Genomic DNA, 63582 nt, shown 5'->3' on the forward strand with positions numbered 1-63582 from the left:
TAATTATGATATTTCTTCATTATTCTATAGAATTAACAATGAATTTATGTTTAAAGCCTGACAATTATGATTTCGATTGACAACTTTCATCAATCATGATATTTATCATCATATATATTTTTTGAATTGCTACACTATAATTATTTAAACTCCTAAAAAATCGAAATTCCTTTAATTATGATCAAGATATATTCGACTAAGGAAGTGGATTAACTCTTAGACCAAAATTATTGATATTCTTTATCACTCAATTAATTTTATGATCGATACTAGACAAACATATATAATGCACTAATTTATCAAAAAAAAATATATAATGTCGGAACCGCCTTTCGGTTGGACCCGGAATTAGGCTTCGACTTAGGAAAATGAATTAGGAGTCGTCATCGATCATTTATTTTATAAAAAATGGGTTGACCGCATACCTTATTTCTTACCTAATTTGCGTCTTACCAGTGATATGTCGGATTCGATTACAGTCAAAGAAGGGTTAGCACCCTTGAATCGCCCTTTCGGTATTACGTAATTTCCAGTTGTCTTAGAGTAAGAAAATTGTAACTTCAAATTAAAAGGTAAAATAACGACCCAAAACTTACCTCTTATAGATTAAAATACCCCTTTAAAACACAAAGACGTTAAAAAAATGAATAGAGTAAAAGGAATAAAATAAAAGAAACAAGGATGAAAATAAAATAGAAAATAAAAAGATAAATGAGCAAAATAACAAAAAGTAAATAAATAAACAAATGAAATAAGAAATTTAAATAGAACATGCACGTAAAAAATACAATATAAAAAATAAATAATAATAACCAAGATAAACAGTGAGTAAATAAATGGAATACATATGCATAAAGTTAAAATGTTAAAGTACGAGGAAAGTGAATAAATAAATATAAGTGAAATGAATAATAAAAACTGAAAGCACCAATAAATAAAGGAAAAAACAAATAAATATATAAATATATAATAATCAAAGATAGAGTAAAACTAATATATATATATATATAATAATAATAATAATAATAAAACGTAATGTATAATAATAATAAGTAGGAACCGAAAATAACAAATAACAAATAAAAATAAAATAACTAGATATATATACACACTAATATTAATATTAATAAAATAAATAAAGAGAGAAGACAAAACCTATATATGTAAAATAATACAATATGATATTTAAATAAAATAAATAAATGGAGAAAAAATATATATAAATATATAGATACGTATATATCATTAAATACTAGAGGGAAAAAAGACAATAATAATAATGAAATAAAATAATACAAAATAAGATAGAATAATAATAAACAAAGAATAAAATAAAATAAATAGTAAAAAACAAATAATAAAATAAAAATATGAAAATATACATATAATGATAATGGGGTCAATTTGAAATAAAAACTAGATTGGGGGCCAAATTCAGAAGAAAATTGGGGTTTGAATTCATATATGGGATCAAAACAAAAGCATTTTCAAGTTGGAGGGACCAAGAGTGTGGTTTACCCCTTTTGAAACAAGAACACGCAGGTTATAAGTGTATGGGTCGAGTCGTGGGTCAACTTACAGGCTCACTATATAACTAAAAAAATAGAAACACCTTTCATAATTAAAAACACCATTCATTTGGATAAAAAACAGATCCCACAAATCCTCTCACCTGTTCTACTGTGTTCTTCATTTGAATAACACGGCCACCACTAAAGTCCAGAAAACGGCCAATGGCCACCCCACGACACCTCGCCGCCGTCGTTGATCGGCGGCAAAACATATAAAGTTTCGGTTTTTTTTTAAAAGTCCTTCCCCTCTAGTTTCTAAATATCAAAATAGTTTTTCGAGGTCGAGCCTCAGGGAGAGTAGATCTATGAACAAAAGTTCAAAAAAAATCTCCCAAGTTCATCGGCTAAAACTTTTGTTTTGGGGTTTGAATCGAGCAAAAATAAACGAAGAAATCACGCATGCAAGCCAAGAACGAGCCACAAAAAGGTAAAAAATGCTACCTTTATTTATCTGCTTTTCGAAAAAGATAATAAGCCTTTCGGTTGCTTTTCTATTTGCTATTAATCTCGTAGGATCTTTGTGGGTAATCTTTCTGTATGTATTCGTATATGTTACAAGTGTGGATTACACTTATTTATAATGCGAAGCAAACCCTATTTTTAGGAGTTAAATCCTAGTAAAAGACTAATGCTTGGTTGTTGTTTGTTTGTTATCTCCATGAAATCCACACGCCGAGAAAATCGAAGCACGTTGCCACCGGAACAAAGGCTCTCCAACAGTTGTGTGGGGTTCGGACTTGTCAAGGGTACGCGGCGCTCCAAGGGAAAAAATGAAAACCCTATTTGGCTCGTACTGTGGATCGTTGGATCACATCTTGATCCAACAGTCGAGGCGCTTGACGACTAGGATAGTAGAGGTTTAGGGTTCTATTGGGTCAGCCTAGGTTTGCTTATATTTGGGGCATTGTTGTTGGGCCTGTAAATGTAAAATAAAACCCAAATTAATAAAAATATATATTTTATTATATAATATAGTTTATAAATAAAATATATTATATATAATATCCATGGTTGAAATTCAGTGTCTTCAGCTGTCCCTCTTGGCTCATTATCGTGTAACAAAAATAGAGCAAAGATTAAAATACACAAATTTTGTCCTTATCAAATGCCTTCCGTCGTAGAGTTGAAATACGATATTAAGACCGATTTGTTAATTTGGTTTGAATCATGAAATAACTTCCTCGTCGTGAGGTTGATTCAAACTGGGAAATTTTGAGCGTGATATCATTCATCGTGAAGTTGAAACCGCGGGTGGCCTCTTCGTCGTGAAGTTGAGCCTGGTAATTGGATATCCTTCGTCGTGAAGTTGAAATCCAAGTAAGTTGTATTGCTCCGAGTTCAATATCCTCCGTCATGAAGTTGAAATTGGCTATGGAACTGGGAAATTATTTGTTGACAATCAGTCACCCCTTCGCTGTGAAGTTGAGCTTGTGTTGTCTCGATTCTAAAATCCTTCGCTGTGAAGTTGAAATTGACTCTGAATGAAACTAAAGAAGTTATTTGTTGTCAGTTAGCCGCCCCTTCGCTGTGAAGTTGAGCTTGTGCTGTCTTGAGTCCAATATCCTTCGCTGTGAAGTTGAAATTGGCTCTGAAACTGGGAAGTTATTTGTTGACAACCAGTCGCCCCTTCGTTGTGAAGTTGAGCTTGTGTTCTCTTGAGTCCAATATCATTCGCTGTGAAGTTGAAATTGGCTCTAAAATTGGGAAGTATTTGTTGACAACCAGTCGCCCCTTCATTGTGAAGTTGAGCTTGTGTTGTCTTGAGTCCAATATCATTCGCTGTAAAGTTAAAATTAGCTCTGAAACTGGGAAGCCCCTTCGTCGTGAAGTTGAGCCTCAAAATGAAACGATATCCTCCGTCGTGGAGTTGAAATCGTGGATGTGTGGGTACGATATCCTCCGTCGTGGAGTTGAAATCGCGTATGGCCCCTTCGTCATGAAGTTGAGCCTTGACTTGAATATCATTCACCGTGAAGTTGAAATCCAAGTATCGTATGTTGTGGGTGGACACGATTCCCTTCGACGTGAAGTTGAAATCGTGGATGACCCTTTTATTGTGAAGTTTAGCTTCGAGTTAGATATCCTCCGTCGTGAAGTTGAAATATACTCTCGAGCAAATTGTGTCGCTTCGAGTTCAATATCCTTCGCTACGAAGTCGAAATTGACTCTAGCCAAAACCTGAAAAAAGTTATGCATATATGTGATGCTATGAATGCAATGCTTTTAGGTATGCCTAAAATGCATATGCAACATATGTTATCTTGGGGCTCTAGAGAGAAATCTCGATCTCCGGTTGCTTGTTTGGAATCTTGATTCTGGAATCTTGTAGTTCTGATCCCTGGTCTTGAATTCATCAAATGTTGAAATCTTATATGCATATTTTTTTTTATCCTTGATTTGGGAAATACTTCTCGACCATCTCAAGTATATGCACGAGCCTTGATCGACTTCCGGGTACCTGTACTTTTCAATGACTCTTTGTACAGTAATATGCGATTATCTTTTGCACAAGTAGATAGATCATTGAGTTTAAGTTCAATCCAAGATGCTCAAAAGGAATTGATTTAGAGAAAAAGATTGTTTTTATTCATAAGGGAGATAATACATGACAAATATTCTGGAAAATGAATACATGATGAAGTATGAAATGAATGTCTTAGATCTCGATAATGTGGGCACTTCTGAGCTGAAAAAAACCGTTAGGTGACTTTGAACGCAGCCTTTGCCAAGGGATCTTTGAAAATATGACAACGTTCTGGGGAGTGCAATCTTTCTCCGACTTGTTGAGTTTGTAGAAGATTTAGATGCCGGGATGTTTCCACTGTCATTATCCAAATCGTCCTTTCAGGTTTTCAACTTGGACTCATCCTTGGTTGCAAGACGCCATTTGCGGGTTTTCATCTTGAACCCACCTTATTTTTCTTTTCTTTTTTCTCTTTTTCTCTTTTTTCAATTTAGGGTGCCCTTTCGGGTTTTCACCCTAAACATTTTTTTCTGACTTAGGATGCCCTCTCGGGTTTTCATCCTAAGCGAAGTATTTCTTGATTGCATCCGAGTTGATGAGATGTGACAGTTCAGGTCCGTCTATTTCAGTCAGGATAAGGGCTCCTCCAGAGAAGGCCTTTTCACGACATAAGGTCCTTCCCAATTTGGCGTCCATTTTCCTGGGGAATCTTTTTGGACTGGCCAAATTCTTTTTAGCACCAGATCTCTTTTGCGGAATATTCTCGGGCGCACCTTTTTATCATGTGCTCGGATCATTCACTTCTGATAGATTTGACCATGGTGAATGGTTTTCAGTCTCTTTTCATCTATTAGATTAAGCTGATCATATCTGGATTGCACCCATTCTACATCATCCAGTTTGACATTGTGTCAAGACCCGGAGTGACGGAATGTCTACTTCAATGGGTAGCATTGCTTCCATTCCATAAGTTCATGAAAATAGAGTTGCCCCAGTCGAGGTTCGTACTGAGGTTCGGTAAGCGAATAAAGAAAAAGACAACTTCTCATGACAGTCTTTGTAAGTTTCAGTCATTTTCTCCACTATCTTCTTAATATTTTTATTTGCTGCTTCTACTGCTCCGTTCATCTTTAGCCTGTAAGAAGTGTAATTGTGATGTTTTATGTTGAACTGTTCATAAGCAGCATTCATCATCTTGTTGTTAAAGTTTGTAGCATTATTGGTAAAGATCCTTTCAGGTAGACCATACCGACATATAATCTCTTTCTTTAGAAACTTGCAAATAGTGGAGTGTGTGACACTAGCATATGATGCAGCCTCTACCCATTTCGTGAAGTAATCAATTGCCACGAGAATGAAATGGTGACCATTCGAAGCCTTTGGATGGATTTCCCCGATAACGTACATGCCCCACACATAGAAAGGCCATGGTAACGTCATTACATGAAGCGGATGGGGTGGAACATTTATCTTATCTCCGTAAATTTGACATTTATGACATCTTTTAGAATAGTTGATGCAATCACTTTCCAGTGTGGACCAGAAATAACCGCATCTCATTATTTGTCTTGACATCATATGTCCATTTGCATGTGCTCCACAAACTCCGTCATGTACTTCTCCCACTATCATTTTCACCTCTTCTGCATTATCGCATCTTAACAGGACTTGATTATGGCTTTTCTTGTATAAAACCTCTCCGTCAAGGACGTATCCAACTGCCATCCTTCTAAGGGTTCTCTTATCGGTTTCAGTGGCTTCTTCTGGATAATTCTGATGCTTGATATACTGCAGAATGTCGTAGTACCAAGTCTTAGTGTCTTTCACTTCTTCAATTTGGTAATAATGAGCCGGGTACTCATACGACTGCATGTTAATTGGCATCATTTCAGACTCCCCTCCAGCCTTGAATGCGGTTGCCAAGGTAGCTAAAGTATCAGCCATTTGATTTTATTCTCTAGGCATGTAGTGGAAGGAGATTTCAACAAATTCTTCGAGCAGATCCAATATTAGTCTCAGGTATTCCATCAGCTTTGTATCCTTGGTTTCCTATTCTCTGCGGAGCTAATAGATTACTAATGTTGAATCTCTGTATATCCGTAAGGTCTTTATGCTTTGCCCAGTGCAGCTCGGATTCCCAAGACACAGGCTTCATACTCTGCCATGTTATTAGTGCAATCGAAGTTCAGTCTGCTGGTAAATGGGTAGTGATTCCCTTTTGGAGAGATCAAGATTGCCCCGATGCCATGTCCTAATACATTTGATGTACCGTCGAAATGCATTCTCCAGGAACTATCCGTTGAAGCACTTGCTTCTTCTAAAGATATAGCCATCAAGTCTTCATCTGGAAAATCAAAGTCCATTGGCCCGTAATTCTCATCGGTTCTACTAGCCAAGAACTTCGATATGGCATTTCCTTTGATTGTTTTTTGGCTCACGTACTCGATGTAAAATTCAGACAAGAGCATCTGCCATTGGGCTAACCTTACATATAGAGCAGGTACACCCATCAGGTACTTCAGGGGATCTAACTTGGAAATCAGCCAAGTAATGTGGTACAACATGTATTGTCGGAGTCTTTTTGTGGCCCAGACTAAAGCACAACAAACCTTCTCGATAGGAGGATATCTGACCTCGCAATCGGTGAACTTCTTGCTTAAATAGTAGATGGCTATTTCCTTCTTCTTGGATTCATCATGTTAACCTAGGACTCATGTAACACCCCCAACCCGTATCCGACCCGGATACGAGTCCGAAGTGTCACATTGACTTTTCAAACATTTATTTATATAAAATAGTGAGTAATTTAAAAACGTTGATAACATTTAAATTATTTCAAAACGTTTACAACAGATATCAGAGTTCATACCATTTATATCTTTAGACTACATGCCAACTACACTCTGTAAACAGTACATACATTTTCTGATATGACATTTGGTAAGGAGAACTGACTTGTCTTGCTCCGCATTACTCTTTATTCTTTTCGAAACCTACGTGTGAAATAATCACACGCTAAGTCGTTGACTTAGTGAGGCAATAATTAAACATATAACAATAAATTCATGAACGTGCATTCATACCATTGAATCATGACATTTCAATATGCATGTATCTATTGCATGATAACAATATATATAATCATGTCATACACACACGCAACATACCTTCTTGTATTACTTTCACTTTTCGTTTGTCTTCCAATTGCATTGCCCATGTATATTATTATCTTTATCAACATCATTATAATTCAAGCAACACATGACATATCACCAAAAGTATATACATCACATATATCTTATACATTACATTCCATGTTATCTCTTATTAGCCCATGTGCACCTGTGAGAACTGTAGATATGTGAGTCTATTGAGGTTGTGCACCACTATGTTGTCACCACAGCTCATATAAATGTCCTGAAGGACCTATCCAGAGGTCACAAAGACCCCGATAACTATCCAGAGGTCATAAAGATCCTCGGTAACTGTCCAGAGGTCATAAAGATCCTCGGTAAACTGTCCATAGGTCCCGATGAACCTAGGTAAACTGTCCATATGTCTCGAAAGACATAGGTAAACCCTCGACTCTTGGCATGCCAACTATACCTATAGCTCTCGTATCATATAACATGGGCATTATATTTATATCACTTCACATATTCACATGTACATTTCACTTTTCGTATGATTTCATAATCATCTATCACGTAGCTTATAACACTTCTCTTGTGTTCATCTGGCATGTAACTCATTGTCATCTCTTATTCTCATATGATTCTCATATACCAAGTATATCACATAGCACATAGTATAACCTATAAACTTATACAGGTATCCATATACATACTTTCATATACTTCGAATAACAATGCCCTATAACTTCTCACAGTTTTACCTAATCACTTATTTCACATTAATTATATTCTAGTTTCATATATTACTTAATTCAATTTCACATAGCTTGTTACCTATATAAATATTTTCTCATAACTTATCATCACATAGTTCCCATAACATTTTCCTATAGATTCATAAATCTTTACCATATGACTCATGTATTATATGTTCATTTCAGCTCATATATCCTCTCCATATAACTTATTTACATGTTCATATAATCACTTCTGTCAATGTCTCCTCATTTATATCTTATTCTTATATTGCCCTATAAATCAATGTTATTTAACTTATCTCACTTTTCATCTAATCTCATAAGTTGGTTATACAATTCCTATATATATATATATATATATATATATCTGACTCGTGTAATTTATATCCTTTCTCTTGTTATCATATAAATCATTGCTATTTTACATAATTCATGCTCCTATAATTTATATCTCAGGTTCATATAACTCATCTAATTCCTATAATACATAAATCATTGCCATATAACACATATCATATAAATCATACCACCTAACATGTAATACAACTAAACATATTCATGTAATATAAACATAATCATACAATCATATATTCAACATATTGGAAACAGACTTGTCGCAAGTCAAATTTCCATACACAATACGTATATTCTAATAGTACGCACTCACCTGGCCTCACTAGTCAATATCGATCTGTTATCTTTCCTTGATCGATCTTACTTGCCAAACGTTCCGGAATTGCTTTATGCATAGAATCTACATACATGTACATTTTGAGGCAATCTTTAGATACCTACACCTTGTAATTGGATACTAGCAACTTAAACGAACTTATTAAACCAATATTCACATTTTCCTTTAGGGGGAATCAGTTCCCTACTATGGGGGTATCGATTCCCTCAAGATATTCTGGAATTCTGTCGTTTGAAGAGGTATCGGTTCCCCTTGAATGGGTACCGATTCCCCTTGCCCAGAAATCATATTTTTAGCTCGAAAATCACTTCATTTTCAGCCCAACACTTCATATATCATCCCCTTTTCATTCTTAACTCTAGTACACATACTTAAACCAATCTATATTCATTTATTTCATCTTAAACCTCAAAATCCTATCTTCCATATGTAATTCAAGAATCATATCAAATTTTCTATATGTTCAAAATCAAATTCTATCACTCCAAATCTCTTAATTTAAACATTGACAAGTCAAATTTAACTTCAAATTCTACTTATCAATTCTTTTCCAAAGTTTCATATAAAAACTCCAAATCTTTAATCTCTCTTAACCCCTCCATTCTTTGATTTTTACTGTAACCCAAGCTTTCCTTATGTTTATCCATCAACTAAAGATCAAAACCAAGCTTAAAATTCAAATAATAATCAACTAATAAAACTCTCACCTTTGCCTTGCTCTCCCACGCATGAAGAAGAAGAAAGGAGAATAGAACTCTGGATGTTTCTCCCATTTCCCACGTGTATATAATTCCTTAAATGATCAAATGACCATTTTACCCTTTATTTCCTTTAACAATTACAAAATAACCTTCATCATATGTATCCAATAATCATAGAACTATTTCATTCTTCTATTTTAGTCATCAAATTATGAAACTTTACAATTTGGTCACTAACCCATAATTTGGGATGTTACAAATCTCCCCTCCTTTAAAAAAATTCGTCCTCGAATTTTCACTGCAAATCCTTAGAAGAACATATCTTCTAACGTTCTCATGCTGCTTCCATGACTTATTCTTTCTTGTTATCATCAGAAACTTACTTTCAATCCTTTAGTTTTCCAACTATCTTTTTCATTTATACATTCATCTTCTGTTACTTATTATATAAACAATAACCAGTAATACCAATCCATTGTCGTGTTTTCTCTCATTCAATTATGCAATTTTCCTTTGACCTTTCTAAAATTCTATATAATGTCACTCATCACATTGACAGTAACATTCATCTCATCACTCTATATCATAAATCCATCTATTTCTTCATAACTCTCTAAATACTTTATAACCATACCAACTTGTATTTCGTCATCATTTGACCAAAACACAACTTTAAATCTTCTTCAATTGTGATTAAACATATACTTTAAGTAGTCAAACAATATTTTCACATCACCTTGCACACTTGTCTTATTTCTATATCAAAATTGTCCTCTGTACTTCCATATTTATCGTATCTGATCCTTTAAATCAATCCCTTTCATTTCTTTATTCCTTATTCCTTATACATAAATCATATATTTCCTTTCATGTTCACATACTCTGGTCTTATCACTTATACTCATCTTTATGTACCAATCTTCATTGCATCCTCATTACTCTAATAACCCATTTCTTATACATAACTTCATTCTTTATCATTCTTATACTTGTATTTTTCTTCCTGAAGGTTCCATGCAAATACTTATCTCAGTTTCTACATCATAGCTATCTGCTCAGAATATACAACCATATTCAAATTCACATCATAATCAATTAACTCAACTTTATCTTTTCCTTTAATCTTATAACTCTATCACATTTACTCTGACAGCTAGTCAATAACATATGTTCAATCTAGGGTACAAACCCTAATCAACCAAACACATACATCCTTTCAAATTGAAATTATCTTAAAATTCACTTACTCAACTTATCAATTTCACCTCTATTCTCACACATCCTGAAATTTCTTTTGCTTAAACTCAACATTCTGACTTCCTGTGTCCTATAATCTGATCATCGATATACACATTCTCAAACTCTTCTTATCAATCCTCAGCTTTACTTAAATATACAAATTCTTACTTCCTTTTCCTTTACTATACCACATTATTATGATCCAAATATGCAACTGTATCCAGATCCATTGCAGATCTGGTTATCATATCCTGACAATATCTTATAATCTTATAATTCCAGTACATTTTTATCACATACTCTAGTTAGCCCATACTAACTCTTTTCATCTTAACTGCAAACCCTTATCATAAACATACTCTTGTTTATGCGTAATACTATCACTTCGTTTCAAACTCATAAGCTCTGACTTTATACATCTTATACACTTGTCACTGATGCACTTATCCTTGAGTTCTTCTATACGTACTCATCACGTCCTTAGATCTTTTTAACATTCTTATGGTGACACTTGTTCACCATATTCTATCTTATCCACATAATAACTCTATACCATTTTTCCAATTCCAAACGATGAAAACTTTCTATCATTATTCAGATATGATTTCAGCTTTCTGAAATCAACTTTTGATCTTACTAGGCATTTCCTGAGGTGTCCGCTCTTCATCCTGCCTGGCCAGGGCAAGTGAATAGCTATCACAATCAGGAATATCACCTTTCACTTACTTCGAAATTATCACGATCGGATTTCTACTGTATTAAACTATTCTTATTCTATTAGCAAGACAACATACTCCTTACACAATCAGATCAGAAATTTTTCAATCTATGTTGGCATGTACACCTTTTATGACACTTTGGACTTCGGTTTATGCCGAGAATCGGCTAAACCTTAGCTCTGATACCATTAAATGTAACACCCCCAACCCGTATCCGACCTGGATACGAGTCCGAAGTGTCACATTGACTTTTCAAACATTTATTCGTATAAAATAGTGAGTAATTTAAAAACTTTGATAACATTTAAATTATTTCAAAACGTTTACAACAGATATCAGAGTTCATACCATTTATATCTTTAGACTACATGCCAACTACACTCTGTAAACAGTACATACATTTTCTGATCTGACATTCGGTAAGGAGAACTGACCTTTCTTGCTCCGCATTACTCTTTATTCTTCTCGAAACCTACGTGTGAAACAATCACACGCTAAGTCGTTGACTTAGTGAGGCAATAATTAAACATATAACAATAAATTCATGAACGTGCATTCATACCATTGAATCATGACATTTCAATATGCATGTATCTATTGCATGATAACAATATATATAATCATGTCATACACACACGCAATATACCTTCTTGTATTACTTTCACTTTTCGTTTGTCTTCCAATTGCATTGCCCATGTATATTATTATCTTTATCAACATCATTATAATTCAAGCAACACATGACATATCACCAAAAGTATATACATCACATATATCTTATACATTACATTCCATGTTATCTCTTATTAGCCCATGTGCACTTGTGAGAACTGTAGATATGTGAGTCTATTGAGGTTGTGCACCACTATGCTGTCACCACAGCTCATATAAATGTCCCGAAGGACCTATCCAGAGGTCACAAAGACCCCGGTAACTATCCAGAGGTCATAAAGATCCTCGGTAACTGTCCAGAGGTCATAAAGATCCTCGGTAAACTGTCCATAGGTCCCGAAGAACCTAGGTAAACTGTCCATATGTCTCGAAAGACATAGGTAAACCCTCGACTCTTGGCATGCCAACTATACCTATAGCTCTCGTATCATATAACATGGGCATTATATTCATATCACTTCACATATTCACATGTACATTTCACTTTTCGTATGATTTCATAATCATCTATCACGTAGCTTATAACACTTCTCTTGTGTTCATCTGGCATGTAACTCATTGTCATCTCTTATTCTCATATAATTGTCATACACCAAGTATATCACATAGCACATAGTATAACCTATAAACTTATACAGGTATCCATATACATACTTTCATATACTTCGAATAACAATGCCCTATAACTTCTCACAGTTTTACCTAATCACTTATTTCACATTAATTATATTCTAGTTTCATATATTACTTAATTCAATTTCACATAGCTTGTTACCTATATAAATATTTTCTCATAACTTATCATCACATAGTTCTCATAACATTTTCCTATAGATTCATAAATCTTTACCATATGACTCATGTATTATATGTTCATTTCAGCTCATATATCCTCTCCATATAACTTATTTACATGTTCATATAATCACTTCTGTCAATGTCTCCTCATTTATATCTTATTCTTATATTGCCCTATAAATCAATGTTATTTAACTTATCTCACTTTTCATCTAATCTCATAAGTTGGTTATACAATTCCTATATATATATATATATATATCTGACTCGTGTAATTTATATCCTTTCTCTTGTTATCATATAAATCATTGCTATTTTACATAATTCATGCTCCTATAATTTATATCTCAGGTTCATATAACTCATCTAATTCCTATAATACATAAATCATTGCCATATAACACATATCATATAAATCATACCACCTAACATGTAATACAACTAAACATATTCATGTAATATAAACATAATCATACAATCATATATTCAACATATTGGAAACAGACTTGTCGCAAGTCAAATTTCCATACACAATACGTATATTCTAATAGTACGCACTCACCTGGCCTCACTAGTCAATATCGATCTGTTATCTTTCCTTGATCGATCTTACTTGCCAAACGTTCCGGAATTGCTTTATGCGTAGAATCTACATACATGTACATTTTGAGGCAATCTTTAGATACCTACACCTTGTAATTGGATACTAGCAACTTAAACGAACTTATTAAACCAATATTCACATTTTCCTTTAGGGGGAATCAGTTCCCTACTATGGGGGTATCGATTCCCTCAAGACATTCTGGAATTCTGTCGTTTGAAGGGGTATCGGTTCCCCTTGAATGGGTACTGATTCCCCTTGCCCAGAAATCATATTTTTAGCTCGAAAATCACTTCATTTTCAGCCCAACACTTCATATATCATCCCCTTTTCATTCTTAACTCTAGTACACATACTTAAACCAATCTATATTCATTTATTTCATCTTAAACCTCAAAATCCTATCTTCCATATGTAATTCAAGAATCATATCAAATTTTATATATGTTCAAAATCAAATTCTATCACTCCAAATCTCTTAATTTAACCATTGACAAGTTAAATTTAACTTCAAATTCTACTTATCAATTCTTTTCCAAAGTTTCATATAAAACTCCAAATCTTTAATCTCTCTTAACCCCTCCATTCTTTGATTTTTACTGTAACCCAAGCTTTCCTTATGTTTATCCATCAACTAAAGATCAAAACCAAGCTTAAAATTCAAATAATAATCAACTAATAAAACTCTCACCTTTGCCTTGCTCTCCCACGCATGAAGAAGAAGAAAGGAGAAGAGAACTCTGGATGTTTCTCCCATTTCCCACGTGTATATAATTCCTTAAATGATCAAATGACCATTTTACCCTTTATTTCCTTTAACAATTACAAAATAACCTTCATCATATGTATCCAATAATCATAGAACTATTTCATTCTTCTATTTTAGTCATCAAATTATGAAACTTTACAATTTGGTCACTAACCCATAATTTGGGATGTTACAACTCACCCCATGGAGTTCTCGAATATAGAGAGATACAAGAATAGAGGTTTGCCCATAATAGGGGACATCAGGACAGGAGAGTGAGACAAATACTCATTTACTTTCTCGAATGCAATCTGATATTTTTCATCCCACGTTCCAGCGTTGTTCTTTCGGAGAAGACGGAAGATTGGGTCACACTTGTCGGTTAACTGAGATATGAATCGTGCTATGTAGTTCAATCTACCCAGAAAACCTCTGACCTCTTTTTGTGTTCGTGGTGAAGGTAGACTTTGAATAGCCTTAACTTTGTCGGGATCGACCTCGATGCCTTTTCTGCTGACCACGAAGCCTAATAGTTTTCTGAATATTACCCCGAAGGTGCACTTGCTAGGGTTCAATCTCAGTTGGAACTTTCTCAATCTCTGGAAGAGCTTCCTCAAATTCTTGACATGTTCATTCTCGGTTTGTGCCTTGACAATCATGTCATCGACATAAACTTCTATCTCTTTGTGCATCATGTCGTGGAACAGAGTTACCATAGCTCTTTGATATGTTGCCCCAGCATTCTTCAGTCCGAAGGGCATCACCTTGTAGCAGAAGGTTCCCCATATTGTGACGAACGTGGTTTTCTCCATGTCTTCAGGATGCATCTTGATCTGGTTATATCTCGAAAATCCATCCATGAATGAAAAGAAAGCGATCCCGACTGTATTTTCTACCAACGTGTCAATGTGAGGCATAGGAAAATTATCTTTAGGGCTCGCCTTGTTAAGGTCCCGGTAATCGACGCACATACGAACCTTCCCGTCTTTCTTCAGAACGGGCACTATGTTGGCCACCCACTCTGGATACTTGGCCACTTGAAGGAAACCGGCATCGAATTGCTTCTTGACTTCTTCTTTAATTTTAAGGAGCATCTCAGGTCGCATCCTTCTCAGTTTCTATTGCAAGGGTATGCACTATGGCTTCATTGGTAGTATATGAACTACCAATCTGCGTCTAGTCCCGTCATGTCTTAATATGACCAGGCGAACACATCTTTATACCCCTGAAGTAAGACTATCAGGTTTTGTCTTGCTTCAGCCGAGAGAGTTGTGCCAATTTTAACCTCATTTCTGTCATCTTCAGTGCCCAGATTCAAGATTTCGATCACCTCCTCATGTGGTAGTATTTGCTTCTCTTCTCTTTCTATCATTCTCAACAATTCAGTAGGAAAGTTATACTCCTCTTTAGTGTCGCATTCATCAAATTCCCTAAGACAAATGGCTAATTCAAAATTCACTTTCGGATCAAGATCATCAGTGCCTACATTATCGTTATCTGGGTCCTGAAGGAACAAAGAAGATATATATATGTGTGAGAGGAAATATCCCACACGAAACAGTCAAATAATTAAATTTGAAAGAAAATGGAAATGAAGTGCTGGAAAGAAGAAAATATACAACAAATTCAAAAAGAGAAAATTTGTTTGCCATGAACATAGGGAAAAATGCATCCTTTATTGAAATTAAAACCAAATGTTTATTCACCCTTACAAAAGATCACTTATTGCCCCGGGTATAGGAAAACAGGGATAGTTTGAATATTACTCTGAAATATTCTTGTAAACCACATGTAATCCTTCCACCGACCAGCTGCTAGGCACGAACCCAAGTGGCAGAGGGCATATCCCAGATCTATCTTCATCTTCTGTGGTCATGGCATTGATGCTTAGATATTCCAGAGCTGCTTTTAATTCGGATATGGTGGTTTCAAACATATAACCACCTTACTTGAATATTTTGTAAAGAGGCGGGAATGTCATAGGCTTCCATTGAAGTTCACCTCCAATTAACATGGCTAGTCTTTTTTCTCAGTTTTTCTGGAATTCCTTCCTCTTATCGTGGTAATTGGGCTAAAAACTTAGCCCAAACTGATCTAACTTCAAAACAAGAAGGATTGGATTGATCATTCCTTGCAGCTGCTTCCCAAACCCTCTTCCGATCTTAGTACCTTATCCCAAGATTTGCTTGATCTCTATCTTGGTGTATTGGGAGAGTCAGGGTTTAGGAATCCTTCTGCCACGAACGCGACATTCACGAATTATAAGAAGCGAAATGAGCACTCCACTACTTCCTCATCTATTTCGATGTATGGGGCCTCCGTGGTCACACTTGCCACGATATCTTCCTCAACATTGATAATTACTAAGGCCCCGCCAATAAAAAATTTAACTTTTTGGTGCAGTGTGGAGGGTACTGCACCTACTTGATGAATCCATGGCCTTTCCAAAAGACAGCTATAGAATGACATGATATCAATCACCAGGAACTCAACATCATAGGTGGTTGGTTCGATGGTCAACGATACCTCGATCTTACCAACTACATCTCTTTTGGTCCCGTCAAATGCTCAGACCACATTCTGAAAGGCTCTTATACGAGAGGTATCTATTGACAGCCTCTTCAATATCACCAAAGGCATCAAGTTCAGGGCCAATCCATTGTCAATCAATACACTCGGTAAAGCGTGCCCCTTGCAATACGTAGTGATATGCAGTGCCTTTGTTAGGCCTCTTCCTCCGGATGAAATCTCATCATTTGAAAATTAGATGAGATTATCAGCATGAATATTGTTCACCGGCCGATCCATCTTGTTGACTGGTATGTCTCGTGGCATGAATGTTTGATTAAGGACTTTCAATAGTACTTCTCGGTGTGCCTCTGAGTTTAAAAATAATGCTAGCATTGAAGTACGCATAGGTAAGTTGTGGAGCTATTCTACAATATTGTACTCGCTGTGCTTCAAGATCTTGAGGAACTCTTTAGCTTCTTCCTCCTTTATAGGTTCATTGACAACTAGCACATCTTCCTTGAATGGCTCAAGTGGTCTTTGCCGTACTTTGCTAACACATCCTTTGGAAGTACTCACATGGCATTCGTACTTCCATGGCACTTGTCGATGGTCCTTGTATTGAAAAGGCCGAGGTGCTGTGATCACCACCTTGGCTGGTGTTATTAGTACCATATTTGCCTTAGGGGTAATTATCAAAGGACTACCCCTACCGAATCTTTTGTCTGATGATTCTCCGGTGGCGCAAACATCTGTTTCCAAAGAATCTTGAATTTCTTCGTAAAATTCCAGCTCTTTCTGGTCTATCATGAGCTAGACTATCGATCTGAATTCTGGGCATTCTTGCACATTATGCCCTTGTTCGTTGTGGTAACAACCATCTTCAATCCTTGTTGTGCGTGAATGGGGTGTAAGAAGCTCTGCCTTTATCATTTGGCTCCATACCCAAGCCAAAGAAGCTTTAACTTCTGAAACACAAGTTTTGATTTTCTTGTCATTCTCGATGGTGATTGCGTTGATTCCTACTTCCATATGATTAGGCGAGGGATTTTGGGCGACGTTCAATGCTCCAGAGTTGAAATGGATCTAATTCTTGTTTCGCATCCGTTGTACAAGTCTCTTGAATGCGAGACTGTTTTCAATTGAATGCCCCTGCACCACTCTATGATATTCGCAGTGGGCATTTTTGTCAAACCATTTCGAATATGGGGGCTTTATCGGATCTATTGGGTAGGGTGATACCGCGTGAGTGTCGAAGAGTTGTTAATATAACTCTTTATATGTCATGGGAATGGGATCGAACTGCTCCATTTCCCTTTCTCTCCTTGGTTCTCTCTGAGTTTGGTTAGAAGTATCGGGTGGTACAACTGTAGTAGTTTTTGAACTTGAGATCGTAACACCTTTGTTAGCGTCGTAAGTGTTAACATTGTTGATCTCACGGTTCTTGTTCTTCATGGGAGGCTTCTTACTGGAGTCCCCACCTTCAATTTTTCCTTATTTTACGGTCAACTCGACCATTTCACCGGCCATGACCATATCTAAGAAACGTCCCGATGTGATTGCCACCAGGTGCCCGAAGTAAGGTGTCTTCAGGGTCTGTACAAACAACTTTCCAGTTTCCTTTTCATCCAAGGGTGGATGAACTTGAGCAGATAAATCCCTCCATCTTTGTGCGTACTGTCAGAAACTTTCGTTATGCTTCTTTTCTAGGCTCTGCAGCATAACTCGGTCTGGTCTCATATCATTGATATGTTTGTACTACTCTAAGAAATACTTGGCTAAGTGTTTCCATGTCTTGATATGAGTTCAACTTAGCTGGTTGTACCACCGGATAGCTGAACCAAACAGGTTCTCCTGAAAGCAATGGATCAGGAGTTGATCATTTCCCCCGTATCTTGTCATCTTCCGACAGAACATAGTGATATGGGCTGAAGGGCATCTATTCCCGTCGAACTTCTTAAACTCCAGAATTTTAAACTTAGGTGGAATCACCAAATTTGGAACCAGGCTCAGCTCCATTGCGTCCACTCCATAATAATCATGGTCCCCTTGGACTATCTTCATTTGATCTTCTAACATCTTGATCTTCTCTTCCATCTTCTTTGCCTTATCCTCCTCGTCAAAATCCGGGATAGGGCAGTCGTCCGTATGACTGTCAAGATTTGCCACAGAAGTCTATAAATTTACCACCGATACAGCTTTCCCTTTGGCGGCAGATGAGTCACCTTGCAGTCCGGGTAAGATCCCGAATGAGACAACCACTTGTGGGGACGGTAGTATGGTTATCCCCTCAGATGCACCTACTCCGGATGCACTTGCCTATTTTTGTAAACCAAATAACTTAGCCACGATCTGGTCGACTAAGGACTCCGTGCTTTTCTTAATGGACTCCATGGTACTTTGACTGTTCTGAACCATTTTGTCCTCCAATTCTTTCTGTAGTCTTGTCATGTTCTCCTCAATCTTCTCTATTTTGGCTTCCATTTGTTTCTTTTTTGCACGAGTGTTATGAGGGTGACGTGTGTCTAATGCTTACGGTGGTAAGCTTGGTGTCTAGGACATGTTCTGTTAGTTAATACGAATGTAAAAACATGGAAAATATAAAATAAAAAACAGACATGGAATATAAAATGCAGGATATGTAGTGTATGATGTATGCAATTTGGAGGCATTGATCCAGAAAAGTGTTCATTATTATAAATAATCCTTATTCAGACAAAAATGTTTAATCTTTTAAGAGACATAAAAACAAATTAAAGGTACATCCAGACTCAATCCTCTAGACCCCGAACAACCTCTAGTAGGTTAACAAGTCTTATGCCTTTGTCTGTCACTAGTTGAATGCCTTGTCGAACCACTCCAGCTTCCCTTGTCAGGCCGTGAAGATGACGAGCTGCCTTATGTACTTGATCCAGGAAATCTCAGATAGTTACGTCTCTGGCCCTCACCCTTTATTGTGCTTGATCCCAACGGAAACGCCACTGTAAACCTCCGACGAAGGGCACTACTTGAAGCTCGTTCGCTTACTTCTTGAACCCATCTACAATAACTTCTAACTCAACTATTGTCTTGCCATCCTTCTCATGTTGTTTCTCTAAGTCAGTCATCTGGATTCTCAAGCATCGGTTCTGATGTAGACTGTCTGCCAAGCACCTTTGAGCAATCTTCAACAGTTTCTTCCAAGCTCTTTCATCAGGCCCCTCGAACTTCCTTTTCAGATTGTGAGCTTCGTCTTTCCAGTATTCATAGGTTACTTTAAACTTGGAGTTATCCTTGACTTTATCTAGATACCCCGTTCTCAAATCTTCGAGCTCAAAACGGACTCTTTTCTGTTCTCTTTCCAGTTTGTCTGCTCTATCTTTCGGAGAGTCAGCATCGAGCTTCCATTGATAATGTTTAGCTTCAAGTTCCTTAACCCTCTGCTTCAGCTCGTTATTCACAGCTTCAAACTCTGCCTTGGCTATCTCAAATTCAAAAGGGATAGGCCTGAGATGTTCTTCCATGGTCCGGGTGTCTTTATAGTCTGGTACCGGGATGCTATCATTTTTTTCTCAATCTTCGACACTCCACATAATCCGGAGTAAGCATGTCTCTAGCAGTCACAATATCTATTCGAAACACTTTCTTCCATGAATCAGCTACCTCTTTGATCATCTTCTTATAATTATCACCATGGTACACAAACTCTGATACATATAATCCATATGTAGCCGGGACGAACTGACGTGCCCCGTATTGTCTAAGTGCCAATGACGGAGCATACCCAACTGCACCCCAAAGTCCAAGTAAGGTCATAGTATCAGAGTCCCCACACCGAAAAAGAACGTCATTGAGGAACAACCAGGGGACTCTCCAAGTAATATCCCGATCTTGAAGATGAGTGAAGACCTTAATCTATTTTTCCTTTGTAGCGCCTTCATTCCATTTCATAGTGATGAATTCTCCCAAAGGTGAATAGGTGGTGCTAAATGGGCGTTAGGCAACCCCGTTAGTCTTCTAGAAGTGGATGTGAATCCAGACTTGAAGGAGCTGAACACACTCAGTGAACCTTCCTCCGCCAGTTCTTCTGCAATGATTAAGGGACCGAAAGGTCTCGGCTAAGATGGTCGGTTCTGGGTTGAATCACCTTGGAAGTTGTTCAAATAGTTCCACCACGGCTGCGTCGATGCACCCTATAGTCTTCATAAAGATAACCAAATCGTACAGACCCAGTGCAAAAAGGTCTATAGTTTTTCATTCATCAGGGTGGTTCTTTATTAGTTGCCTTATGTGGATCCAATCGATTCTTTCTCTGTTACCTTTGCGTCGGAGTCGATCAGTCACCCATTTTTCATCAACTCCTGTAATCTTGGCCAATATGTTCTTGAAAGGCCGACTCTTGATGTGTTTGATATATGCCCTTTCTAGTCTGATGCTTTCGCAGTGCAGTAGTGTAGTATATTCTTCGATAGTGGGCACCATGTCTTCCCGGTTAAACATAAAGCAACTATATCCCAGGTTCCAGAATTGAATTAATGCTCGGAGCAGGGGCCCATCAGTCTTGACATGGAATAAGAGGGCAATATCACCATATCGTTGGCTGAACTTTTGCTTTATGTCATTCTTCCAACTGTCCCAAATGTTTCGCAGTTATTGGACATCGTTCTGTTTCAGGCTGACAGAGGCGTAGTTAACCAGCTCTGACACATAGTTCCCCTGAAGACTGTCTCCCTTCTCTTTCTAAGTCTTCTCGGACCATAGTCGTGCCTCGGCGTTTTCAATATCTTGTATTACAACACCTTTGTCCATTAATTCAAATTATTTTGTGTATAACAAATACTTTTTGGGGATCAATAGCCTCTTATTATGATGCAAATGCTAGAAAACAAACACAAAGACAAAAAAGTTAGTAAAATAAAAATAAATAAATAAAAAATGGCGAAAGAAAAAAACCACAAAAAATGGTTAGGGTAAAAATATCCTAGGTTTTGGAATGTGGTTTCGGGTAAGCTCTAATTTTCCATGGTCTCCTGGTTTAGGTTCTAAAAAACGGTACCCGAGTTCTCCTTGCCGGTGCCCCCTTGGGCTTGCCAGACCCTTAGTCCTAAACTCATCACAGGCTTGTGTGGACTGAGTTAAACTCGAGAGGACACATTCCCTTATGCCCGCACGGTGAATAAATTCACACGAAGGCATAAGATATATGAATCCCGAAGGCTACTTGCTAGGCCTGCACGGTGAATAAATTCACACGAAGACGTCGCTTTTACCCTTACTTAAAACAGGGTTTAGAGTTCGGGTTTAGAGCCTTAAGTGAAAAAGCTTTGAAGGCTGAAATCATGAGAAAAATGTTAGTACAACTATTTACTCGAAAAATATAATCGAAAGTAAGCAATAAAGATCGAAATGTTACCTTAAAATTTAAACTTACCATTTTCGTTAAAAAGACAACTGGAAATAACCTTAGCCTGACTCACTTACCTGGGTCCCCAGCGGAATCGCCAAGCTGTCGGAACCGCATTTCGGTTGGACCCGGAATTAGGCTTCGACTTAGGAAAATGGATTAGGAGTCGCCACCGATAATTTATTTTATAAAATATGGGTTGACTGGATACCTTATTTCTTACCTGATCTGCGTCTTACCAGTGATATGTCGGACTCGGGAGTCGGTTACAGTCAAGGAAATGTTAGCACCCTTAACTGCCATTTCGGTACTACGTAATTTCCAGTTGTCTTAGAGTAAGAAAATTGTAACTTCAAATTAAAAGGTAAAAATAACGACCCAAATGTTACATCTGATAGATTGAAATACCCCTTTAAAACACAAAGACGTTAAAAAAGAAAATGAATAGAGTAAAAGGAATAAAATAAAGGCAACAAGGATGAAAAAAAATGGAAAATAAAAAGATAAATGAGCAAAATAACAAAAAGTAAATAAACAAACAAATGAAATAAGGAATCTAAAGAGAACATGCACATAGAAAATGCAATATAAAAAATAAATAATAAAAACCAAGATAAACAGTGAGTAAATAAATGGAATAAATATGCATAAAGTTAAAATGTTAAAGTCGGAGGAAAGTGAATAAATAAATATAAGTGAAATGAATAATAAAAAATGAAAGCACCAATAAATAAAGGAAAAACAAACAAATATATATATATATATATATAATCAAAGATAGAGTAAAACTAATAATATATATATATATATATATAATAATAATAAAAATAATAATAAAACGTAATGTATAATAATAATAAGTAGGAACCGAAAATAACAAAAAAATAAAAATAAAAATAAAATAACTAGATATATATACACACTAATATTAATATTAATAACATAAATAAAGAGAGAAGACAAAACCTATATATGTAAAGTAATACAATATGATATTTAAATAAAATAAATAATTGGAGAATATATATATATATATATATATAGATACGTATATATAATTAAATATTAGAGGGAAAAAAGACAATAATAATAATAATGAAATAAAATAATACAAAATAAGATATAATAATAATAAACAAAGAATAAAATAAAATAAATAGTAAAAAACAAATAATAAAATAAAAATATGAAAATATACGTATAATGATAATGGGGTCAATTTGAAAAAAAACCCAGATTGGGGCCAAATTCAGAAGAAAATTGGGGTTTGGATTCATATTTGGGATCAAACCAAAAGCCTTTTCAAGTTGGAGGGACCAAGAGTGCGGTTTACCCCTTTTGTAACAAGAACACGCTGGTTGTAGGTGTATGGGTCGGGTCGTGGGTCGGCTTACGGGCTCACTATATAACTAAAAAAAACAGAAACACCTTTCATAATTAAAAACACCCTTCATTTGGATAAAACACATATCCCACAAATCCTCTCGCCTGTTCTACCGTGTTCTTTATTTGAAGAACATGGCCACCACTAAAGTCCAGAAAACGGCCAATGGCCACCCTATGCCACCTCGCCGCCACCGTTGATCGACGCCGGCCGTCGGTCATCGACGGCAAAACATATAAAGTTTTGATTTTTTTAAAAGTCCTTCCCCTCCAGTTTCTAAATATCAAAATAGTTTTTCGAGATCGAGCCTCAGAGAGAGTAGATCTACGAACAAAAGTTAAAAAAAAATCTCCCAAGTTCATTGGCTAAAACTTTCATTTTGGGGTTTGAATCGATAAAAAAATAAACGAAGAAATCATGCATGCAAGCCAAGAACGAGCCACAAAAGGTAAAAAATGCTACCTTTATTTATCTGCTTTTCGAAAAAGATACAAAGCCTTTCGATCGTTTTTCTATTTGCTAGTAATCTCGTAAGATCTTTGTGGGTAATCTTTCTGTGTGTATTCGTATATGTTACAAGTGTGGATTACACTTATTTATAATGCGAAACAAACCCTATTTTTAGGAGTTAAATCCTAGTAAAAGACTAATGCTTGGTTGTTGTTTGTTTGTTATCTCCATGAAATCCACACGCCGAGAAAATCGGAGCACGTTGCCACCGGAACAAGGGCTCTCCAACAGCCGTGCGAGGTTCGGACTTGTCAAGGGTACGCGGCGCTCCAAGGGAAAAAATGAAAACCCTATTTGGCTCGTACTATGGACCGTTGGATCACATATTGATCCAACAGTCGAGGCGTTTGACGGTTGGGGTAGGAGAGGTTTAGGGTTCTGTTGGATCAACCTAGACTTGCTTGTATTTAGGGCATTGTTGTTGGGCCTATAAATGTAAAATAAAACCCAAATTAATAAAAATATATATTTATTATATAATATAGTTTATAAATAAAATATATTATATAATATCCATGGTTGAAATCCAGTGTCTTCATATAATATACTTATATAAGATTGTGGTGTATTGATATGTTTGATTTTTATCATCTAAGATCTCGAATGAAGAATTGTGGATGATAAATAATATAAACAAATTATTATTTCTAAGCAAATTGGGTTAATAATATGTTATAAAATAACATATTAATAACAAATATGTATTATCTCAATATAAATTCTATATAAATGAATATTAATAACAAATATGTATATATTTCAAAACTTAATTTTCTTTCATCTCATTTTTAAGAAAAGGGTGAATAGAATAAAATATAATTTCTTAAAAATTTTAAATATACCAATAAAAAATTAATTCTTTCTAAAAATAATTTTCTATTTGGTACTCTTTTTAAAATTTACTTTTTCGAATCTCAGTATGGCGTCAAAAATCCAAACGAGTAGCGGGTGAGCCAACCTTTTTTTCATTTATCTCTTGCTCTTCGTTTTCCGCACTTGACTAGATACATAAAATCTTCTACGCCACCACCCGACTCACTGAATACGTTAAAACTGATGTCAAGTAATAACAGGCCCCATTCTGTAACCGAAATGGTGTTGGACTCGGAGCTAATCGCCCGCCTTTGGGAGTTCTTAGATGAATCTGACCTAAATACCACCACCACTGCAATCGTGCTGCGGAGACTGGAGCAGGATTTCGGTATTGATTTGACTGACAGGAAGAAGTTTATTAGAGAGCAAGTTGATTTATATCTTCAAAGCCAGTTCGAAAATGCCGAAGAACAAGATGGAGATGATCAGACAGACAAAATTAAATTAGAGGAAACCGACGGTTCTGATTCGGACGACGGAGAGGAGGAAACTGAAAGAGCGAAGAACAAAAGGGCCTCTTCAGAAAAAAGGTCAGTTCTGAATTAGTTAATCTGTTTTATACACAATTTTATGCTATTGTAGTTGAAGAAAATACACGGTATTAATTTTCTTAATTTATTTATGGGTAAAGTATAGTAATGGTCACTAAACTTTTCTAAAGCTTTCATTTAGGTCCTTAACTTTTAAAACTTGCAATACAATCACCAACATTTAGTTTGTTTGCAATATGGTTCCCCAACAGTTACGTCGGAGACCATATTGCAAATGGACTAAATGTTGGGGGACCATATTGCAAACGAACTAAATATTGAGAGACTGTATTGCAAGTTTTAAAAGTTGGGACCTAAATGAAAGCTTTAGAAAAATTCATTGACCAATATTATACTTTACCCTTAATTTTAAAAAATACAAAAATATATTTTAAAAATTAAATTACAAAATTTGGAAAAATAATTATTTAAAATTTTAAACTTCACCGGTTCATCACTCGTGACACTACCACCAACCACTATCCTCAATCATGGTCAACCAGCCATCACTAAACCCAATCCCCAAACACTCACCAGTTGCATCCTACTTCTTTATATAGCATCTTTTAATATTAACCTTTGTGGTTGGATAAGCTGTGACATAGTTAGCGTTTTTCTTATCATTTCCTTTCAGTTTTGGGCTTTTGAAATTTGAACTCTTTTCTTCTTCTTCTTCAATTTCCTGCTTAGGGGCGTGGCTGGGGCGGCGCGAACTGCGCGACCGCGCAGGGCCCCCAAAAAATAGGGCCCTAAAAAAGTATATATATATAGTAGCGTTTTTCCAATAAACGCTACTATAGATGGACCTATTGTGACGTTTTTTCTAAAAACGCCACTATTATTATGCAGGCCCCCAAAAAATACCCAAAAAAAGTATATATATAGTGGCGTTTTCCCAATAAACACCACTATAGATGGACCTATTGCGACGTTTTTTCAAAACAACGCCACTATTGTTTCCCCGAAATCGAATATATTTAAAAAATAGGCCCCCTTTATAAGAATTTGTACAGGACCCCTGAAAACCTAGCCACGGCCTTGTTCCTGCTTATGGTGTTTTCAGTATTTCTTCTCGTCTAGTTTAATCAATGTCGTGCTTCATTTTCTTGTTTGTAACGCTGAAAAAACATTTCTTTGATTTGTGTTCTTAGTTTTGGTTTGTGAAGCAGGAAACAGGTTCTTCATATGACTTTTCGTGTAACAATCATCCTATTTTATGATTTATCTTTCACTTTTGACTGAACACAAAAATTGATAACCTACTTTATTTACTATTTATAGAAAAATACAAAAAATGGAGTTTCAAATAGGTATTATAAATATGAGATGAACAAGATTTTTTAAAATCGGATAAATGGGAAATACTCTCCCTGGCAAAGAAGTATATCCCATGCTTAGATATTCAATTTTAACCCGCAATGCATGCATGGTAAAAAGCGGAGAAACCCTTCACCTGGGAGCATAAAAATTAACGTGGATGTTTAACCCCAATACCGGCGCTGCTACTTTCGGGTTGGTTGCACACCATGGCATGGCTATCGAGGGTCTTGCACGAAGGCAGGAAGGGACACACACATCCAAATCAGTCGAGGCTTGTAGTTTTACAATATGACTTCAAATGACCACCGAGAATGGTTGGGACAAGGTATTTACCGAGGGGGTGCTATATCCATTGTTAACCGCCTAAACAACTCGCACAAAGATATCTCAGTGATTGGATTGATGTTCATCAAGAATCGTTAGATTTTGGTTGGTAACCCAAACCTTAAGGTTCTCTATGTTAAGGAGAGACCATTAGTGTTGCTCATTATCTTGCTCAATGAGCTTTGTCAATAATCAATCATTTTTATTTCATCTTTGATGTATCGGAATGTATCAATGGGCTTTGTCAAGAATAAATCATTTTTATTTCATCTTTGATGTACCGGAATACATATAACTAACGATATAATTCTCGATACCTTCAATATTTAATATCATATAAGTAGTTATTTTTAAAAATCTTTTAACCGTTTAAATAAAATTTAGGGTAAAGTATAGTCATGGTCATTAAACTTTTCTAAAGTTTTCATTTAGGTCCCCTAACTTTTAAAACATGCAATACAGTCCTCCAACATTTAGTCCGTTTGCAATATGGTCCCCCAACATTTAGTCCTTTTGCAATATGGTCCCCAACGTAACTGTTGGGGGACCATATTGCAAACGGACTAAATGTTGGGGGACTATATTGCAAGTTTTAAAAATTGGGGGACCTAAATGAAAGCTTTAGAAAAGTTCAGTGACCATTACTATACTTTACCCTTTATTTATTTTTGAAAAGGTTTAGACGATGCTCATTGCTTTGTTAGAAGTTAAATGTGAGATTACCTTGCTTATGCTTATGGCTATGCTTTAGCTTTAGTTTAGTGGTGTGCATTTTTTTAACCTTTTAAAAGTGCATGTTTAAGTGAAGAAATGTTTTGAATGAATATATTTGACAGAACCTATTTGTATTAATCTGAACAGATGTCTAATTTAATTCCGACTCAGTGAGTCACTCTCTGAGATTGCCGTGGAAGACGGTCATCCCTACAAGGTTGATTAATCATAGTTCTGGAAACAAAAGAAAAATGAATAATAATAATAATGTGATTTTCCTTTTTCTTTTATGTCTCAAATAACGTTAAGGATTCATTAATGTGGGATTGTATTTTTACTTTATTATAGAAAATATTTTTTATAACTTTCACCCATGTTGATTTGGAAAAACTTGATCATTCTTTTGGAGCTTTGAAAAACTTTAGTCAACTGCTTAACAGTGAAAATGATTTTAATTTATATTATCCCAGTTGGCAATTTGATTTCCAAATTCACATGTTCTTATTTGTCTTCTGATTAATTGGATTTTATGGAAACATTTGTTTCTCCTCTTCTTCCATTTGTCTAATAAGCTGTGTTGAGATAAATGCTCGTTGTTTGTAAATGATCCTTTTCAATATATGACGCTGTATGTACATAAATTGTAAAGATTGTGTTCTGCTGGCTGCAATGCTTTAAAACAAGTGCAAGCTACCATATGTTCTCTCTTTGTGGTTTAAATTTGGCCTCTAGAACAGGAAACATGGGTCCTGTTCTGCCCCTTGTGTGTTTTTAAGCTCTGGTTATTTTATAAATTTTCAACCTATATGTTGCAGTATTTTGTTCTCATTGACTTAATCTGTATAATTAGACTCTTGAAGATTCTCGACAATCTAAATGTTCTTCTCATTCTTCGATATTTTGGGGGCTGGGAGAAGGAAATGGGTTGATCTTGAACTTTTAATAAATAGACTCCATATTCTCATTTCTATCAAGATAGATTAGCTTTTGCTTGAAGATGTCTTCCAGGTTACTTTACAAGGATTTCTTATCTAAGTTGCATCAAGCCATACATGTTCTACAGACTTCTTGCTTCACTTCTGAACCAATAATCTGTTCTTTTGTAATATCTGTTAACAACAATTGCTGCGGTACAACCAGAGTGGCATGACTCGATGTGTCATTTGCTAAAGCTTAAAAACTGCTATTTCATTTGGATCAGTGAGCCTATTTTAAAGTGAGTTATGCGTTAATTGTTGATATTATATCAGCAACTTAGAGTTTCCCTCAAATCCACTAATTTTCTATAATATTCCTATACTAAGATTTCGTTTTACATTGTCATGGAAGCTCTGAAGTTTAGTAGTACACATAATCATGTGGTTGCAATTGCTATCAAACTTATAGTTGCTAGTTTGTGAATTCTGGATGTTTCACTTTATAATATAGGTCAAAAAGAGTCGATAGTGAAGGTAAGAGAAGAGGTGGTGGTTTTAACAAAGCAAGCCGACTTTCCCCACAGCTTCAGGAACTTTTGGGAGTCCCTGAATTGGCAAGGACTGAGGTAAATTTGAAATATCTCTATAAATTTTCAGTTTCTTCCTTATTAGTTTCATAATTCAGAAAGCTATTTTGTTCTAAATTTTGTGTTTTATAATGGTGCTAGGTAGTCAAGCAAACATGGATTTATATTAGAGAGAAAATTTTGCAAGACCCAGTTAACAAGAAAAATATAATTTGTGATGAGCCATTGCATGCAATTTTTGGTGTTGATTCCATTGACATGTTTCAAATGAACAAAGCCTTGTCAAAGCACATCTTGCCCTTGGATCCAGACAATGGTAATAGATCTGTCCCTTCTACCATTTTGCTTTTGTTAAAATATTTTAGATAATGTTATTCCATATGTTTGATTTTTGGCTCAAATTTCTCTACTTTTCTGAAACGTGCAAGTAAAAACCGCCGATTCTACAGAATTGCCTGGTAACTGGGAAATGTGTTGGAAAACAGAAAAGCACTTCTTTATCATAAATTCTTAAATGTCGCTTTTTCTCAGGAAATCAGGGCATTATTAAATAAAGGAAGAATACTTTTTTTCCTTGAGGCTTTTTCTCAGAATATGCTGCAAATGTCTTGTAACTCCAACCAATGTATTATGTAATATGATGTGCTGCCTTTGTTTCAGACAAGCCAATGGAGAAAGAAAAACCACGAAAGTATGAAAGAGAAGAAGGTATGGATAGTGCATTAGTAAATTAAGGTTTTCTCATGAAACTTGTTTTGCATTGATAATTTGACATGAGGAGTTAGTAAATGACTAACTTCTGCTCACAGCTTGTCTTATGACTGTAGCATTAAATTAAGGAAGAATACTTTAGTATCTTGAGCACTATGCAAAGGTCTTGTAAGTTGAGCTTATCTATTATTAAATATGCTGTGTAAATTTAACTATATTGATGTCCATGTTATAATTGTTCCAGTCAAGTCAATGGAGAAGGAAAAGCCCAGAAAGCATGAGAGAGACGAAGGTATGGACAGTGTATTACTAAATTAATGCCTTCTGTGCAGAACTTGTTTTGCATTGATAGAGGAGTTAGAACGTCTAATGTTCACATCTTTTCTACCATTGTCCATTATCACTGCCTTCAATTCAGATTTTGATTCCCACACGTGATTCTAAAATGGTCTTTTCACTTTTGTTTCTTGAAAGAACACACTATTTAAGTTCTTTTGCTAGATGTATATTTTGCCGCCAATTCTGGCTATGCCTCATCTATTAAGATACAGATTCAATAATGCTCTATATGATTTTTTGTTATATTTCTTAATATGTTTTGTCCTAAACATATTTTGAATCAGGTTTCCACTGGTTATCATCCCTTATTTTGTTCAATCCTTAACCCTGCAATGTGATGATACCAGTTACCACCTTTCTGTATAGCTATTACTGCGATAGTAGGCATTTTCAAAATTAGTGGTTCTTACAGTTTTTGTTGTGCCTTTTCTTTGACCGTTTCAGATCCAGATGAAGCAAAAGCAAAGGAAAAACGAATGAAAGGATTTCTTGCTCCTGTTCAACTTTCAGATGCTCTATTCAAATTTCTTGGTACCGGAGAAAATGAGTTTACACGGGCTGCTGTTATAAAGAGAATGTGGGATTACATAAAAGAAAATAATCTCCAGGTATCTGGTGATCCACCTTGCAGAATAATAGCAATATTTATGTACCACGGTCGTGAATAGCCTTTTACATAATGAGTTTAATCATCTTTCATAACAGCATTATACCGTTCTTTATTCAACTTTGTTATATCCTTTCACCGATGAGTCGAATCTGCAATTTTTTAGCTGGATATGGATATATAATATTTCACTGGGTTTCATTTTGAAGGATCCATCTGACAAGAGGAAAGTAATATGTGACAAGAAGCTGAAAGAGCTCTTCGATGTTGAAACCTTCCATGGCTTCACTGTTACAAAACTCTTGGCTGTTCATTTTCTCAAGAGCTGATCTGCTTGGATTGCAGATATTGTTCTGGTTCAGGGTTTTTTGTCCAAGAAACAAGGAATCCATTCATTGTTTTGCTTAGGAGAGGGAGAATATGTCGATGTTTTTAATTGAGGCACTGCACTGTATTTTATTAATTTAAGGGCACCATGTTTAGTTGACCAGCATACATACAATCCGCCGATCAAGTAGGCTACAGCTGAACTTCTATAAATTTATTTCAAACTTTAAGGACAACTAAGAAAACGACCATTTTCTTATATTTGGGTAATTACGTCATTTCACCTTATACATCCAAATCATTAAGGGTGTATTCGGTTTGGTTCGATTTTTTACCAAAAATTGAACCGAACTGAAATAAAAGGTTTTTTAAAATTTAAACCGAAATCGGTTTTTTTGGTTCGATTCGGGTTTTTTTGTTCGGTTTATCGGTTTTTCAATGAAAAAATCACTTGAAACTGTAATTTTTTTTATAAAAAATTGTCTATTCTGTTCAATATGGAACAAATGGTTTCCATATGGAAAACCCGAATTGAACCGAATCAAAAGAATGGAAACTTTAAACCGAATCAAAAACCGAACCGTATAATGTCAAACCGAACTGAATCGAACCGTTTTACTTGATTCGTATCGATTTTCTCGATTTCGTTGCTCAGCCCTACAAATCATGCTAAAAAAAAATACTAATTCAATTACATCTATAGAAGCACCATGTAAATTTCTAGCTTAATTGTATTTTAAAAACACGTTGAATTATAAAATCACCATCTTTACGAACTAATTTGTAAAACTCTACTTATGTTTTCTTATTGATTTAAAAATTATTCAGTTTCCAGTTTATTTATAAAATAAAGGTTGTTATAGGTGTACTGTTGGAATCTCATATTCATTCGAGTTAAAATCCACCCTATGTTTCATCTTCAAAATTTAGAGGTTATTTTATAAAAGATTATTTATTTAAGTTGAAATGACCATTCAGCTCAGTTGGTAGAGCACATGGTTCTTAACCTTGAGGTTGTGGGATTGAGTCCCACGGAGGACATTTCATAATTCGGAGGTTTCTTACGGAAGCTACTCTCAACCTGATGTTGGGGGTAACCTTCTATCTTACCTCCCGCTTATCCCATACATATGGGAAAAAGGGACAACCATTATTTATTTAAGTTGTAGTTTTTTCATGTTTTAAAATATGAGCGATCAATCCTTTTTATTCCACTAGGCTCCCAAAATTGAGGGATCCATCATTTTTTTAAATGAATTGATAATTTTCTAGAAAATTATGAAAAGTAGTTTCAACATGTAAGTTTAAGTTGGAAATTATATATCTAATCGATCTTATAATTAATTAATAAATATGAACATACTTAAATATCCAAACATACCAAAACACAAAATCTTATGATTTGATTTATATAGTCATCTTTTATGCTTGGACATACTATTAAGCAAAACTAAGCACAACCATCAAACATATCATGCATTGCATATAAAGATTATTTATTTAAGTTGTAGTTTTTTCATGTTTTAAAATATGAGCGATCAATCCTTTTTATTCCACTAGGCTCCCAAAATTGAGGGATCCATCATTTTTTTAAATGAATTGATAATTTTCTAGAAAATTATGAAAAGTAGTTTCAACATGTAATTTTAAGTTGGTAATTATATATCTAATCGATCCTATAATTAATTAATAAATATGAACATACTTAAATATCCAAACATATGATGCAGGGGGATCCGAGACAGATGATGATGAGCTGTCAGATTGCACGTTGATGGCGCTGAGATACCATGAGTTGGCAGATCAGCGCAAAGGCGGGAATTGATTGTGACATGTTCCTCATTGGGGTCGTTTTGAGTATGTTTCAGTCTTTTGGCCATAACTTTGGCTACAGGTGTCAGAATCGCGCATAAGACCCCAATCCGGAAAGCTCTTTTCGACGCGCACGCTCTCCACATTGAGCTATGCTCTATGTGGCCTTTTTTTCAACCTCAAATTCTGCCGTTTTCCCCTCCGAATCACTAGATTTAGTTATTTTTTACTATTTATGGTAATATTTCGATTGTTAATTAGGAAGTCAATTTAAATCCGATTTAGGCCGGATTTTTGGGAGATTGCTTATTTTATTTCGAATTTCAATTTAGAGTAATTTTCGGGATTTTGCTATTTTTGGCAAAATTCGAATAAAGATGATTTTTTTTGCTATAACAGTCCGGTTTGTGGATTGCTTTTTGGAGATTATTGATTTTATAATATTTTATTAAACCCTAGAGACTTTCTTTCTCTGGTTTTTGGGCGAATTTCCTCTTGTGAATCGTCTGTCGGAGCTAGCCTACAGGATAATCACTATTATGTCTGGCGTCAGTTGGTGTCAGAGCTTCAACATCTTCTTGGGAAATTTCACCAGTTTCAATGGCTGGAGGTCGTGGTCGTGGTCGTCGTGAGCAGGTTCCGAATGAGGAAGCCCAACGCCGTGATCGCAGCGTTCAGGATGTGATGATTGCGGATTTGCAGAGGTAAGTCGCAGAATTAACCCAGCGCCTGGCGGCGCAGGATTTCGAGGATCGTGAGGCCTCTGATCACGATACCAATTCCACTTTCGAAAACCCATATCACAATCGCGCAGGATTCCGGGGCGCAGGATTCCGGGAGCACCGTGGTCGGGAGGAGCGTCATGGAGACCTCGGTTTTCGGGTCGATCTCCCTGAGTTTTCTGGTACGTTACAGGCCGAGGGATTCGTGGATTGGATTAATGAAGTGGAGCGTATTTTTGAATATAAGGAAGTCCCCGATCGTGTGAAAGTGAAACTGATCGCCATCAAACTCAAGGGCAGAGCATCTGCGTGGTGGGAACAGTTACGACGTTCACGAGAAAGACAGGGCAAAACCAAGATCACTGATTGGGAGAAGATGAAAAAGAAGATGAAGGGCCACTTCCTTCCTTTCGGCTACACGCAAACCTTATTTCAGCGACTTCATGCGTTGAGGCAGGGCGCGCGATCAGTCGATGATTACACGGAGGAGTTTTACCAATTGGTCGCCCGGAACGATTTATCTGAGACGGAGGAACAGATGGTGGCGCGATATTTGGGGGGTTTACGCCAGCCCTTGCAAGATGTCCTTAGCCTTCATTCATTGTGGAGTGTTTCGGAAGCATACCAGCGTGCACTTGCTGTTGAAAAACAGCAAAACAGGAGACCAGTGATCAGGAGCGATCACAACAGTCGACCAGTTCGCCCTCAAGAGTCCCGTCCTGCTCAACAGCCACCGCAGGGTAATTCTAACCCTACTATTAGATGTTTTCATTGTGGTGAACAAGGGCATAGGGCGACTGATTGCAGGAAGCCTGCTAGTCAAAAGGGCAAAAATTTGTTGATTGAGGAAAACGTGGAAGACGAGACTGAGGAGATTGGCGAACCCGTATATGACGATAATGAGACTGATGATGTGTTGTATGGAGATGGTCATGAGACTCTGGTCGTTCGCAAGAGTCTACTTACCCCCAAGGGCGATTCAGGGGACGATTGGTTGAGAACCAATATTTTCCACACGACTTGCACAGTTGCAGATAAAGTCTGCAAAATGATCATTGACAGCGGCAGTTGTGAGAATGTAGTTTCCGAGGAGGTTGTCCAGAAATTGCAGTTGAAGACGGACCGCCATCCTAAGCCATACAAGTTGTCATGGCTAAATAAAGACAGTGAGGTAACAGTTGATAGGCGATGCCTCGTGTCTTTTTCAATTGGTAGAAAATATTTTGATAATGCCTGGTGTGATGTTGTGTCTATGGATGCGTGTCATATATTGTTGGGTTGACCTTGGCAGTATGATCGCAGTGTCATTCATGATGGACGGAAGAATACATATTCCCTTAGCATCAAGGGAAAAAAGATTGTGTTGGCACCCCGGCGGGAAGGACTTACTCCTACCCCAGTAACCCATAATACTAATCTGCTTTCTATGTCCAGGTTTTTAGATGAGATTGAGCATGGCGGCGTGGTCTATGCCTTGCTACCTTGCGAGAACAATGCAGTAGACGTGGATACAGATTTACCAGTAGAGGTGCAGCGGCTGCTAGCAGAATTCTCTAACTTGATGCCAGAGGATCTTCCTCCTGGACTACCACCTATGAGGGATATTCAGCATCAAATTGACCTTGTTCCTGGGTCAAGTTTGCCAAATCGACCAGCATATCGCCTCAGTCCCAAGGAGGCCGAAGAGTTGCAGCGACAGGTGGAAGAGTTGTTGGAGAGGGGCTATATCCGAGAGAGTATGAGCCCATGTGCAGTCCCTGCTCTGTTAGTGCCAAAGAAAGATGGTTCTTGGCGTATGTGTGTTGACAGCCGAGCGATCAACAGAATTACAGTGAAGTACCGGTTTCCAATTCCCCGTCTAGATGATATGTTGGATCAGCTATCTGGTTCTAAGATCTTCTCAAAAATTGACCTTAAGAGCGGTTACCACCAAATCAGAATAAGGCCTGGAGATGAGTGGAAGACGGCGTTTAAAACGCCACAAGGGTTGTATGAGTGGATGGTCATGCCTTTTGGGTTATCCAATGCGCCCAGTACATTCATGAGATTTATGCATCAGGTCTTACGGCCTTTTATGGGGAAATTTGTTGTAGTTTACTTCGATGATATCCTCGTTTATAGTCCGACATGGACTTCACACTTCGATCACCTCCGTGCTGTTTTTGAGATGCTGAAAACGGAGTGCTTGTTTGTCAATCAAAAGAAGTGTTCTTTCTTCACTACTTCTGTGACTTTTCTTGGTTTTGTTGTGTCTACTGATGGTGTTCATGCAGATCAGTCAAAGATAGATGCAGTCTTGGAGTGGCCCAGACCAAGAACCTTACATGACATCCGAAGTTTCCATGGCTTGGCGTCTTTTTACCGTCGATTCATTAGAAATTTCAGTACTCTGATCGCCCCTATCACAGAGTACCTCAAGGGGCGTGATTTCCAGTGGTCTGAGGAGGCAGAGGCCAGTTTTCAACTGGTCAAGCAGAAGATGACCGAGGCTCCAGTTTTGGCACTTCCAGATTTTGACAAAGTGTTCGAGGTAAATTGTGATGCATCTGGCGTTGGCATTGGTGGTGTTCTGAGTCAAGCAGGTCGTCCGGTTGCTTTTTTCAGTGAGAAGCTATCGGGATCAAAGAAAAATTATTCCACTTATGATCTGGAGTTCTATGCCATAGTTCAGTCCCTGAAGCATTGGCGTCACTACCTAGTACAAAAGGAGTTTATTCTGTTTACCGATCATGAGGCCTTGAAGTACATCAATGGCCAACACAAGCTGAGTAGACGTCATGCCAAGTGGGTAGCATACTTGCAAGAATTCACTTTTACGCTGAGGTACCAAGCAGGGAGTTTGAACCGCGTCGCAGATGCCCTGAGCCGTCGTACCTTACTTCTCACCACCATGAGTACTAAAGTTGCAGGATTTGAGACGTTCACAGATATGTATGCAGCTGATCCTTCCTTTGGAAGGATATTTCAGGAGGTAACTGAGGGTCACCGTCATGATTTTGTTTTGCATAATGGGTATCTGTTTCGTGGATTACAATTTTGCATTCCAGATTGTTCATTGAGGCAGCAAATTATAAGTGAACTCCATAATGAGGGACACTTTGGCCGAGATAAGACATTGGCCCTTATCTCTTCTGAATTTTATTGGCCCAAGTTGACTAGTGATGTGGTCCATTATGTGGACCGTTGTTATGTGTGCCAGCGGTCTAAGGGAGTTCTCACCAATGCGGGATTGTACACTCCCTTACCTGTTCCTGAATCTCCTTGGTTCGATGTCAGCATGGATTTTGTACTAGGCTTACCCCGCACCCAAAGGGCCTCTGATTCTATCTTTGTTGTGGTTGACAGGTTTTCCAAGATGGCTCATTTTGTAGCTTGCAGAAAGACTATAGATGCTGACTGGATTGCCCATCTCTATTTCAAGGAGATTGTGCGTTTACATGGTGTTCCTCGATCCATCACTTCAGATCGTGATACTAAGTTCATCAGTCATTTCTGGAAGAGCCTGTGGGGGAAACTGGGAACACAGTTGAATTTCAGTAGCGCCTACCACCCCCAGACGGATGGCCAGACTGAGGTGGTGAACCGAAGTTTGGGAAACCTTTTAAGGTGTTTGGCAGGAACGAAGCCGAAGCAGTGGGATTTGGCATTGCCTCAGGCAGAATTTGCCTACAACAGATCAAAAAACAGAACCACAGGTTTAAGCCCATTTGAGATTGTCTATGGTCAGAACCCATCCGGGGTGTTGGACTTAGCCCCTATTCCACGTATAGGACGTTTCAGTCCTAAAGCAGATGAGATGGCAAAGTATCTTCGGGGTATCCATGAGCAGGTGAAACAGACCATTCATGAGAGCAATACCAAGTACAAGACTCGGGTCGACAATCATCGTCGTCAGGTACTTTTTGATGTTGGTGATTTTGTTTGGGCTGTATTAACTCGTGATCGTTTTCCTGTTGGTGAGTATAATAAGCTTAAGGATCGGAAGATTGGACCTTGTGAGGTCGTGCAGAAGATCAATGATAATGCTTACAGGTTGCGACTTCCCAGTCACTTGAAGACTTCTGATGTCTTTAATGTGAAGCACCTGAGTCATTGTTTTGTGGATCCTGATGACACTACTCTGAACTCGAGGACGAGTTCTTTCCAACCCGGGGCGACTGATGCAGGGGGATCCGAGACAGATGATGATGAGCTGTCAGATTGCACGTTGATGGCGCTGAGATACCATGAGTTGGCAGATCAGCGCAAAGGCGGGAATTGATTGTGACATGTTCCTCATTGGGGTCGTTTTGAGTATGTTTCAGTCTTTTGGCCATAACTTTGGCTACAGGTGTCAGAATCGCGCATAAGACCCCAATCCGGAAAGCTCTTTTTGATGTGCACGCTCTCCACATTGAGCTATGCTCTATGTGGCCTTTTTTTCAACCTCAAATTCTGCTGTTTTCCCCTCCGAATCACTAGATTTAGTTATTTTTTACTATTTATGGTAATATTTCGATTGTTAATTAGGAAGTCAATTTAAATCCGATTTAGGCCGGATTTTTGGGAGATTGCTTATTTTATTTCGAATTTCAATTTAGAGTAATTTTCGGGATTTTGCTATTTTTGGCAAAATTCGAATAAAGACGATTTTTTTGCTATAACAGTCCGATTTGTGGACTGCTTTTTGGAGATTATTGATTTTATAATATTTTATTAAACCCTAGAGACTTTCTTTCTCTGGTTTTTGGGCGAATTTCCTCTTGTGAATCGTCTGTCGGAGCTAGCCTACAGGATAATCACTATTCTGTCTGGCGTCAACATACCAAAACACAAAATCTTATGATTTGATTTATATAGTCATCTTTTATGCTTGGACATACTATTAAGCAAAACTAAGCACAACCATCAAACATATCATGCATTGCATATAAAGATTATTTATTTAAGTTGTAGTTTTTTCATGTTTTAAAATATGAGCGATCAATCCTTTTTATTCCACTAGGCTCCCAAAATTGAGGGATCCATCATTTTTTTAAATGAATTGATAATTTTCTAGAAAATTATGAAAAGTAGTTTCAACATGTAAGTTTAAGTTGGTAATTATATATCTAATCGATCTTATAATTAATTAATAAATATGAACATACTTAAATATCCAAACATACCAAAACACAAAATCTTATGATTTGATTTATATAGTCATCTTTTATGCTTGGACATACTATTAAGCAAAACTAAGCACAACCATCAAATATATCATGCATTGCATACATCTCAACATGAAAATCCATCAAAATAAATTATCAAAAGTCTAAATTCAAAGTCTTAAAATTGAAAGTAGTTTTAAGTTCCAAAATAGAGTGCTACACTACTATTATAACCAATGTTATCAAAACCGGACTGGACCGGCCGGTTCGACCGGTTGAACCGGGAACTGGTTGCTTGTCCGGTCTGGTCAACCTCCAAAACTAGTTTTGCAATGAACCGCTAAAAAACCGGTTGGGAACCGGTAAAACCAGTGTGAACCGGCGGTTCTGTTTTTTTAAAATTAAACCAAACGATGTCGTTTGTTATGATTTTTTCAGCCCCAAATTTATTTTAGTTATATAATTATCATAAAAAAAACAATGAAGGTTAATCTTTGCTTGTTTATTTTAATTATATAATTATATTTATTTAATATGTTTTACACTTTTACTTTTAATTGTTAAGTATTGTTTGGGAATTTAAATTTAACTTTGTATTTATTTATCATATTGATAGGTGATGAAGATCTTGATGATGTGGACTTTCAAGTTCAAAGTAATGCTATGGAGTTTCAAGTTCAAAGTGGTGATGGCGGTGGTAGTTCAACTAATGAAGAAGTTTTTCCCAATATTTTGGAATTTGAGGGAATCAATTTCAATGAATATTATGATGATTGATACTTGTATCAATTATGTACTTTTTTTATTTAGTTGTTGATGAATTTCATTAGGTATTGACCTTAACTATTATGTTGTAGTTGATTTGAATCATTTTGTTTCACTTGATATTATGGTATTTAACTTATATATGTTATGACTTGTGATATTTTTATATCTTTTAATATTGTGAACTTAAAAGAGTGTTATATATATATATATATATTATAATATTGCTTTGAATATTATGTAAAATTTTAAAAAATTATTATTTTATATAAATCGGTTCAACCATGGTTTATCCCGGTTGAACTAGTGAACCGGTGAAGCAATACCTTCACCGGTTTAAGGTCCGGTTTTAAAAACATTGATTATGACTCATGTAAAACACTTCCCTAAACCCTAAATTATCAATTGCATTGAGGACCGCCTTCACTTGCCTTTCTCTTCTTTTGTTAACCTTATTTATCTATATACTTTGATTAACATGAGTATGAATTTGAAGAATTCAGTGAATGCTGTAAGCACTACCATAAAAATACAATTACACATGTAAATCAGAAGTATTCTTTATGCACCTCCAAGTCATTGATTAAAACAGAAACTTCCATGCAGCATCTCATGCTCTTCGGATCAATTTAATTTAATCATTTTTTTGATGATTTTTCAAAAACCAAAAATGAGATTTCATTAAATTGTGTTGAATTTTAGGTTGAAAATTATATTAAAAATTGTATTTATTTGTTCTTAATCAGGTCTAATCAATATATTTGGTTTTAGAAAAATTTAAAGTAATTTTGAAAATTTTGATGATTTTAGTCGATATTACGATCTATGAAAGATGCTAATTGATTTTTTAGGATCCTATTTATTTTCAAGTTAAGCAACTTGTATCCTTCATTATTTAATATTAGCTTCGTCTCCCGATGGTGATTTGATAAGGATCAATGAGTGTTTTTGGTTGTTGCATTAAATTGCAACTGAAAGAGTTAATTGAGGGCTTAATCACCTACTTTAAGTCCCAAGTGTAAGTAATATTCTTCCAATGATTTTAACTTGAATGATTGATTCATTTGAAGGATGTATTAAGTTCATGTGTATGAAAGGTTCAAATTGTATTAAAAAGGACCATAAATGTTATTTGTATGATTGATGTGTTCGATAAAGGTTTGGTTGATTTTTATTTAGTCTCATTTGTGTTTTATGATATGATTATAACATCTCTTATTCAGTCAGACATCTAATCTAAATAGAAGTGTTACATGAAATCATTCCATTAAAGTATCATGATTAAATTCTCTCACGTATAAAATTACTAAAAGCTAAACTTGCTTTTTTTTCTTGTTACAAATTTATTATCCTAATAGGTTTTATCCCTTTGAGGCAATTGAATCCTAATAGTCTCTCACTTGTCCTAGTGGAATAATGTTTCTCATTCTCATGGCCCAATTAATATATTTCTTAAAACTCATACTCACCAGAGTTTTAGTAAATAAATTTGCAGTTATTTTTACTAATTCAACTATGCATGTAACTATACCATCGTCGCCTAGGACAAATACACAATCTGATTTCAATTTCTTTGAATCCGTATATCCAAGAGGTGTTAGGTCCCCTCATCCCTAAACCTACAGACACTTAAGAATATACTATAATGCTTTTTCGTGTCTAGGTCCATCATTAATATGATACCCACTTACTGTTCTTACTATAAAATATATGTCTAGACTTGTGCAAAACATAGAATACATAAAGCTTCCTACAATCGATGCATCTTTTCTCACATGCTCTTTTTCCTCATGTCTTTACATAATCTTTCAAACAAATATCAAAACTCTAATACTTAAGGTTATGTACCTTATCTGAGTCAATCATTATAAAACATTTCAAAAAAAAATTCATGTATGAGTCTTGAGATAGATCTATCTCCTTATTCTTTTGATTAACAAAAATTCAAATACTTTATGCTAAAATGTAACCACTTCATTTTCATTAATAATGTAACTACTTCATTTCCAATGAATTGAGTATCATCGACATATAAGTCTATAAAGACCTTTCCATTTTTAATATATTTATAAATACAATATTCATTAACGTTTCGTTTAAAATCATAAATTTTGATCACATCATCAAACATTTTATTTCATAATTGAGATGTTGTTTTAAGTTAATATGCAAATTTCTACAGTTTACAAATTCCGTGCACTTGACTTTTAATTATGTATCCATTGAACTGTATTGTGTAAATGTTTTCTTAGAAAAATCGTAATTTAAACCAACTACGAGACTTATAATCAATAATTTTTTTATATGTTACTGTTAGGTACAAGTCTATCCTTAAAAAATTATGTTTCCTTTTTTCTCTTATAGATCAACTTCCCTATAACAACATTAACTGAACCTAGGACATAATTATGATTTGTGAGTTAAAAAATGGGGTGATGAAGTAACCAAAACCATGGGTCAATTTTGAAGGTAAAATAAGAGCATGATAGCGAATAAATTCTCTTGGCATCCCGAAATCACGTGACTCCACCCTAAAAATTATCAACAAGAGATATTTAATGCAAGTTGACAAGTTGTGATTATTTTTTATAAAAAGAAAAAACAAAAGGAAAAAGGTCAAATTTAATCCACAAATAAAATGCAGCCAAATCATAAAGGAACTACAATCCAACTGGTTAACGAGGCAACCCACCTCCAAACAGCGCCGCGTGGATCTTCTTTGCTGGCATTATCATTTCCTCTTCACAAATAAAAAGTCGTCTTCTCCTTCCTTCACTCTTGCAGAACCACTCTAGTAAGCCGATCAAATAAAAACGCTGTGTTTTTTTCATTTTCTTACTCTTCAACTCAGTAACTTGCTTATCAAAACCGCGTCCCCTATTAAGGCTCTGTTCGCTGATGTGGCCGTGAGTTCTTTTTTCCTTTCGAAGCGGTAGAATCGGAATCTGAAAACATAAAATGATGAATCGGGCAGACTTAACAGTCGGACCGGCTATGGATATGCCGATCATTCACGACAGTGATCGTTACGATTTCGTTAGAGATATAGGGTCGGGTAATTTTGGAGTAGCCCGGCTTGTGAGAGATAAGGTTACCAAGGAGCTCGTTGCTGTCAAGTATATCGAGAGAGGCGATAAGGTTAGTTTATGTATATTCAGACACACAATCATATCCGTTCTTTGTACTTTTTTTAGTCTATTGATGGAAACATATTACTAGTATTTATAAAATATAATGTTTCCCTGTTTTTGTATTGTTTTTTTATGCACTGTTTTTGTATTATTGTTTTATTCTGTGCGAATTTATATTTATTTATTTTTAATTTCGGAAATGTTTTATTAGCTATCCTGCTTTTTGAAATCTCAACTTATTAACTATCCTTTTAATTCCCAATATTCTGATTAAAATTTGAGCTTCTTTGTTTCTGTACAGATAGATGAACATGTTCGAAGAGAAATTATTAATCATAGGTCATTGAGGCATCCCAATATTGTTAGATTTAAAGAGGTGTGGTTAACACTTCATATCTTTACAATTTCACTTTGTCTCTTTGTATGAAAATTAAGGCAATGTTTTGATTGACCAACTACGGACATTGTTACTTTAGGTTATCTTAACACCTACACATCTTGCCATTGCAATGGAATTTGCATCCGGAGGAGAGCTTTTCGAGCGAATTTGTGCTGCTGGTCGGTTCAATGAGGATGAGGTTCATTTTCCTTCTTTTTTATACTCACTTTAAGTACCCTTTTACTTATTTGCTGGCTTTGATGTATTACTATTTTCATTATCTTGGTGCAGGCTCGTTTCTTCTTCCAACAACTTATATCTGGTGTTAGTTATTGCCATGCAATGGTTGTTACTATGTGTCCATTTATTTGTCAACTTGTCTTATGTGTAACCTGATACAGTTATTTTGCTCATAAATATGATTTCTTTCTCTTGATGAAGCAAGTTTGCCACCGTGATTTGAAGCTGGAAAATACTTTGTTGGATGGAAGTCCTGCTCCTCGGCTTAAGATATGTGATTTTGGGTACTCCAAGGTATAAATTGCTGGAACCCGTGTTGGTATTTACTGTCATTCGATGTGTTAAGGGTTCTACTTTCTATATCAACTTTATAAATTATATTCTTTGGTATGGATGTACTTATTTGTTGCTTAAGAAATCTTGTTGTAATTTGCTCTTGCCTTAGAATAGTTATCATTAGTTTTGGTATATTTGGGTGAAATTGCATGCGACTTTTGTAGCTTTTTGGTTAAAAAATTTTATTTTGTTGTTTTCCAATGATCTTAATGGTATCTAAGCTCATTATCGTGTTTACCGTTTGATTGTTTCAGTCTACAGTTCTCCATTCGCAACCGAAATCAACTGTTGGAACTCCTGCATACATTGCTCCTGAGGTACTCTTAAAGCCAGAGTCTCAATATGATGGCAAGGTATATTTACAAGAAAGTTCAAATTAGTTTAGAATGTCGGTTTCCTATTCACATGATGCAATTCCTGGTTAAGACTTAAGAGGTTGATGTTCTATGGGCTGGTTCCTGCTGTCTTTGTGTTTCAGTGAAATGAATCAAATTTATGGTTCATCTAGTTTATTTATAACTTCAGTTTACTCTTCATAGCTTTTGAGATACATTTGCATAATATGCTAGCTTGAAATTGTCCTCTGCTTCCTTGGCAGTTCATTAACTAGGAAGTAAAAATCCTTAGTTTGCTTATGCGTAAACCAAAGATATGATCAGCTGCAATTGGAGAGTAAAGCGTTGTAGTTTATTTTGTGATGACTAGGAACAGGCCCTACGGCTGCACTTTTCTTAATTATTTAATATGGGCCATGTAAATACAAGGCTAATATTTGCAACTTTCATGAACAAAGATAACTTATTGAGAATCAAATTCAATCAAAAGAATAATGCAGAGAGTTTGTATCACCTGATACCATCTGTTTCTTTGTCCAAGTGAGTGGCATTTTTGTGCATGTTGATGTTAAAATATGAGATGGAATAAGATGAGTTGATTAACTTTGTCTGGTGATATCAGACTGCCGATGTATGGTCATGCGGGGTTACGTTGTTTGTAATGCTGGTTGGGGCATATCCTTTTGAGGACCCTGATGAGCCAAAAGACATTCGGAGGACAATACAAGTATATAACTCTATCTTGTTATTACATTAGTCTCACTCCAAATAAATCTATGGGCTAATCATTGGGTCATGCAGAGAATTATCAATGTCCAGTATTCCATTCCTGATTTTGTCCAAATATCTCCCGAGTGCCGACATTTGATTTCAAGGATTTTTGTTGCAGACCCTACGGCTGTGAGTAATTTCTACTTATGCAATTCAAAATTATTCCTTGATTTTTCAAAGTTAACCTTTTATTCTGGGACACGAACATCCTTGAAAGGAAAGAGACACTTATGATAGCAGAAGGAGTGGCCTTTTTGCTTTTTGGGGCAACTTTTTGCAAAAACCATTATTCAAAAATGTATTTTTTTAAAACCTTCCGATAATGGATTATTTTATTTAACAGAGAATTACAATTCCAGAAATTAAAAATCATGAGTGGTTCTTGAGAAATCTCCCTGCTGACTTGATGGATGAAAACACAATGGGTAATCACTTTGAGGAGCCTGATCAACCTATGCAGAATATTGATACTATCATGCAGATAATTGCTGAGGCAACCATTCCAGCTGCAGGAGCCCAGGGCTTAAACCGTTTAATGGTAGACAGCCTTGATGACGAATTCATGGATGATTTTGATTCTGAATCTGAGCTTGATGTTTATAGCAGTGGAGAGATCGTCTATGCAATGTAATACGAAGAAGACAACTTTGCAACGTGAAGTTGTTTTGAGCATGTCAAAGTGTGAAGAAATAGCTGCAAAGAGTGGTGAGATGATAGCAGTATCAGAGAGAAAGTGTAGTCAAGTTGCGCGATACCGGTCTCATAGCAAGAAGCTTTATACAAATCTGTGGAACAATTTATATGTAATACAACTTAACAAGGGAGAATCGCATGGAAAAAAAAAGATTGTATATTGGATGGTCATCTCCCAAGCTTCTACATCCTGTTTCCGTTGAACTCTTGTTCATTTCTATTTTTAGCATTAGTCGTGTCTATTTAATTGGTTCTGTTTCTTTCAGTTAAAAAATACATTCGTGCATTTTGTGTATATATTTGGCTTGGTACAGATCTATTCAGAGATGGATTCAGCACGGGATAGCTGGAAAATTTAAGAACTTTGCCTGCAAATCTTAGTATTTCTTTCTACTCTTAAATTAGTAAGAGATGATTCAAAAGGCTCGTATTGATAGGCGTAGGCTGTATCCTCATCGCATTAAACATACTTCAAATGTTGCAGCTTTGTGATTGTTGGAGGTAGATTACAACTGAAGCACTCTCTCATACAGAGCTCCTTTAGATTGTGCAGTTCACCAATCTGGGCTGGCATGTTTATGATGCTTCGACAGTTGGAAATATCGATAATACTAAGCTTGGATAAGTTGCACATGGTATCAGGCAATGTCTTGAGTTTAGTACTGGATGCCAGCCTTAGCACATCTGAATTTACCCGCTTTCCGATGCCCTCAGGCAGTGTACGGAGCTGGTAGCAATTGGTGATGCTAAGCTTCATTAGTTGAACAAGATCACTAATTGTTTTCATGAGTAGATAAAGCATATTTACATGTTCTATTATTAATATTTAAGAATGGGTTGCAATGAATATATTTTCACGTCTGTTTGTATGATATTAAATTGAAAAAGAAATTAGTCGCAGGAATTTAGGTCGATATTTGTTTTGAGTGATTTTGGTGATTAATGTGTAGCTTCGGATTCAAGTCGGACTGTCACGATCGGGTTTGAGGAGTCACAAACGGTGTGAGAGTTCACTCATATTATCATGATGTCTGTTCTAAGATTGAAGTCTTTGATTAGACTTTTAAACATAGAAGTGAGTGCATTACTATGTGTTATTAGGACTTCGAGATTTGTCCTTCATTACGCTTGAAATGCTATAAATGTACTTTGGATGCTATTTATGAGTCTTGGGCTATGTTCTTTATGATTTATGTTTCTATTTCTATGATTAACCATATTCTAAAAATGATCCATTTCATATCCTATGGTCTATTATGCTATATATGTCTTACTGAAGGACTTGCAATGAATTTAAGAAATTGTTGAATTGAATCCGTTGAACGCGACAAACCTCTAAAAATACGATGATTCCGCTCCTCCCATGTAAAATAGACGAAACCTCTAAAGATACATGATCAATTATGTATCGATTGTTGTAAAACATGATTATCAGATGAAATAATTGCATGGACTACAGAATCCACGGTAAAATATCCTAGAAGTGTACATAATCCACTGTTAAATATCCGGGAATATGTTTTCATGCAAAGGTAAACAATCCATATAGATCTTGAACTTAACCTGAAACCACAATTCGTGCATGAGAAACAGAATAAAGAACCGGAAAATTGTCTAACTAGAATGCTTTAGTGCCTTGCACTTCCAGTCAACGAGAATGAGATGTAAGCATCAGTAACATGGATTTCATTTTTGCTTTTATGGTCTCCAAGATACAACTAGAGAAACCTTAAAGATCATTTCATAAAGGCAAAAGGGACTACAAAAGCTTCAGATTCATATCGAGATTTCTAATGACATTAATGAGAAAGCTACTATAAAAAAATAGCAGGCTATGAACACTACAACGAGAAAAAATGGAAGAACAACTTGACCAAGGTCAATGCTATTACCTATCAATGGCTTGTTGCCAAAATATATTCCTGAAAGTCATTGAACTTGGCTCATTGCGAAATTGTTTTCCTATAAGTCATTGAACTAAGTCCTACAAGCCAGAGGAATCATTATGTCATAGTTTGCAATGTCAGTGCTAATACCAAACAATGGCTCATCAGTCATCACCATATTGTATTCCTTTAAGTCATTGAACTGAATCCTAAAAGCCTATTTCTCATGTGTCATGGGTGTTAGGCCATATTGCCTGTTTTCCTTATTTTGTGTTACCTTTCTCATGAAAATTAGTGTAGTTGAAAATCCTAAACCTTAAACCAATTTAAGAACAAGAAAAACCTGAATTTACAGTATCCTTCAGAAAATTATGTCTGTGAATTCAAATCATATGACGGATTTATCATTGCTAGTTGCTGTTCAAGTTTTGCAATCCGAATCTGCAGACAAAACATAACAAATAAATTCTTGAAATAAATTGCAAATAAGTGTAACACATTCAGAAATGGAGTGACATAGTTCAGTGTCCATTCCATGTACAACCAACCAGTGGGATCATGTCCAGGTACACACAATCCCCTTCTTATCTGCAGAGGCTAATGGTTTTCCAAGTACAACACATGTCGAACTGCTGTCACTTGAATGTTTTCAGGAAGTATACAGTTACAAAACGAACCTGAAAGTCAAATACCTCGTTCATCAGATGAAATAATTGCATGGACTACAGAATCCACAGTTAAATATCCTAGAAGTGTACAGAATCCACTGTTAAATATCCTAGAAGTGTTGGGGAGCTATTTCATTCAATCCTTCAAAAATAAATTATAGACATGATATCCCCTGCACAAGATAATCTAACAATGAGAAATACTTTTAAAACATACAATATGAATATGAAATCAACTGCCATTAGAAGCTATCTCCTAAGGTACTCAAATACAACACAGAATGTTTGATCACATGCACGTAAACGAGCAAGCAGTTTTCCCACCTAGTCGAGCCAGCCTATTTACCCATCCGGGAATATGTTTTCCATTTAGCTGCATGCACACATCATCGGTGAAATGGTTGCAATTCTTAGCAATAAAATGATATGTGTCCCCGTGGTATTTATCCGAAAGTTGTTCCATAAATAACCAAAATTCTGAAAGAGACATGTCGGTGCTGCCCAACAATACAGATCGTCTGAAGATGAAACCAGGACAACTTCTTGGTTCAACTTCAAACACCCCACTTATAGGGTACTGGTGTGCTCCAAAGCCATACCCCATCCCATGCACTGATTGGCAGCAAACAGGGCAAACTAAATCAATCCAACAAATTTTGAAGAAAAAAAAAACAGGAGAATGTCAAAGGTTAACATTTTCTTTTAATACATAACAAATCATTTTGTGAAGGGGACTATGGGGTATGGACAAACTTTACAAAACATAGATGATAGCAAAATTAGATTAACTAATGCCATCAAGGTAAAGATTTAAGATACTCCAAATGGAAATCAAATTGCATAACACATTTGCGGACTTTAATGAGTCATCTATAGAGACTAAGAGTCTTAAAATAAAAACTCACATTATATCCTACCATGCCTGCATGTCCAAAGCTATTTATCAAATAACTTAACAATCAACTTACAAGACAAAATCATCCACTCTAAGAAGCAAAATGAAGTTCACACAAGGCAAACATAAACCCATATTAACATAAAGAAGAAAAGGATGATACCTTCAATCCCAGAGTGGAATATATCAAGGCCGAACCAGTAAAGGAAGTTATTTATAGATGTGAGAACATATACATTGAGATACAACAAAGCGCGATTGTTTTCTCCATTGATTTGCTCCTTTGTCACACTTGAATCCGATGGAAACAATCGCATTTTCCCCTTAAAAAATTAACTTAATATTCTTCAAACTTATATCCCAAGCTCCTCATACTCTGCACAAAATTAAAAAAAAAAAACATATATGGGTTTTATACCCACATGATGCCAAAATTCAGGTATTATTATACTACTTAGCATAATGTCGTAAAAGTAGAAACCGAAGCAGAAAAAACCCCAAAGAGTAGGAATCACGGAAAATCAGAAAAAGAATGGAAAAGAATGGAAAATCGAAGAAAGGAAGAGAGAGAGATGTTGAAGTGATTCAGTTCAGGCAACTCTCTTGATCTTTGAAGAAAGAGATGAAGAGAAGATGCTGAATCAAATGAGGCTCTCTGTAAGTGAAATCAATCCTGGTGGTGGTGGAGATACAGGCTATACAGATTCGGAAAAAAAGGACAAGGGAAAAAGAACCCATGAAATTGAAGAAGAAGAAAAACACAGATAAGAGAAATTAGCTAAGTTGCAAGAACCCCAAAGATTTTTTTTCATGATCATGAACAATTAAGCAAGAAACGGAACACGGTGAAATGGACAGTGAATCAACAGAATTGAGTTCTTTGCAGGATAAGGATTCAGCAGTGGAAACATCTATATCCATTTCATTAAGAAAGAGACGGCGCTCTTCAGCCTCTTTCCAACGAAGAAAAACGGACAACCAGAGTGTTTCCCTGTTCATGTAGAATTCCAATAGGATGACTGATAATAGACAAAAATGCTCTGACTAAAAAGTAGGAAACAGAATAATTATAAAAGGAAAAGGAAAGCAGAGGAGTGTCTTTGAAAAGCATGAGTTTTATCAGTAGTTGAGCATAATCCTACATCGTTATGGAAATAAGAAATGGAATGATTTATAAACTAAATAGCCAACGCGGCCATCGGTTCATGTGTTGTTGCAGCTGCAAATTTGGATGGGCTTGCGGCTGCCCTCAAATCTTCTACACGCGTATAAAGATATTATGGGTGGTGGGCGTGCTTTTTGGTTACGGGCTTGTTTTTTTGGGGTTTTGGGCTCGGGTTTAGGGTTAAACCCTAACCTTTGGTTGCTTATGAATCGTTGGATCTCGATTAGATCCAACGGTGGAAGATGGGCGGTAGGGAGAGGGTTCAGTAGAAACCTTAATGGGTTTTGGGCCTGCAAGTTGGGCTTAAACCAGGTCGGATACGGGTCTAAACAGCTTGGTTCAGGGTGGCTTCGAGTCTTGGGTAATCTCTGGTAGTGGGTTGGGAGCTAGATGGGTTTTGGGATTTGTAATTTGGGTTGAATTTTGGGTTTACAAAAAATATGTAAGTTAAATGTAAATAATAATAATAGTAATTAAAAAAAGAATCGGACAAAAAATATGTCTATTGTTGCTTTTTGGTAAATATCTTCCAATAAGTGTACCAGTTTTTGACCCTTCACAATATTTATATTCGGTGCTTTTTCTCGACCTTTTCGTTTAGTATGATGTGACTTTGATTGAATGCTCTATGATAATTTGTTTTGGTTCTGTGAATTATTTTCCCGTTTTTGATTACTTTCCCTTATTGCTTAGGAGTCAGATGCACCACAAATTCAGACAATTGTTCCCACTTCTTATGATGAAATGTATCAACGTCCTTTTCCATCATTGGGAGGATATGCACCTCCTGCCTCGTATCAGCCTCCTGCCAATATCTTTTGTTCCAAATCCTGCTCTTTCTCCTCATGTTTCCCAGGGTATGCTTTATTGAGTTCGTTTTTGTTCATAGCATTCTATTTGATTAGACTCTACGCTATGGCTAAGTAGTAATGATGTTTTCTTTTGCTTTTACTTTTATTCTGTCACGTGCTCTCAACGCCTGCAGAAAATTTGGCTCCATGGATATATTTTTTCAAGTTTCTCTCCATGAGTCAAACCATCCAATTGTATGCTTTCTTAGGGGGAAAAGGGATGTTTGTTTAGAGATTTCCAGAGTGAAAGGTTGCATTTAACTTGGACTTATCTGAAATCCACTAGAGGAGGAGAACCTGCTATATAATATGGGTCTGAAGTTTTGTAGTTCTCACTCCCCCGACTATTTGCCCTATTTTGTGGACATCATTTTCATCCGATGTCTTGTAAAACAGAAGAAAGTGAACTAATTTAGAAATAATGGGATTTGTTCAAACTAAAACTCCATACTATTGAGTAGAGGCATCCATCAAAATTCAAGATTGATATTGTATTGGGATGGAATACCAGGAATCTACATCATTATTCATCTATGACAAATAAAGAAGAAAATGAAGAATATTTTTATATATTGAAGCATAAAATGTTCTCTTAGATTCATGAATTATAAAAGCATTGAAGAATTTTTGTTTGAGGATTTGATTTTATACTAATTTGTAAAAAAATAAAAATAAAAAAGAGAACCCAAAAAAGCTCACACATATGAAAATTAAGTAATTAAAATGCTAGTTTATTTATAATTGAGTAATAGAAATATAAGCTTATTCCAAGAACTTTGTTAAATAAAATTTGTAATTAAATTTTCTTGGAATAATGCATCATAAATTATAGAAAGGCCTACTGAAATAGATGTATAAAACCAATAAAAAAAAGTATGAACTATCTTCCTGCTATTGTGCTTGTCTCGGAGATTTCATCTTCATACAATCGGCAGCGATAAGAAGATAATGGCTGGCCAGTGAGCGGCTAAATACCATTAATTCAGATAGAGCTGTAAGTATCAATCCCACTTCATTCACAAAAGGTTTCTACTCCGAATATCTCCTTACTAGGATTAGAGGTTTTGTTCTTCTTGGATCCAGATGAGGTAGGACAAGATTGCTGGACAATCAAAACCGAAGCTGGGGATTCCAAATCCATTGAAACTAATGTCTCCCCGAGCGGTCCCAATTCTGGGAATTCACTCCAGTTTGCTAGCCCTTCTGTCAATGGGAATGTTCTACCATGTCCTCTTCCCACTACATATAAATCGAAATCATTGTAAGCATCACTTATGGCCGACACAATCTGGTCTCCACTGTTAACTTGTTTCTCAATATAGGTTATAGATTGATCATGCATTGTTCTGAACCTAAACTCATTTATATAATCATCATCAAGCTGCTTCTGCCTCTCTCTCTCAAACCTATCTGTGAAAATATATGGCGCATTGTCGTTCTCAACCAACTCAGAAACTTGTTTTCCTGGAACGAATCGGACTAAGGTAAACATTAGTCTTGGATTGCCTGCCATTTTCCAAGCATAAGCTAATGCCTCGCGTTCATCAGGTCCCTCCACGAACAACATGGTAACCCGACACTCCCGCATGCCTTTTTTTGATTCTGAGAAACAAGTTAGGCCACGATCCACAAGTAAACCAATGGAACAGGGTGAAGTTTCCAGCAAGTTTTGGTTCACAGTCTCATGCTGAAGGTTTTCATCTGTCCATCCGCCACTGGTATCGGGTCGCTTGTGAAACGGGATCAGAATGATATTGGCAAACTTGTCTAGTGCAAAATTGTTAACATCCTTGTGCATGGAGACATAAGGAGACACAACTGTTAGTGGCTTAACAGTGGCACCATGGTTGTCATTCTCAAAGGATTTAAAGGTACTCACTATTTGCTCCGCCTCAGCTTTTTCTTTGCTGCAATTGTTCCCAGTATCAATAGTCTTATTCTTATCATGGAAAATCAGCATCGCAGAAGTGCGTCCTGCCAGCTCAACTAAATGAACAGCAAAGACTGTAATCGGGGATTTTCTTGTGGCATTTGAAATTTGCAAGAGACTAAGCAAGCCGGACAAATTTCCGGTGGAGTGAACGCATGCAAGGACACGAAGTGGTGTATCTGGCTTACTTTTCACTAAGTGCCTATCATTGTACGACTTCAAATGCCTCGTGGACATGTGAGTGTAACTCACAACTGGGCCAATAATGACGGTCATAAGCATTATGGCAACCACAATCCAAGTAAATGTTTGTTAGTCAAAACCCTGAATATGTGTATTTTTCTTAAGTAAATGTTTGTTAGTCAAAACCCTGAATATGTGTATTTTTCTTAAGTAAGATTAGAATAGATAAAAGATAAATAGCCATTGATGAAAAGCAACTGTATATACCTTCATGTTTAGCCCTTCATTAAGAATAATGATGGCAAGAACTCCTTTAGTGTTCATGAGGACTCCAAGGGCCAAACCATCCCGCATTGGGCACTTAAAGTAGAGGCAGACAAGAAGAGTAGCTACAATCTTGGCAGATATAGCCATGAGTATAACTAGGATCACTAGTCCAACAAAATAGTCAGCAAAAATAAACTCGATATTGGTTCTGGTGCCGGTAAGCAAGAACATAGGGCGCAACAAAATCCCCACAACGAACTCTTCAACTTTTTCCTTGATATTACTCCCTAGCTCTCCTCCAGATATCATCAGTCCAAACATAAAAGCTCCAAAAAAGGAATGTGCGCCACATAATTCTGTGATAAATCCTGAAAGGAACACCAGGGATAGATTGAAATGCATGTGCTTTTCTGATGCTGATGTATTTTCCGGCAACAGAGATGTGTCTAATTATCTTACGAATGAAGGGACGCAATGAAAACCAAAAGATTGTCATGCACAGCAGCACTAGGATTGCAACGTACAATTCTTTTTCCCCATTGATTAAACATAGAGCTACAACCAGCAGACACGAGCATGATAGATCATTGACAACGGCTGCAGTCAAGGCCATTTTACCAAGATCCGTGTACATGAGCTTCAGGTCTGAAAGGATTCGAGCTAGGTAGGGAAGGCTCGTAAGGCTAAGGGCAATGGACCAGAAGTAAGCACCCATCTCAGGTTGCGCGATCAGTTGACTTTTGTTGCAGCACTATAGAATGTAATCCGACTTCTACTGTGAGGGGAAAAATAATACCAGCAATGGCAACGCTTAAGGCCGTTCTTCCCATTTTTCGAAGTGGGGTTAAGTCCATCTCCAGACCCACCAGGAACATATAGAAAGTTACTCCAAGGTTGGCCATTGTCTCCAGAAACAAACTCCCTTCAAAAGGAGTGAGATTCTCTACTACCCAGCCCGTTATTCCCAGTGCACCTGGGCCCAGCAAAACGGCGGCCTACATAATGAACCAAATTAAGTTCTCTTTAATTTAAACAATAAACAAATATCTTGTAATAACATAAACATACAAGAAGTTCAGAAAGAAGACGAGGTTGACGAAGAGGCCTGAGAAAAATCATAAAAACACGAGAGGTCGCTACGAGGACACTTAATTGCAACAAAAAGATAGGAAGCATTGTCATCAAGGGGTCTACGGATTGCCAGTAACTGTTGGATATAGGTTTGTTTGCGATATAATATATGGTGAATTCATTGCTCATGCCAAAGCTTATGTTGTACTTTCCTTTGGTATAGAATTTTCGGCTATGACTCATTTTGCTTCTTCCCTGGACCAACAATCAATCAAAACAAAAGTGTGCAACCAAAAGATTAAATTAATAGTCACATGCATTGCCGCTGCCCATATATTTAGTGAGTAGTTTAGTTAAAAATGTATTACTCTAAAAAAATAAAAAGTTGTTAAGTTATGTTGATAAGAATTCTATAAATAGAGTAAGTAATCAGATTTTAATTTAACCAGCATATAATTTGTTTTGCACAACACTAAAAACAACAATAAAAAAAGACATTGTTTTGGTTCAAAAAGATTTGTGATAAAGCCTAAATAGGACAATTCAATCATGTATATTAGTAAAAAGATTGTGGAAGTATATTTTTCTTTAAAAGTGGCCGAGTCAATGTTACTGTTTATTGGGTCCAACACTTTTATTTAAGCAATTATATAGAGGTAGGATCATTGATCGATTCATATAAACAAATTATCTTATTATCTTATTTATAATTTTATTTTTCTAGTAGTTCGTTCAGTACCAACAGACTTAAGCAATGTCTTAACTCAGTTTTAACACTAATTTTTCAACCAATATATTTTGATCCTGGTTGATATTAATTCTCAACTTTAACCTTAAATAATAACCCATTGTAATAAATAAATAAAAACTCATCATTTAAATTAATTTTTAAATTAATTTTCTTTACTTTCTATGTTTAAAAACTGACATTTTAAATTTCATAATATATTTAAACGCATAATTTTGTGCCAACGAAACTAACCTTTTATGCATGTCGTTTGCTCAATGACCCATGTTGTCCTTTTTGCACGGGAGCGATTGAGTCACTTGTTCATGTTGTGTGATTGTCGTCTGGATCAAGCTCTTTGGCCGATTTTGTTTTTTCAGTGGCCTCTCGAGGGTTTTCAGTGGGATTTCAATTAATGGATGGGTTGGTTATTTTCTAACTATTCGACTAGTAGTCATACAGAGATTTTTGTTGTTCTTTGGGAATTAGGGTTTTATAGGAACAAATTATTACATGAAGGAAAGTATACAACAGTGCCTTTGTTAAGTCTCAATGTTCAGATTTCTTGTCTGCCACAGTTCGTTTTCAAGGCCTGTTTCCTTCCTCTCGTATAAGATGGTTCCCCCCTCCTCAACTCCATGTGAAGGTGAACTTTGATGCTCATTTTGTAGATGCAGATCAAGTTTCTTGGTCAGGTATACTCGTTCAAAATGAATTTATGAGAGTAATTTATTATTAATTAAAAGAAAATGTTTGAATAAGTCTGTTATGTTGAATTACTAAAGGTTTTTTTCTGTGCAAATTTTCTTTAATTTATGATTATTATTGTGCAATAACATTTGATTTTCGCGCGTTAACTTTGTTATTCAATAATTGATGCAAACACTTTTCGATTGCATATTTTGGCGGCCCGATTATTTAGTCCAATAGGATAACTTTATTTTTATTTTGGGATTTAAGGCAAAAGTTAAAATGCAGTTGAAACTCGTCACGTTGGTGTGACGAGTGATGAGTTCTGTGGGATAGTATTTGAACCCTACCAAGCTTAGTTCAACCCTACCATAAACATAAATAGGGCACAGATATAGACTATTGAAAGAATGGATTAAGCAAAACCTTTAGCAGTTGAAGCGTCAAATAGTTGTTTCCGCATACTAATAATTCGGTCTGCCATCGCTTTCAATTCAATCTTCCGTTCATTATACATATCACTGCAAAATAAAAAAATAAAACAAGTTGAAAAGGAAAATATGCAGTCCACAAATGAATCCGCCTCATATGAGTATAATTACCTCACTCAAAGTTCAACAAGAAAATCATATATGAAAGTTACATCCAAATAGATGAATAAATGTTTTCCTTCCCTAGTTAATATCGCCTTTGCCAGCTGTAAATGCAAGTATGTAGTTTAGATATTGGGACCCGAGTAGCTTTCCTTCTGATAGTTCTTTCAAGTCTTCATTGTATTATTTTCATTTATGATTGCGTTGAATGTATTTATCTAGTCTTATGCTTCCAATAAAGCTGCTTGATTTTTTCTTAAAAAAATAGACATAAGTTTTTAATGCAATTAGGTTTTTAAGTTATTTTATATATTTATTTTGAGCAGGCCATAGACCTTGCAGCTGTTACAACTTTCTTGTTGGATGCTCTTCCTCCTATAAACTCATCAAGCAGAGAAAGTATGCCTTAACTCTTAATATCCATACTTATTTCTCTTTCCTCCTTTACTTTGCAGATATAAGCTTTTTAGTAGCATTCTCAACATGTAAGTTATAAATTTTGTTACAGGATAATCACATTATCACTAATGATACACAAAAAAGATTGTAGCATAAAATCATACAGCCTAATGAGAACAGAAGTCAGCTTCCTACCATTTCAAATGAGCGACAGGCTGAGATAAAGCAGCACCTGCTGTTTCTAAAATATTACCGAGGAGGCAGTCATAACCATGAAACTGATTCGATATATTAATGGGAAGTAAATTAAGATGGTTTTGCACGAACAACGCCATCTGATTTGTGTAGTACATGGTCAAGCTCCAAGGAGCAAAAAACTAAGTAGTAAAACATCATAAAATTATAATCTTTAACAAACAAAAAATGAAAACAAAAACTATGTTGCAGCAAAAAAAATTCTATGAAAATAACATTTGGTAGCTCGCAGCACAAAGCAAAAAAGAAGAAGCTATTGCCAATAAATACAGCTAGTTTGATGATAAAGAAGTAGAAACAATCAAGTGGAGTACAAAGAATATTCTTTGAAGTTTCTAGCACAACATACTACCAATACCATGATTCAGTTAAGCAAAAAAAAAAAAAAAACTTCTAAAGTACCAAAAAAGTAAGACATAGAAGAAACTTACCACTTTTAAGTATGGAAAAAGTTGCCATATAAAAGAGATTGTAAGAATCTGGGACGATAAACTCCACTGTGAATCCACATTCAAGCAATATCCTTCTGCATCATCCCAATTGTCATGACGACCAGTCCTTATAACTGGAAAAACCATCACTTTTAACCTACAAATTAAAAATACACCATTTATAGATGATGGAAGCCTTTAGCAACCGATTCTGAATCAAAGGTGTGATCAAATTTTCACTCATTTCACAAATGTATCAACTTACCCCTCCATGTGCATGACCGATGGCCATAATAGCGGCTGTTTCCATAACCCATGATAGAGGGTTCCACATAAATCTCAAGAATTTGAGTATATTTTCCTGAAAATGCAGAACAAAACTCAGTTTGATTACATAATTAGAACAAGATTTACAACAACAAAAGAAGAAGAAAATTTAAGTTACTTTTTTCTCTTCAAGTTTATTGTAACCGAAAAGGTCAAGACTCCTCTGCACTTCATCAGAGGTTAAACCTTTTTTTTTGCATTTCAGCTTTTCAAAAACCTCTTCAACGGGTATGTTTTCCTGAATGAATAACATCAAAGGACAAGTTCATAATCTAATATATATATATATATATATATATATATATATATATATATATATATATATATATATATATATGAACTAGTACAAGAAATTCAAACGATTTCCAAGTTACATTTCTTCTAACATTTGTCATGTATCAAAGAATAATGCTTAACTGTCTTACACTATAGATTTACGTTCGCATATACGAAGATTTTAGCATCAGAGGATCTTATCAAAACCAGTAAGGGGAAAATAGAAAAGAATATGAACCAGATGAACAGTCTCATTATTAATGGCTTCAAGAGGAACAATTGTTTTTTCCGTGTCCATTGCAGTTTCTATTTTCTCAGCTCCCAACTCTCAAAATCAAATATAGATTATCTGCAAACAAAACAACATTCCATATGATCATTTCACTTCTAAAACAAAAACCCGATTTTTGAAAAGGGAGAAAAAGAAACCTAGCAGGATGATATGAAACAACGCAAAGAAGGAAGCAAGAGGATTGAAAGCGAGGGAGCTATGTTTGACAAAACAAGAAATGCGATGGGTATATATAAAACTTAACTCCGATGAAAGAAGATGCTTTGTAATCGAGTGGAGCAAAAAACATGGCTTCTGTAACTCCGTCACCAGTATTTGCATTGATGAAAAGCGAAAAAGAAGGAAAGATCTGAGCATTGTAGAAGTGTTAAAAGATATTAGTTTACACAACAACTCGAAATCATTGAACTGATAAGGAATCTCATTGATAAGGAATCACTCCAGAGCAAAAATAATGCAAGAAAAACAGCAAGAAACGAACAGAAATCAGAATTACCTGCTATCAAACGAAACCAAACCAATAATGGGATCCAATTGCCTCCTAACGATCTCATCAAACGACTTAAACAAGCCATTCTCCAACAATGATTAAACGAAAAACATCGAAAACAAAATTATTAAAAGGGAAACACCTCCCTTAGAACTTGAGGGTAAATGGGCATTGATCAAAAACGAAAAGAAAAGAAATATTTGATTCAAAATGGAAGGAAAAGCCAGATTTTATCCAGCAACGAATGGGAAAAAATCGAAAGATTTGAGGCTAAGCAAGCAGACACTGAATCCATCACGGGGGAAAGCAGAGAGGGAATGGTTTTAAGTTAGAACCAGCACAATTGCAAAGTTAGAACAAGGATCTAAAAAAATGGGTGATTGAAACTCACCAAAAGAGAAGAACCAGAAACTGTGGTTCATAGATTGAACCATCTTGAAACAACAGACTATATATACTATAAGCATCTAATCGATCTTGGAAATAAAAATTAGTCTTACCTCTGATTCTAAATCCTTCTCCAAAAGTGTCTGCATGCTTAGCCTCAAATCTTTCGATTTTTTCCCGCTCGTTGCTGGATAAAAAAGTACTAGCAAAACTGTTCAATATTACACAACAATTGGGCTTTATAGCTCAACAAAAAAAGTAATAGCAAAACTGTGCCACGTATTCTAAGCAAGCATGTCAGGAACTCTGGACACTGCAGCAAAAGATTAATATATTTTTCTTTTCCGGGGTAGATATCTAAACCATCATGCTAAAACGCTAAGCATCAAAGAGCCATTAAAAAAAATTAAAGGGGCTAAGAGTGAAAACAACCTCAATGCTAGATTTGGAAAACTATGAGAGGACCAACAAACTCCCATAAAGCCCCATGATTTTTGCATATCTTTGAGCTATAAAGCATTCCCCTCCATCTGCAACAAACATGCCAACATGTTGTGCATATGCATCTAAGCTACCACTTGCAAATCCTTGGATGGCAATTTTAAATCTTGTAAAATAGCAATTCTATAGCCTATGAAAACTATAATATTAACATCTATGGAATACATTAAGCAGTACGAAAAAGAAAAGTAAACAGCTTAATATTTCCTGATAGTCAAGTGCCAATATACCGCATTGATTTTAAATTTCTCATGAAAAGATGTACAACTTGAATTATCACTTGCAAAGATCTAAGATAAAATGGTCAAATTTGATTCAACATTAAGTTTGCTAACTTAATAGGTAGAAATGAAAAGATACAAACCTAAGTGACAATTTCTTTTGAACAGTGACTTGTAGGAAAATTACCTAGAACATTTCCCCTTTTTTTGAGCAATGCACGCAGGAAATTCAAAAAGCCCAGATTCACAACCAAAAATGGTACATACCAGAATAGCATCAACACAGAAACAACATTGGGATAGAAGTTATAAAGAACTAAGTAACCAACGAGCTGATAATTCCAGTGACCATGCACCATCAGTAATCATTTCAGAAACCGGAACTGGCCCATAGCAAAATCTGATGCCATCAAAGCCTTTCGTCCTTCCTTACCAAATATTCCAACACCAACATCCGCCATCTGGATCATCGAAACATCATTAGCCCCTATCAAAATGTACATCAGAGAAAGATCAGTGCTAGCTTGAAACATGTAAACTATAGAAACTAATGAAGCCACTAAATAAAAATCTAAACACAACAAATAATCAAAAAGACTCACCGTCAGCAATAGCTAGTGTCATGTCATCAATGTGGCTTTTGATAAGATCCACAATCTGAGCTTTTTGCAATGGCGCAACACGACAACAGAGTACTACCTTACAGGAAGTTGCAATGTCGGAAAGCTGTTGAAAGGTGGGTAAAGTAAATTGAAATATTCATGAATGAAAAAACAATGACAATAAATACAAATATAAAAGCAAGTCCAAAAATTGGTTCATACATTGAACCATCTTGAAACAATAGACTACATATACTATAAGCATCTAATCGATCTTGGAAATAAAAATTAGTCTTACCTCTGATTATAAATCCTTCTAAAAAAATATAGACGAAGCTGTTTTTATTGATTATAAGTGCCAAGGGTGCACAAACCTTTTTCCAGAACGTAGCTGTAGCACATTGGAAGATTTTGCTTCATCCGGTATCTCAAGATAACAATTTTCTGGATAATAAATTGAAATGGAATATTTCATAAATATTCAGATTCGTTATTCATGAATAGGAGACTGGTGCAAAAGCATAGAAAAGAAGCCGGTCAATCTAATCTAAGGCATAGCCATACCTTTCTAACAACCTAAACAAGCATTTTATAACAGGTACGAATTGACTTGCCACTGCTTTTAAATCGACACCTGATGACAACTTTGCCTGAGAAGCTCTGATTTTAAGGCAATAGTTTCAGGTAATATAAAGTTCCAAAAAATGGTGTTCAATGATAACTTGGAAAGAAACAAACATCCAACCATCTCAAAGAAAACAAAAATATTCTAATTCGCGGATACTTTAATAAAACCCAAATCCTAAAATTCAATAAACATGGCGAATTCTACAACATAACCAAATACCCAAAACACAAAAACAAAAACCCAATCAAAAGTCGAGGAGAAAATTGGAAGCAATTGAACGAAACCCAGTGGACATCCTTGTCAGTATCAACGAGAACACCATCACAGTAAAAAAGAAGAGCAGAAGGAAGAGTATCCGAAGAAGAAGAAGCCGAAGAGCAATTGATCCTGAAAGAAGTACAAACTTGCTATGTTCTTCTTGGTGTTGATGTTGAAGTGAGAAGTGAAGAAGAAGATAGTGTATTCTTTGCAATGAATAAATGACAGTTGCTGAAGACAGAAGCTTTGGGTTTAACACTCGAAGAAGGGAATGGCGGTAGTGAAAGAGAGATGGCAGTGGAAGCCATTTTCAAGCTGTGAGTTTAGACAGATTCCGTTGGTTATAAACGGCTCTGAAAGCAAAGAAGAACGGGGCAGAAACAAAACATCCCACATCACTTGGGAAACTGCTTACTGAATGGTATTTAAACTAAAGCGCAAATAATACATAACTAAGCCGTCAGGTCTATCCTCGGGCTTTGGTATTGGGCTTTGGATTCCAGGCTCACCTTGCGCAGGTCGAAGAGACTGGGGTGATGGGTGAGGGTTTTGGTTATAGGCTTATTTTTTAGGTTTAGGGTTTCATGTTTCAAATTCTATGTTTCATATTTTGGGTTTCGAGTTTCAATTTTCGAGTTTCAATTTTCGAGTTTCTGGTTTTAGATTTCAAAATTCAAGTTTATGATTTCGAGTTTCGGATTTCAAATTTTGGGTTCAAGTTTAGGGTTTTGTATTTTAAATTTTATATTTTGGGTTTTGGGTTTCAATTTTTGGGTTTTCGGTTTCCAATTTTAAATTTTATATTTCGAGTTTTGGGTTTCGGGTTTCAAATTTTAGGTTTCGATTTTCGGGTTTCTTGTTTCAAATTTTGGGTTTCAGGTTTATTGGTTCAAATTTTAGGTTTCGGGTTTCGATTTTTAGGTTTTGGGTTTTGTTTTTCGGGTCAAGTTTAGGGTTTTGAGTTTTTAGTTTTAGGTTTTGGGTTTCAAGTTTCAGGTTTCAAATTTCGGGTTTTCGATTTTCGGTTTTCGGTTTCACGTTTTTTGTTTTCGGTTTCGGGTTTCGGGTTTTGAATTTTGGGTTTCAATTTTTAGGGTGTAGGGTTTAGGTTTTAAAATTTGGGTATCGAGTATCGAGTTTTAAGTTTCAAGCTTCGGGGGTTTCAGGTTTCAAATTTTGGGTTTCAGATTTTAAATTTCCAATTTTGGGGTTTGAATTTCGGGTTTCAAGTTTTACGTTTCGGTTTTGTGTTTCAAATTTCAGGTTTTGGGTTTCAAATTTTGGGTTTTGGGTTCGGGTTTTAAAATTTGGGTATCGAGTTTCGGGTTTCAGGCTTCGGGGGTTTTTTGTTTCAAATTTTGGGTTTTGGGTTTTAAACTTTAGGTTTTGGGTTTTGAGTTTCAAATTTTAGGTTTTGGGTTTCAAATTTTAGGTTTCGGGTGTCGGGTTTTGAGTTACGTGTTTCAAATTTCAAATTTTGGGTTTCAAATTTCGGGTTTTAGGTTTTAAATTTCATGTTTCGGGTTTTGAATTTCAAATTTCGAGTTTCTGGTTTCGAGTTTCAAATTTTGGGTTTCAAATTTCTGGTTTCTAGTTTCTTGTTTCGGGTTTAAAATTTCGGGTTTCAGGTTTTAGGTTTGGACTTTCAAATTTTGGGTTTCACGTTTTAGGTTTCAAATTTCAGTTTTCTGGTTTCGAAATTTAAATTTTGGATTTTGGGTTTTGAGTTTTGGTTTCGAGTTTTGGGTTTCAGGTTTTGGACTTCAAATTTTGGGTTTTAGGTTTAGGGTTTAGGGTTTTAGGTTTCAAATTTTAGTTTTTGGGTTTAAAATTTTGGGTTATGGGTTTCAAGTTTTAGATTTCAGATTTCAGATTTCAGATTTCAAATTTTGAATTTTGGGTTTCAAATTTCAGGTTTCAGGTTTTGAATTTCAGGTTTGGGATTTCGTGTTTCAAATTTTAGGTTTTGAGTTTTGGGTTTCAGGTTTTGGTTTTCAAATTTCGGGTTTCAGGTTTCAAGTTTCAAATTTTAGGTTTCAGGTTTCGGGTTTCAAATTTTAGGTTTTAGGTTTTTGGTTTCGAGTTTCAAGTTTCGAGTTTCGGGTTTTGAGTTTCGGGTTTCAAATTTCGGGTTTCGAATTTCAAA

At 35.9% G+C, this 63582-nt stretch overlaps 4 protein-coding genes and 1 pseudogene across 7 annotated transcripts; 2 read left to right on the top strand and 3 right to left on the bottom strand.

Moving 5' to 3' along the window:
- The first annotated feature begins 24893 nt into the window (after positions 1 to 24893).
- On the top strand, positions 24894 to 31229 carry LOC120206883 (upstream activation factor subunit UAF30-like). The gene is made up of 6 exons (XM_039206454.1): positions 24894 to 25284; positions 29071 to 29185; positions 29288 to 29460; positions 30091 to 30158; positions 30641 to 30804; positions 31013 to 31229. Exons 1-6 carry the CDS (start codon positions 24938 to 24940, stop codon positions 31130 to 31132), a joined length of 987 nt encoding a protein of 328 aa, XP_039062385.1. The 5' UTR covers positions 24894 to 24937; the 3' UTR covers positions 31133 to 31229.
- An 11042-nt stretch (positions 31230 to 42271) lies between these two features.
- Positions 42272 to 45383, top strand: LOC120206880 (serine/threonine-protein kinase SRK2I-like). The gene is made up of 9 exons (XM_039206452.1): positions 42272 to 42696; positions 42991 to 43065; positions 43166 to 43267; positions 43360 to 43413; positions 43510 to 43602; positions 43899 to 43997; positions 44602 to 44706; positions 44781 to 44879; positions 45094 to 45383. The coding sequence occupies exons 1-9, from the start codon at positions 42517 to 42519 to the stop codon at positions 45379 to 45381; spliced, it is 1095 nt and encodes a 364-aa protein (XP_039062383.1). The 5' UTR covers positions 42272 to 42516; the 3' UTR covers positions 45382 to 45383.
- Positions 45384 to 47077: 1694 nt separating this feature from the next.
- On the bottom strand, positions 47078 to 50012 carry LOC120206881 (deSI-like protein At4g17486). Its single transcript, XM_039206453.1, has 3 exons — positions 49056 to 50012; positions 48322 to 48609; positions 47078 to 48006 (listed from the first exon to the last, which is right to left on the bottom strand). The coding sequence occupies exons 1-3, from the start codon at positions 49207 to 49209 to the stop codon at positions 47927 to 47929; spliced, it is 522 nt and encodes a 173-aa protein (XP_039062384.1). The 5' UTR covers positions 49210 to 50012; the 3' UTR covers positions 47078 to 47926.
- Positions 50013 to 51920: 1908 nt separating this feature from the next.
- On the bottom strand, positions 51921 to 54602 carry LOC120206806 (annotated as a pseudogene).
- A 1443-nt stretch (positions 54603 to 56045) lies between these two features.
- On the bottom strand, positions 56046 to 60718 carry LOC120206814 (ATPase 7, plasma membrane-type-like). 4 transcript variants are annotated; one of them, XR_005524145.1, is made up of 8 exons: positions 60551 to 60718; positions 59659 to 60435; positions 58594 to 59413; positions 58296 to 58406; positions 57900 to 58019; positions 57720 to 57815; positions 57455 to 57611; positions 56046 to 56297 (listed from the first exon to the last, which is right to left on the bottom strand). XR_005524145.1 is itself a non-coding variant. In XM_039206393.1 (6 exons), the coding sequence occupies exons 3-6, from the start codon at positions 58353 to 58355 to the stop codon at positions 57567 to 57569; spliced, it is 321 nt and encodes a 106-aa protein (XP_039062324.1). In that variant the 5' UTR covers positions 58356 to 58406; positions 58594 to 60435; positions 60551 to 60718; the 3' UTR covers positions 57351 to 57566. The 4 variants fall into 4 exon arrangements, 1 of the variants encoding a protein (XP_039062324.1); XR_005524146.1 differs by having other exon boundaries at positions 58594 to 58698; positions 58846 to 60435; XR_005524144.1 differs by having other exon boundaries at positions 58594 to 60435.
- Between the last annotated feature and the right edge of the window lie 2864 nt (positions 60719 to 63582).

Source organism: Hibiscus syriacus, unplaced genomic scaffold, assembly GCF_006381635.1.
Source record: "Hibiscus syriacus cultivar Baekdansim isolate YM2019G1 unplaced genomic scaffold, ASM638163v2 tig00014064_pilon, whole genome shotgun sequence".
Lineage (NCBI taxonomy): Eukaryota > Viridiplantae > Streptophyta > Magnoliopsida > Malvales > Malvaceae > Hibiscus > Hibiscus syriacus.

Excerpts from the sequence above, each read along its gene's own strand:
- LOC120206880 (XM_039206452.1), top strand. The coding sequence starts at position 42,517 with ATGATGAATCGGGCAGACTTAACAGTCGGACCGGCTATGGATATGCCG. Across the intron at positions 44,707-44,780 it reads ACATTCGGAGGACAATACAA|AGAATTATCAATGTCCAGTA; the intron begins GTATATAACTCT and ends TGGGTCATGCAG. Across the intron at positions 44,880-45,093 it reads TTGTTGCAGACCCTACGGCT|AGAATTACAATTCCAGAAAT; the intron begins GTGAGTAATTTC and ends TTTATTTAACAG.
- LOC120206881 (XM_039206453.1), bottom strand. The coding sequence starts at position 49,209 with ATGCGATTGTTTCCATCGGATTCAAGTGTGACAAAGGAGCAAATCAAT. Across the intron at positions 48,610-49,055 it reads ATTCCACTCTGGGATTGAAG|TGCATGGGATGGGGTATGGC; the intron begins GTATCATCCTTT and ends GCTGCCAATCAG. Across the intron at positions 48,007-48,321 it reads AAATAGGCTGGCTCGACTAG|GTTCGTTTTGTAACTGTATA; the intron begins GTGGGAAAACTG and ends TTTGACTTTCAG.
- LOC120206814 (XM_039206393.1), bottom strand. The coding sequence starts at position 58,355 with ATGGACACGGAAAAAACAATTGTTCCTCTTGAAGCCATTAATAATGAG. Across the intron at positions 58,020-58,295 it reads ATAATGAGACTGTTCATCTG|GAAAACATACCCGTTGAAGA; the intron begins GTTCATATTCTT and ends TTATTCATTCAG. Across the intron at positions 57,612-57,719 it reads TCGGTCATGCACATGGAGGG|GTTAAAAGTGATGGTTTTTC; the intron begins GTAAGTTGATAC and ends TTTAATTTGTAG.
- LOC120206883 (XM_039206454.1), top strand. The coding sequence starts at position 24,938 with ATGTCAAGTAATAACAGGCCCCATTCTGTAACCGAAATGGTGTTGGAC. Across the intron at positions 29,186-29,287 it reads CTGAATTGGCAAGGACTGAG|GTAGTCAAGCAAACATGGAT; the intron begins GTAAATTTGAAA and ends TAATGGTGCTAG. Across the intron at positions 30,805-31,012 it reads TAAAAGAAAATAATCTCCAG|GATCCATCTGACAAGAGGAA; the intron begins GTATCTGGTGAT and ends TTCATTTTGAAG.